Raw genomic sequence first — 72,089 nt, forward strand, 5'->3', positions numbered from 1 at the left:
GATGTCACAGCTGCAGACAGTGGCAGTGATGAAGATAGTCAAAGCTGCTGCAGAGGCCATGTCTGTAGTCCCAGCACTTGGGAAGTGGAAGCAAGAGGATCAAAAAATCCAAGGCCGGCCGGGCGGTGGTGGCGCACGCCTTTAATCTCAGCACTCGGGAGGCAGAGGCAGGCGGATCTCTGTGAGTTCGAGACCAGCCTGGTCTACAAGAGCTAGCTCCAGGACAGGCTCTAAAAGCTGCAGAGAAACCCTGTCTCGAAAAACCAAAAAAAAAAAAAAAAAAAAAAAAACCAAAAAAATCCAAGGCCGTTTTCAATTATAAGCAAGCTTGAGGCCAGCCTGGCTACATGAGACCTGAAGAGGGAGAAATTTGTTTCATGTGTGGTGCTGGTACCATGGTGCTCACAAGCACCCTGTGTCTGAGCCTTGGGCCTCACACACGCGGGCCAGCACCCTGTCTGAGCCTTGGGCCTCTTTATACATGCCGGGCAAGAACTCTGTCTCCAAGCAATCCCGAGGCCCCCTTTTTAACTCTTTGAGACAGGGTCTCACCAAGTTGCCCAGACTGGTCTTGAATTCACTCTGTAGCCCAGGCTGACCATGAATGAACTTGTGATCCTTCTGCCTCAGCCTCCCAAGGAGCTGAGATTATGGGCCTACCCTCACCAGGCCAGCTCAATACAGAAAACTTAATAGGTATATCTGCTTTTGTTGGGTCTCAGTTGGCTCCATCTGGCCCCGGGAGCTTCTGCAAAGCTGCAAACTTGTGCAAGCAGGGACAGTATCATTCATGACAAGGCACAGCTGACTCAAAACCATTCTTCCAATTAGACAGTGCTAACAGAAACAAATCCAGCTATATTCTCAGGCACAGACTGCAATCCTCCAGCACTGAAGGACACACAGTACTATAAGATGAGGTCTGACTTAAGTGTGACAAGTGAACTTTAAACAACACATAACAAACATGTCAAAACCATTTACCTATTTCTAGGCAGGACATATTAAATTCAGTCTTCTGCTAGGTTCATAGCATAGGAGAAATAATTTACTTGCTTAGTGTTTCCACAGTGACTTACTAACAGACGAAAACCAAAGCAAACCACCTCTCCCTGAAGTAACACTGGATGGTGTTGTTTTTCAAGATGATTAGAGCTGGGCATGGTGGGGTGTATCTTGAGTTCCAGCGGCAAAGCATGCTTGGGCAACATAGTGAGGATCTGTCTTAAAATAAGCAACATCAACAAAAACATAAAAGGCCTGGTAACTGATCTGTAGTATTATCTCCTAAAACTTAGTGGAAACTGTAATTCTTAAAAACATTTTTGAAAAATTGCTTTTTGAGACAAGTTTTCTCCATGTAGGACAGGGTAGCCTTGAACTCACAGAAATGCACCTGCCTCTACCGGGTCCCAAGTGCTGGGATTAATGGAGTGCACACCCACATCTGGATATAAAAAACAATGTTACTTTTGATTTATTTGTGTGTGTGTCTGCACCAGTTACAGGATCACAGGACAACTAACAGAAATCAGTTCTTTCCTGGCACCGTGTGATTGCCAGACTGGCACTAAGCACTTCTCACCTGCTGAGCTACCTATCTCACCAGCCCTCTGAAACATTTTAAATAGAATTAATGATCAACTTGTAATAAAATGAGAAGGCAGATATTAAATTTCATAGATCGATTTATTTAGAATTACAAATATTAAGAATAAAAGATTTATGCATTTCTTAATTAACATAACAGTTTAGCTAAATATAAACTCTGCACTAAAGATCTGCAGTGGCCCAATACCAACAAAGAACACGGAAGCGCTTTTAAACTATACAAAAATTTCAAATGGAAAATAATCTTATTTTAGTTTTATTGTACATTAATATACAAAAAGCCTCATTTTATGAGACACCAAAGAATCAGAATCACCTCTATAGTTATATTTTAAACTCCAAATCTGAAAACAATTATATTTTGGCTTTATAATATTCTATATTAAAACAAAAATTTTAAAATACATACTTTTTACAAGATTATTTTAGGCAGGGTTTTTTTCTTAAAAAAAGAAAAAACAAAACCAAACAAGAAAAAACTAAAAAACAAAACCTCTCTGTAATTCAAACCGGTCATATGCTTTCCTTATAAAATATTTTTACTTTATAAATTGTGTACTGTTGGATTTTAACCAGTAATCTGGTTTAAAGTTGTGCAAATAAACAAAAAATATGAAAATAGTGTATAATCAGTCTTTTTTAAAATAAATCTAACAATAGCACTTTTTGCCCTGAATCATGGAAAGGCATGCCAAGTCCGCTTGCCGAAATCCAGCATTCCAGAATACAGTTCTTCCCGCTCCTTCATTTTCTTCTACTGATAAACAACAAAGTTTTTATAAATTATGATAAATTAAAATATTATTATAAATTGATCTATAGAACCATGTCATACCATCAGTATATGTACCATATACTTAAGTCTGTGTTTCCCATCCATATTCCAGAGGCTTCCTTAAGACTAGGACGACTTCCCACACTCACGATGTATATTTTGAAGCCTGAGACATAATGGCCAACTAAATCCACTGGACCAGTCGGTGATTTCCAGACGGACTCCGTCCTGCACGGAAAGGACCGTGCTCTGTGCGCTCTCTGCCACAGGAGTCGCTAGCATGTGCTGAGCAGAATTCATGCATGTATAAAAATGGTGAGCACGCTCCTCCATGAAATAGTATATTCAGATAGTTTCAGGTTAAAAATATTTGCTGATAAACATGAAAGCAACACTACTGCATCTGGATAATAAAAGCACAATAAATAAATGTGGTCGGCACAATGCTGGTTTAAGAAGCAGTACAGTGTATTAAAAAGCCGTATCTGGATGGACAGTTCCCTGGTTTTCCAGCACATAGGTTATCTGGTATTGGAAGCTTAGATTAAGGAAAAAGACTCCTCAGACCGAGGTCTTGTGCAGCTGGGTACCAGATTCCTGTGCTTAGTCTCTGTTGGTGTTGTTGGCCGCAAAGGCATGTAAGTTTCCCATCTGGCTCAGGCCACTCTGGATATGTGCAACATGGATTTCCACATTATTCTGGAAACAACTAAAGAAAGAAGAAACAAGGTTAACTATCACAAAATTAAGAAAAACAAAAAAAATTAAATTCATTATTATTATGTGTGTTCCAGGCATAAATGTGGTAGGCAGGGATAAATCTGTGGAGTGTTTTTGTTTGTTTGTTTCTTTTTTGAGACAGGGTTTCTTTGTGTAATAAACTCTGGCTGTCCTGGAACTCACTTTGTAGACCAGGCTGGCCTTGAACTCAGAGATTTGCCTGCCTCTGCCTCCCGAGTGCAGGGATTAAAGGTATGTGCCACCACCACTTAGTGGAGTCTGTTTTCTATCTGCTTTCATTTGGGTTCTGGGGACTGAGCTCAGGTCTCCAGGCTTGGGTGACAAATGCTTTTACCCACTGAGCCACCTTGACCGCCCTAAGCATACTCATTTACTACTGTGTGTGAGTGCATACCCCGGCACACGTAGCGGTCAGAAGACAACTCTGTTAAGTCGGCTCTCTCCATCCATCTCTATGCGGGTTCTGGGGACTGAACTCGGGTGGCCAGGCTAGCGAGGCAAGTGCTTTACCGGCTGAGACAGCTAGTGAACTCAAGGAAAGCTTTTTTCTTTTCTCCTAAGGGAAGCTTAATTTTAGTTAGTAAATAGCTGTTTCTTAGAAAACAGCTAAGAAAATGCCTCCTGGGTAGGAACGGATCTGTTTCAGTGCTTGTGGGAAAGTCTACTTAGGAGCAAAGAAGTGTCAGGGCTACTGAAGCCGAGGAGACACTGCCAAGCTCTACAACAAGCCAAAACCAAACATTATGTCCTGATGCCTCATACAGAGAGCTGGTGTGAGATGTCTGTCTTGTCAACAGAATGGACATAAGTGAAAACTTTTCAATATATTTAAAGGATAAACAACTACACAAATAGCAAAATTCTTAAAACCTCTACCAAAAAATCACTACGATTTTAACACAAAAGAATTATTGTATACCTAATCAATTACCTGATATTAGAAGCATCTATTGTATTCTTGATGTCATTTAATGAATCTGTAAGTGATTTGAATTCAAAGGAATTCAGGTCTCCTCCCTCTGCTAGACACTACAGGGAAAAAATGTTTCAAAATTTAATTAAATTTTATCTTAAATATAGACACAAGTAGATACAAACTAATAGTTTGCTTAGTATTAAAAAACCCATAAACCTATTTTCTCTGAAATTTACCTTAATTTGTAGTAAAATAGCCGTAAGCCTGGCAATTAAGTCTGTCAGATTTTCATTTTCAACACAGGGCTGTCCTGAGGAGGAGTTGGCTTGCCGGACGATTTCCTGGGCTTCTTCCTCACACCTACGTCTCAAGTCTGTTGGCTGATCAGCAGGCTGGAGTCCCTGGTCTGGTGCAAGCTGAACATGGAGGAGTAAAACACGAGATGCGCTCTGACAAGACTGTGTGTGTGTGGGGGGGGCACGGATGTACCATGGCACACACGCGGAGGTCAAGGACAACTGGGGAATCCGCTACTTCCTTCTATCACCTGAGAGTAATGCCCTCCAGGTAGGTTTGCTGCGTGAGCTGTCATTAGACTGCACTTGCACGTTTCCGGCAGAAGTAGCAATGTGATGCATCATGGCTGGGAGACACCCGGTGTTCTTCTGTCTCACTACGTGAGATGTGTTTCTCTGCTGTTACATAGTGAGCTATTTGCCAGATTTCCCCTTTGTAATTAATATTCACAAAAAGACTCTGAGGCTACATAAAGCTCTTGTTTGACATCACACTTTTCTTTCCAGTTTGGGCATCCAATGATGAGCCTTGTTTATATCAATCATTACTATGGTTGTTATCAAATGTTGTTTATTTATTTTGGTTTTTTGAGACAGGGTTTCTCTGTGTAGCCCTGACTGTCCTGGAACTCACTCTGTAGACCAGGCTGACCTTGTATTCACAGAGATCTGTCTGCCTCTGTGTCCCAAGTGCTGGGATTAAAGGTGCACATCACCACCCCCTGATATTTATTTTTAATAATTTATTTATTTTTATGTGCATTAGTGTTTTGCCTGCATGTCTGTCTATGTGAGGGTGTTGGATTCTAGAGTTACAGTCAGTTGTGAGCTACCATGTAGGTGCTAGGAATTGAACCCAAATTCTCTGGAAGAACAACAAGTACTCTTAGCTGCTGAGCCATCTCTCCAGCCTCATATTTTTAAATTTATTGTTATCATTACTGTATGAGTGTGTTTATGTGTGTGTGTTATATGCACCACATGCATACATGTGCCCAAAGAGGCCAGAGGCATCGTATGCCCTGGAACCGGAGTAACAGGTAGCTGTGAGCTGCTGATTTGGGTGCTGAGAACTGAACTCAGGTCCTTTGCAAGAGAGTAAGTGCTTCTAACCACTGAACCACCTCTCCAGCTCCATGTGTCTTTTCTTTTTGGGGGGAAGACAGGATTTCTCTGTAGGTTTTTTTTTTTTTGTTTGTTTTTTGAGACAAAGTTTCACTATGTAGCTCTAGCTGTCCTGGAACTCACTCTGTAGACCAGGCTGGCCTCGAACTCACAGAGATCTGCCTGCCTCTGCCTCCCGAATGCTGGAAATGTGCACCACCACTGCCCAGTTCATGTGTTTTTCCTTGGCCATTCTCTGTCTTTATTTTTTGAGACAAGGTCTCTCATTAACCCCGAACCTCATCAACTTGGCCAGGCTGGCTGGTCAATGACCTGGCTCTGTGTCCACCACTTTCCCACCTTGTCAGTAATAGGATTGCAGGTTTATACCACTATTCCTGACTTTTAAGTGGGTACTGAGGATTTGAACTCAGGTCCTTATGCTTGAGTGGCAGGCACTTTACCGACGGAGCCATCTCCTCAACCGAAGTTGGCACCTTTAGAAGAACTTTTCCTTAAAAATGGATGAGTATGCCGGGCAGTGGAGGGACACGCCTTTAATCCCAGCACTCGGGAGGCAGAGGCAGGCGGATCTCTGAGTTCAAGGCCAGCCTGGTCTACAAGAGCTAGTCCCAGGACAGGCTCTAGAAACTACAGGGAAACCCGGTCTCGGGAAAAAAAAAAAGGATGAGTATCAGTATGCATCAATTCTGTTGATTCCATGGACTCTAAGTTCTTTATTCTGAGGCTCAGATCTGGCCTGCAGAACTCTGTGATGACTCCTTTTGAAGTGACCACATAGTCTGGGGTCCGTTTTCCTGGCATAGTAAATGGTCCCTATTTATCTTCTGCTCTTTCTGTCTTAGGTCCCAAGACTGCCTGTCTTCAAGCATCCCTTTTCCTTTACTGGAGATAATGTTGGCAACAAGTCTGGCTGTGAGGTGTGTTCTTTGCTGCTAGGATAGCACTGCTCCTAGGCTAAGGACACACACATTCCTTATGCCTCTAGTATGAACAAGCCACGAATACATACAGCTTCCGTTGCCAATCTAACACCTCAGGATCTAGTTTCTCTTCTCACAACTTGGTTCTCCCACAGTGAGATACCTGGCTCCCATTACCTTAATATACTCACTTGCTCAGCCCTAGAATACACACAAGTTTCAGGATTGCTACTTCATGCCACTATGAGAATACAGCCTTACTAGTGAGTTTAGAGTTTGGTTTAGACTAAAGGCATATGGTAAACACACTGAATCTCTGCATCTCAATCAATCTCTGTCCTCTTTAGAGTTGTTTGTGTTACTATTGAAATATAGTTGGTTTCTCTCTCACTGCAGTCACTTGTAGAGTTTACTCTTTGTGTAAGTGTTTCTGTGTGTGCATATGTGTGTAGAGGCCAGAAACCAACACCAGGCATCCACCTCAGTTGTCTCTACCTTATCTCCTGAGCCACTCTATCCCTGAACCTGAAGCTTGCTGACTCATCTGGACTGACTGGCTGCAGTGGCCCAGGAGCCCACCTGTTTCTGCTTCCCAAACACTGAAATGACAAGCATGGCTTTCCCCCATGGTGCTGAGTGTCAACACAGTCTGCACGCTTGTACAGTAAGTACTTTACCCAAAAGAGCGTCCTCACCCCTTGTTTTGCTGTCCTGGTTTTGTGGTGCTATGGATCAAACTCAGGGCCTTGAGCAAGCTATGCAAGCATTCTGCTACCGAGCTACACCACAATCACAGTGTACTTATAGTTGCTGGGGAAACGTTCAAGTACATGCTACTCTCTGATACTATCCTATACTCAAACTAGTCTGCAGAAATAGTAAGCAGTCAACATGAATTTTATTTTCACACATTTCCTACTCCAAAAGTCAAGTGCTCACTCCTGCCCCACAAAGTTCCCATCACACACACACACATATACAGAGAGAGAGAGAGAGAGAGAGAGAGAGAGAGAGAGAGAGAGAGAGAGAGAGAGAGATATTTTACTCTGCTTCTTTATTGAGACGTGTCCTCATCATGTTCACTGTGTTACCCAGGTGAGCTTCAAGCTCCTGGGCCCATCCTTGATCTTCTTGCCTCAGTCTCTAGAACAGCTAGGACTGCAGGGCTGTGTCGCCACACCTAGTTTGTGTGCTTTACTTTTTTTCTTTAAACTTAATAAATCCTAGAGAACCAATGAGATGGCTTGCCCCTTAAGCTGATGACCTGAGTTCAATGCCAAAACACATGGTAAAATGAGAAAACTGGAAAGTTGTCCTCTAACTTCATATGTGTGTCATAGCATGTGGGCCTGCATGTCCACATACATGCATACACACAATTCTGATGACAACAAAACTAAAAACATCCTGCAAATTACTTCATATCAGGAAGATGGCTTCTTTTCTCTCTTTCTTTTTAGTTTTTATTTTATGTGTATGAATGTTTTTGCCTACATGTGTATCTGTGTACCATGTGCATGGCTGGTGCCTGTGAAGGTCAGAGAGAACACTGGATCCATTACAGATGGTTGTGAAGCATCATGTTGTGCTGGGGATTGAAATTAGGTCTCTTACACGAGCAAAAAGTGCATTATTTGTTTTGTTTTATTTATTTATTTTTAAAAATATTTATTATGCAGTGTTCTGCCTGCATGTATTACAGATGGTTGTGAGCCACCAAGTAGTTGCCAGGAATTGAACTCAGGACCTCTGGAAGAGCAACCAGTACTCTTAACCTCTGAGCCATCTCCCCAGCCAGTTTTGCTTTATTTTGAGACAGGGTTTTTCTGTGTAGTTCTGGCTGTCCTAGAACTGGTACTATAGATCAGGCTGGCCTCAAACTCAGAGAGATCTGCCTGCTTCTGCCTCCCAAGTGCTGGGATTAGAGGTGTGCGCCACCATGCCCAGCTGCAGTAAGTGCTCTTATAACCACTGAGTCAGCACTCCAGCTCTTCTTTGGTCCTTCTTATGGAAGCATAGTACTATGTGAAGGATCCCATAAATTATTTGGTCAACTTCCTAAGAGTTGGAATTTAAGTGTTTTTTAAATGTGTGCAGTTATTAATATTGCTGCAGTGAATAATCTTACTCTCTTAACACCTTAAACACTTGTAGCTGAAGTATATATAAATACACAAAAGTATCTAATCATAAAACATGAAAGTTACTGAGTTTTTCCAAGTTAAATATGCCTGAGAAATGAGTGATTAGTGATCAGCAACTTCCAGTGTTGCCTGGCAGAGGGCATCCCCAGCCTGACTTCCAGCCTCATAGGCCAGCTTTTGCTGGTGTTTGCTCACTGCAAAATAGAAGCATACAATTTTTATTCTTTTGTGTCTGACACTGTTCAAAGAGTTGCACAGTAATTGAATTCTTTAATTCTCATTGCAGGTAGCATTCCACTGTGTAATAATAACACATTTATTGACCCATTCTAATATTTATGGGTACTTGCAGTTTCTGAATTTGGGGGGGCGGTGTTTTTTAATTTGGTTTGGGTTTGATTTTGGTTTTTCGAGACAGGGTTTCTCTATGTAGCCCTGGCTGGCTTGGGACTTGATCTGTAGATCAGGCTGGCCTTGAACTAGAGTTGCCTACCTCTGCCTCTCAAGTGCTGGGACTCAAGGTGTGCACCACCACCACCACCCAGCTTTTTCTTTTCCTGATTTTTTTTAAAAATTATTTTATGGCCAGGCAGTGATGGCACACACTTTTAATCTCAGCATTTGGGAGGCAGAGGCAGGTGGATCTCTGTGAATTTGAGGCTAGCCTGGTCTACAGAGTGAGTTCCTGGACAGGCTCCAGCGCTACAGAGTAACTCTGTGTCAAAAAAAAAAATAAAACAAAACAAACAAAAAGTATTTTATTATTGTGATTTATGTGCATGTTTCGGCTACAGGGGTGTATGTACAGCGTGTGTGCCTGATACAGATGAGGCTGTCTGACCGCTTGAAACTGGTGTTGTAGATGACTGTGAACCTCCGTGTGGGTTCTGGGAAACAAACTTGGGTCTTCTAGAACAGCAAACAGTGCTTTTAACTACTGAGCCATCACTGCAGCTCCAGTTTCTGATTTTTAAATTTTATCTATTTATTTTGGCACCCAGTTTCTGATTCTGGGTGGTAACAAGGAATGAACGAACATTCTAGTAGTTTCCTTTTGGTAAATATGTGTTCAACTGTCTGTGTATATTAAGGAGTAAAAGTGCCAAGTCATAGAGCTCTGGTTTATTATTTCTTTAAATAGATGCTCTACTTCAAGAGCTTTGTGGAAATCAATTCATTTCACTTGAGTGGGGCCCTGGGGAAGACACAAAGACCAATACGTGAGCCCTGTCTTTATGTGCCATTCTGTTATGGAAGTCTCTTGAACCCTGTGGGCTACACCTCTGCATTGTGGCTGGTCAGGGCAGGAAGTCTATTTACTAGAACAAGTCACTGATGGACAGGTAGCAGACAACTACCAAAAAATTAGAAATAAATAACAATGCAGCTAAGCACAGTGGCATGCACTGCAATCCTAGCACTGAGGAAGTGGAGGTGCAAAGACTGTGAGTTCAAGTCCAGCCTGGGTTATAAAGCAATACTGTATTATTAAAGCTAAGGCACTAGGAATATAGCTCAGTGACAAAGAACTTACCTAGAATGTGCAAAGCTCTGGTTATATCGCTACTGAAACATGAAGGGGGGCATTAGGTAGGGAGTATGGATGAGAATGGATGGCTAAAAGAACAAGCACAGGTGACCACAATTCATTCTCTTAGTTCAGTTCAAGTAGCTTGACATCATCATCTATGACAGATGTTTGGGACTTACCAATATGGTGATTAGAATTTCCTATCACAATTATAGAGGGCTTTACTAGACACAAAGTCTCAAAGAATGCAAAAGCAGGAGCATTCCAAATTTATCACAATAATTTAATACTTCGTAGTAAGAGCTTCAAATTTTAGTTGACGGTTGAACTATACTACTATTTATAATTACATGTGAATGAAAAATTCCCCAAACTCCTGTGAAATTTACAGTTCTAAGATACAGCTGAAAGGAAGAAACAAAGTATGACTGTTGAGAGAACACATGCTGTCTGAAAAAGAGAAGGGGTTAGCTGGGTGGTGGTGTTGCACGCCTTTAATCCCAGCCGTTGGGAGGCAGAGTAAGTTCAAGGATAGCCAAAGCTACATAGAGAAACCCGGTCTTGAAAAACCAAAGAGGGGGAAAAGTCATCTGGCGAGATGGCTCGGTGGTTTAGAGCATTGTTTTTGCAGAGGTTTCAGGTTTGGTTCCCAGCACACACACTGTGACTCACAACCACTTGCAACTCCAGTTCCAGGGAAGCCAAAGCCCTCTCTGACTTATGGAGGCACTCACTGGGCATGCACATGGTGCACATGTACAGGCAAAACACGCGCACACATAAATAAAATATAAGGGAGGAGGCTGGAGAGATAGCTCAGTGGTCAAGTGCATTTGTTGCTCTTGCAGAAGACCCAATTTCAGTTCCTGGCACCTCATGGTGGCTAATAACAGTTTATAATTCCAGTTCCAGAGTATTTGATACCTTCTCTGGCATCCAATGGCCCCAGGCACACATATAGTACAGAAGCATATGCACAGGCAAAACACACACACAGTTAAAAAAAATCATAGTAAACAAAAATAGGGTTTCTGGAATAGTGAAATTAAGAGTAATTGTTCTGGCAGACACGGTGATGCATGTCTGTCTATAATTCCAACACTTGGGCTAGAGGAGGTTGAGGTAGAAGAATTATGAGTTCAAGGCTAACCTAGACTATGTAGCAAGATACTGTCTCAAAAAACAAAAACAAAAACAAAAAACAAAAACCACACACACACACACACACACACACACACCCCCCAAAAAACCAAGGGACTGGGGAGATGGCACAGTCAATGAAGTGCTAGCAGTACAAACATGAACGCTTGAGTATGATCCTCAGAACCCATGTAAAAGTAGGCTTGACAGTATGTGCTTATAATCCTGGTGTTGGGAGGCAGAGAGAGATGACTAATTAGTGAGTCCTGCATCCCAGGGAGTGCCTGTTTGATAAAGCAAGGTAGATAGCACCTGAGAAATGACACCTGAAACTGACTGACTCTGGCACCCATTAGTCACTGCCTCCAACAAATGAACACACACACACACAGCACTATCAAAACACAAAAGATAATTATTTTTTCTGGATTCTGAATTCTAAGTCTATTTTTTTGGTAGAGTAATATCATTTGTAGTTTAGTAACTAAAATAGATAGTTTATTGTATATAAAATACTCTGAATGCTGAGATGAATAAATATATCAGTAAAATATAGTTCTGCTAAAAGACCGGTTAAAGATCCTGGCTTAATTTAGAGCCTGTAAAAGGTGAAGGTAAAAACATTAAACTTCAAATAATAAAACGTGGAGGGAAAATAATAAAAATCAGGCTGTTGATGGTACACATGTTTAATCCCAGCACTTGGGAGGCAGACACAGGTGGATCTCTGTGAATTCGAGACCAGCGTGGTCTACACAGTAAGTTCCAGGTCAGCCATAGTTATAAACTGAGACCCTATTTCAAAAAAAAAAAACCAAACCAAACCAAACCAAATCAAAACAAAAAAACCAAAACCAAAACCAAAACCAAAACCAAAACAATCAATCAAACAAACAGCCATACAAGCACTGACCTCATAGCAATACTGCTGAACTTTATGCAGAACTTTGTTCAGGTCCTTGTTCAGCTGCTCAAGCTCTAGAACAATGGTTGCATATCTCCGCTGAAATTCAATACCAATGGACATGGAATATGATTTCTAAGAAGAAAAAACAGACCTGAATAAGATTTTGTCTTGTTAATGCAATTTCAATAATCTAAAAGAGATCTAAAATGACCAGCAGGCCATTACATCAGCCTATAGACAGTGACACCATTCTTATGGGGTAACGGTGTGTTATTAGGAGATTGTCCTTGTTCTTAGGAATGCATGATGTCTGCCATTTACTCTTTTCTCTCTTTTATATTTATTTGGTTGCTTTAAATTATGTGAGTGTGTATATGCACATGTAAATGCCAGCACCCATAGAGTAGTATAGGATCTTCCTAGAGCTGGAGCTGCAGGTGGTTGTGAGCTGCTCAACGTGGATGCTAGGAATTGTACTCGGGTCCTCTGCAAGAATAGTATGCACTCAAAAAAGATAGTATGCACTCTTAATGACTCAATGATCTCTCTTGCCCATTTACTTTTATCTATTTATTATGTACATAAATGTGTTCTGCCTATATGCATGCCTGTAAGCTAAAAGAGGGCACCAGATCTCATTGTAGATAGTTGTGAGCCACCATGTGGTTGCTGGGAATTGAAGTCAGTACCTCTGGAAGAGCAGTCAGTGCTCTTAATCTCTGAGTCATCTCTCCAGCCCACCACTTACTTCATTTAATGGAGATTTTATATACAGAGAACTTATATAAAGCAAACACCTCATTGACATCAGAGATGGAGTAGGATTTGGTGGTGCCCTCTAGGCTCCAGTCTTGCTTTGATCCAGTATTTCCACATTATATCCCAGTTCTTCCCTTCAGGAATGTTAAGTTGTAAATGTGTACTTTGCTTTTTGATTTAACAAGGGGTTACAATTAAGAGATTGTATGGAGTTTCAGAAGAGACACTGGACTTTGAAATAGTGTTGAAGAAAGACTATGGGAACTTTTGAAGTTGGTCTAAAGTCATTTTGTAGTATGATAATGGCCACAAACTAACTGGGGCAGGGAGAATGGAATGTAGTAGTTTGAATGAGAAAGCTCCCACAGGCTCAGATATTTGAATGTTTGGTCCTTAGCTGGTGGCACTGATTACGGAAATTTAGGCGGTAAAGCTTTGATGGAAGAAATATGACACTGGGGGTGGGTGGGCTTTGAGAGTTTCAAACTCCATGCCACTTCCAGTTAGCTTTCTCTACTTCGAGTTTATGGTTGAGGATGTGATCGTTCAGCTTCATGCTCCAGTCACCAAGATGGACTCTTAATCCTCCAGAACCATGAGCCCAAATAAACACCTTCTTCTGTAAGTTACCTTGGTCATGATGCTTTATCAGTCACAGAGAAGCACTAATACAGATAATCCAGAAGTAGGACTGTGGCTATCAATGACCAGCTGCGTTCTAGGAAGATCAGTAGCTTATCTTCTCACTGAAGAATGTATGAACACTTCCTTGCACACTAACCAATACTCTACACATGAAGATGGAGAGTTATATGGTCAGTCTTCACACACTGTAAACTTTTAAGATGGTTATTTTTTTGTGTATGGGTTTTTTGACTGTGGTGTTAATGTCTCCGCACTATGTGTGGAAGTCCCCATAGAAGCCAGAAAAGGGAACCAGAGAAATAAGGGGCACCACTGTAATGTAACATGTCAACTGACAGGTTATGCTTTAGAGAGAGTGGGAACGAGTTCTGACAGACTCTGTATGAACTTCCTAAATGCTAGAATGAAGTCACACAGCTGTAGCTTCATGCTGGAAAGTTTAATGTCATAGGGCTGGGGAACAGCTCAACAACAGAGTGCTGGCTAGCATATGTGAGTGCCTGGGTTCAGTCCCGAGCATAGGGGGAAAGTTGTAACTTTGGATGGCCTAGAATATGCTACAAACACTAGGCTGGTTTTGAACTCAAGAAATTTGCCTGCCTCTGCCTCCTGAGGGCTGGAATTAAAGGCATGTGCTATTATGACCAACATTATCATCTTGTTTTTTAATGTTTTTGTTTTAACTGAAGTTTTAATACAAAATTGCACAAACATACAATTCAATGAATTACTGCATAGTAATCATACCTGTGTAAAAACATGTTCACTTCTCATAAACACGACAAGTGAAAGAAAAGCACCTATTACGCAAAGGCTTGTACACAAATGTTCACAGCAATTTTAGAGAAACTAAAAATTGGAAAAACTCCAAGTGCTCATTCGTAGATGAGTGGATAAATTGTGGGATACTCATAAAGGAAGGTGCAGTTCAGTGGTACAAGTGTACAGTCCTGGATTTGATTACTATAATGCATTGAAAGGAAAAAGCAACTGTGTATTTCGAATCCTGTCACTAAGTACGTGACTAAGTACAAATTGTTATGCTGAAACCAGGCATGAAAAGAGCTCAGGCATACTGTATGATTCTATTTATACAAAATTCTAGGAAATATAAGCTAGTCTTCACCCACGATGAAAGGCAGTAGTATGTTAATGGCTGCCTAGAAATAAGGGCGATATTACCAAAGGACATTTTAGAGTAGCAGTAAACAATTTCCTCTTTAGCAGAGCATATGGTAATGGTTCACATGATCAAATGTAAATTTCAAGCAAGTACATCTGACTGAGCATCAATTCTATCTCAATAAAATTAGGGAAACTAGCCAGGCGGTGGTGGCGCACACCTTAAAATTCCAGCACTTGGGAGGCAGAGGCAGGTGGATCTCTGTGAGTTCAGGACAGCCAAGGCTACACAAAGAAACACTATCTCAAAAACCAAAACAACAATAACAAACAAACAAAAATTAGGGACCTAATAATAGGAAAACCCACCTAGGTCAATTAAGAGAACATGGACCTCCTATAGTCCTACCATGCTGTTATTTTATCTTTTCTCTCCAAAGGAGCCATTATCACATTACCATAAATTCACAGTTTTGTATCAAGTTTACTTGATAAAGTATGGCAAAACAGAATCCATTATTTGCTTTTTTCATTTTTTGAGAAGGCATCTTGATATGTAGCCCTGGGTAGTGAGGAGCATTATAGGAAGCAGGTTGTTCCTGTGATCTGCAGTGATCTTCTCCCTCCTCCTCCCAAGCACTAGTTAGGGCTGAGCCACCATTGGTGAGATTTATCCCCCACTGCAAATGTGCATATCAGTTCAACTGTTGCTCTATAATACTCCTTAGAAACCAGCAATCTACAGCCATGCTGTGCTCTCCTTGCTGGTTATCTGGCTGCTTCTAATATAAGCCATTACACTGCTGTTGTGAACACTTAACAAATATGGTGAGTTTTAATGGATACAATCATCCTGAGTTGTGGTATAGGAAGTTTTAACTTGTTGAATTTTCACCCATATTTGGTCTTTAATAGATATACATGCTAACAAAGCACCCATACACATAAAGTAAAAACAAAGTTTTAAAATAAAATAAATGAAATCTTTAAGAGCATGATGGATGGTATCTGTGTACTCCCATTACTCTGATCAATAACATAGTTGAGCATCAGGTTTTTGGGAAAAGTCTCACTTATAAACCACAATCCTCTGGCCTCTATTTCTGTGCTATCATTATAGGAGTGTGCTACCACAGCTAACTGCAAAGCTGAGTATTTTTAAAGACATTTTGGAAGTACATTTTAATATTTTTCTGTGTAAAAATTCCTGTCTGTTCAACCCTCCTTCCTGTTGTCTACTGGGCTGAACTTCTCCCTCCATCCCTCCCTCTCTCTCTCTAGGTTCTTGAAGACAGGGTCTCTGTGTAGCCATGGCTGTCCTGGAACCTGTTTTGTAGACTAGGCTGACCTCGAACTCATGAGATCCTCCTGCCTTTGCCTCCTCAGTGTTGGGATTAAAGGTGTGTGCCACCACTGCCAGCACTACCGACATCTTTTTTTTTTTTTTTTTTTTTTTACTGGTGTATAGCTATAAATGTTTCCTTTGACACTGGTTTGCCTTTCAATTTCTGTTCTTATAGCTTCTGTTCAACAAAGATACTTAATTTCAATGTAGGTTAAACTATTAATCTTTTCTTTTATGGTTACTGTTTTCTATATTTACTTAGTCTAAAGAGTCCTGCTCTAAAGTCATAAATATAATCATTTACAGTCTCTTAAATTTCAGACTTCTGCTTTCCATTTCTAGATTTAAATTCCCACTTATTTTATCTATAGGATAAAGTCATGGCTGAATCCCCTACACTCTGTTCTGATAGCCAATTAATATCACTATTTCAAAGATTCCTTTCCCTGCACCTTGTCATGAATTCATGTGTCTGTATGGGTGTCTGTTTCAATCTGTCTGTCTACCGTACTGTCATCGTCAGCTACCCCCGCACCGCCCTTGCCAGTTACTCCAGCACTGTCCCCATCTATTGTCCATTACTTCGGCACTGCCGCCGCCTTCAGTTACAGTGCTGTGGTCTTCAGTTGCTCTACTGCTGTGGCATCTATGTTGTATCCCATGTATGCCTAGTGTTCAGGAAGGTCAGAAGAGACCGTCAGATCCCCTGGATCTAGAGCTACAGATGGTTTTGAAGCACCATGTAGGTGCTAGGAATCAAGTCTAGATCCTCGGAAAAGCAGCCAGTGCTCTAAACTTCTGAGCAATTTCTTTAGCACCCTATGTATTATTTTAATATGCTTAAGACATATTTGAATAATTTAAATAGAAAAGATATATTGAAGTCAATTAGCTCAAACTTTCACTAACTTACCAGTACTATATAACTTGATGCAAAAAATCTACTTCAAAGCTATACTCTGATAAACTTTATCAAATTTTTTTGGGGTTGGGCAGACAGGGCTCACTTGGTAAAAGGCTTGCTGCACAAGCAAAAAGACCTGAATGTAATCCCCAGCACACACTGCCTTGTAATACCAGAACTGGGTAGGCAAAGACTGGCGGGTCCTTGGAATTAATTAGCCAGCCTACCTGAATCCATCGGCTCCCGGTTCACTGAGAGACCAGACCCTGTCTTCAGACATACAATACTGTGGAGAGTGATTGAGGAAGACACTTCACACATACATGTAAACATGAACAGATATGCAACACACATACAAAGAATCGAAAACTACATTTTGGGGGGGGGGGCTGGGTGAAAAGGAAACTTTAAGAGATTAATTTTCTTTGTAAAAACATATACATTCTTTGGAAACAAATACTATTCCATAAAAAATTTAATACCTCTTGCCTTCCTTTATCCTAGATGTCTGAATGTAAGTTTATGTTTTGTTTATTTATACATGTCAGGGGCTGAACATCCACCTACTCACCCACCCTCCCATTCATTCACCCATCCACCCACCTATTTCTGTTTTGGTTTGATGCCAGGTCTCACTAAGCTATACCTGAGTCCCATTTTAATTTTATTTTCAATCCCTTGTTAAGAAAATAATCTTGCTGGCTGTGGTTGCTCATATCTTTAATCCCAGCACTTGGGAGGCAGAAGCAGATGAATATCTGTGAGTTTGAGGCCAGCCTGGTCTATGATGAAAACATTTAGAGAGTATTTTTATGTAAGCAGTTACCCGAGTTCAGTTCTGAGCACCTATGTTAGGCAGCCCCAGGAAATCTTACAACCTGTGCTAGACTCCAGGAATGTCTGTATGCACACAGCATAGACACACAGACACCGACAATCTCATAAAACCCAACACACCAGGCGGTGGTGGCACACACCTTTAATCCAGCACTTGGGAGGCAGACGCAGGCACATCTCTGTGAGTTTGAGGCCAGTCTAGTCTATAAGAGCTAGTTCCAGGACAGGTTCTAAAGCTACAAAGAAACCCTGTCTGGGTGTAGGGAGGGGGGCTGGGGAGAACAACACTTCTACTCATTCTTTCTTACAAATAAAATTGACTTGGTTTTTTAGACTTATCTGATTAATAAAATCTTTGTCAAGTTAACTTAAATATGACAACTTAGCTACTTTATTCTGAAGCACTTTAAAAAAGCTATCATTAAATCTTCCTTAGTAAGATGTATTAATCAGCCCTAGGAACTCTGCACTCATGTGAATCGTTCACGAAGCTAATCCATCAATCCTATGCAACTGTGCTGTCAATGGTCTAATGGGTAAGGCACTGTATCACACTGCTGATTTACCAACATGTATTGAATATAGTAAGAAAAAGTGAAATCAAATAATGATTTAAAGTAATATTTATTTGCAAGCCAGTGTAGCGGCACATGCCCGTAGTCCCAGCATCAGGAGGCAAATGCAGGAGGCTTGCCTTGCCATAAGCTGGAAGCCAGCCTGGTCTATACAGTACATTTCAGGCCAGCCAGGGAAACACAGCAAGACTTGGTCTCAAAAGAAAAACAAAGAAAGATGCCTCAAGAGTTTTTTTTTTTTTTATCACTCACTAGAAGATTATTAAAAAAAAAAATAAAAGCCGGGCGGTGGTGGCGCACGCCTTTAATCCCAGCACTCGGGAGGCAGAGGCAGGCGGATCTCTTTGAGTTCGAGGCCAGCCTGGTCTACAAGAGCTAGTTCCAGGACAGGCTCCAAAGCCACAGGGAAACTCTGTCTCGAAACCCCCCCAAAAACAAACAAACAAACAAACAAACAAATAAATAAAAAAGATTAGAAGGCCTCACCATTTTAAGATTAGACAAGTAAACAAAGTAAAACAAATTCTTAAATCCTTACCAGTTTTTCTGCTTCTGTGTTCATCTCCCTTAATTTCTTGATATGTTCTTTTTTAATCATGAGAATTTTTGATAATTTAGTCTGTAGACAAAAAAAAATGTTTTAGAATAAATAGAAACATTTAGGTATATCAATTTCCAGTTTTCACAAATATGTTCTAATGATATATTTTAGTCTCAATATAATTATGGCAAACCTTTTTACTTTACACATGCACACAGTAAGCAAAAGTAGTTTAAACTCAGCATAGAACATACATTCAAATTCAGCACTCGGGATACTGAAGCAGGAGGACCGTAAATTTAGGCCATCTGAGGCTACATAACAAGTTCCAGGACAGTCTAGTCTACATAATGATAACCTGACTTAGGAAAGAAAACATTTTAAAATATACTGTAATTAGAGGTGGTGAGCTGTGCTACCAAGCCTGACCACCTGAGTTTGACTCCCTGTACCCACATGGTGGAAGGAGAGAACTAATTCATTTTTTTGTTTTTTGTTTTCAAAACAGGGTTTCTTTGTGTATTCCTGGATGTCCCTGAAATCACTCTGTAGACCAGGCTAACATCAGACTCAGAAATCTGCCTGTTCCTGCTGTCTGGTGCTGGGATTAAAGGCAAAGCATGTGCCACCACCTGACAAAAACCCAGCTCTTCAAAGTGGCTTTCTGACTCCTAGAAGCAGACCATGCACACATGCCCACTCCCTGAGAAAGAGAAGTGACTTTGTGAAAGAAGGGTTTATTAAGGAAAGGGAGGGGAGGAGAGAGAGCACTAGTAGCAAACCAAAACAATAGTGATACAAAATGCGGATGGGCTCTGCCACAGGCACTCAATTCTGCACGTTATAGCCATGTGGATATTTTAAGGTTAGAATAATTGGGTCACTGAGATGACTCAGTGGGTAAAGATGCCTGCTATCAAACCTGGGGACCAGAGCTCAATCCCCAGAACCCATACGGTGGAATGAGAGAGCCGACTTCCCAGTTATTCACACTGTGACACACAGTGTACTCATCTACCCATCTCTTAGTACACACAAAATAAACAAAAAAGTAATGGTAAATAATTTAAAGTCTATTATAATTAGGATATGTTAAAAAGGATTAAGGAGTTAACCTGGGACACACTCACATACCATCCATCTGGTTCCTCAGACCAGCACCTGCCCACCTAGGACAGATGGTGGGTCAGGTTCTGGAAGTGTACCTATCTGGTTCCCTAGTGCCTCTGCTGCAATGAAGGCAGCTGAACAGCTCCAGCTGCTGTGCTCAACTGTGTGAGGGTTTCCCTGGCAAGATGAAGATTTGAAATAATCGGTCTGTAAGGTTCAGCATGACTCCAAGACAACAGTGAGTAATTACAAAGCCCTTCAGACCTAAAGTCTATTCCTCTCTGCAGTCAAGTCTTTCAGACGTTTCTCAAACCTCTTTGCCTGAACCAGTGTTCAAGGGAACTACATACAAAGCCTGTCTAAGCCTTCCTGGTAACAACCTTCCACTTCTGCTATTTCTCTGTATTTGTATGAGTTTCTACTTCACAAACATGACTATTTTATACACTGGCAGAAAACATAAAATAGTATAAAAACTTTGTAAAAAGTCAATCTGAGGGGCTGGAGAGATGGCTCAGCATTTAAGAGCACTGGCTGTTTTTCCAGAGGTCCTGAGTTCAATTCCCAGCACCCACATGGTGGCTCATGACCATCTACAACGGGATCTGATGCCCTCATCTGAGCACTCATTCATAAAATTAAATAAAATCTAAAAAAAATTTAAAAGAGTCAATCTTAACAAGCTTTCACAGCTCAATGAGCAATTTGTAGACATTAGGTACAAAAACTGCTAAGAAGGAAAAAACAAAAGTTCTTAAGGTTAAAAATCCTTAAATTCACAGTGATTTTTTTTTTTTTTAAAAAATTAAGCAGTTAAGCAGTCTTACTTATGGTCTTCAGTTGCTCTACTGCTGTGGCATCTATGTTGTGTACCATGTGTATGCCTAGTGCTCAGGAAGGTCAGAGAGACCAGCAGATCCCCTAGAACTAGATAATTTTAATCACCAAACTCATTTTGTTGAACCAGGAAGCAAAGAGAAAGCATCAAACATTTATCTTTGCAAATTACACCATAAAGTAACCAAAAAAAAAACCATATTAAGTATTCTGCCCCTCCCCTTTTCAAAGCATGGTCTTGCCATGTAACCTAGGTAGGCCTAGAACCTGTTAGGTAAACCAGACTGACTTCAAATTTTCTTTTAAAAAATTATTTATTCTGTATACAATATTCTGTGCTGTGTGTATGCCTGCAGGCCAGAAGAGGGCACCAGACCCCATTACACATGGTTGTGAGCCACCATATGGTTGCTGGGAATTGAAATCAGGACCTTTGGAAGGGCAGGCAATGCTCTTAACCTCTGAGCCATCTCTCCAGCCCCCCGACTTCAAATTTTCATTGATGCTCCTGCCTATGCCTTCTGAGTGCTGGTCCATGCCTGGTGATGCTTTTCTTTATCCAATTATTTCAGCTGACCAGCAAAGAGAAAAACAGAAAAGCTGAGCGGTGGTGGCACACGCCTTTAATCCCAGCACTCGGGAGGCAGAGGCAGGTGGATCTCTGTGAGTTCGAGGCCAGCCTAGTCTACAAGAGCTAGTTCCAGGACAGGCTCCAAAGCTCCAGAGAAACCCTGTCTCGAGAATGAAATGAGCATCTCAACAATCTTTTAAAATAAAGATCTGTAATTTATTTTTAATTTTAAAAACTTTTATTGTATGTACCAGTGTTTTGCCTATATGTATGTCTATGTTCCACATGCATGCAGTGCCTGCAGAGTCCAGAAGAGGATGTTGGAACCCCTGGAACAGGAGTTACATATGGCTATGCGTCTCCATGTAGGTCTGGGAATTGAACCCTGGTCCTCTGCAGAAGCAGTGAGTGCTCTTAACCATCTCTCTAGACCTCATTTTTGCAACTGTTAAGTTTCAAACCCTGGGATAAAAGGCTGATGTGACTATTTAACATATCAAAGGGGACACTGACTGCCAGGTTCTCCCTGCCTCCCACAGTTCCTACCTGTTACAGAATCCTTCTGGCTGGCATACCCCATAACAGGTAAAGACTAAGAGGTGATAGGAGAACCTGGTGGTCAGGTTCACTTTGATGTTAATGGGCATCTCAGCCATTTGTCCTGGGGTTTGAGACCTATCAGCAATATAATGAATCAATGACTAACTCATTACAGGAAAATGAAACACAATCCCAGCACTAAATAGATGGCACAATATACCAAACCCCTTAAAACTGGATTATAAAAAGGGACAGGGGTATCACTGTGCTCCTGAGCTGAGTCGGAGAGGTAAATTCCTGGCAGTTTCAAATACTCCAGGGAGATACTTGTAACCATCCCTTTGCCTACCAGACTACTGATCTAGAGACAATAAAACAATGGACCATCAGAATTTCCACAGGAACTGGCATGCTGGAGAAAGGGAAAGTCCAAGATGACCTGGTGCCAGCGGGCCAGGCAGGGGGTTAGCGCTGGTGGCTGATCTTACAGTAAAACCACCATGCACAATTTCCCTGGCTTTAGTTTCATCTTTTCTTTCTGTCTTTTTGTTTTTGTTTTTTCGAGATAGGGTTTCTCTGTGTATTTCTGGCTGTCCTTGAACTCACAGAGATCCGCCTGCCTCTGCCTCCTGAGTGCTGGGATTAAAGGCGTGAGCCTTCACTGTCCGGCTAGTTTCATCTTTTCTACAGAACTGTAACACTGCTTCAGGAAGAGCAGAAAGAAAGTAGGAATCTTTCCCAGGTTTGCCCAAAGTATAAATAAACACATATATTTTCCTTCATCAATTTGTTTCCTTTTATTTTGTTTGGGTGATGAGGCTCAATGACTATAATGAATGCACACTCTGGTGAAGGACATTACACATGTGAGAGGGGGTTATGGGAAATATCTTTATAGTCATCCTAACTTTGTTATGAACCTAAAACTGCTCACCCCAGAAAAAAGCCCCAAAACAAAATAAAAACACCTACAAAAAAAATCAAATACATAAGCACCAATAATGATATCAGTCTAGCAGACAGTGGGGCAATGTATACTGAGGCTCCCCTGGCTCACAGTTCTCCTTGAGTATTTCTTTCAAAGACTACTGCAAGGGACAAGTCTTCACTCACCACCTGGATAAGGAATTCTACTGGAAAGCCTCCTAACGTCTCCGTGTCAGAGCCAGAAATTTTACTTCTCCAAGGTGACTGTCCTAATAAAGGATCACTATCCTGTGGAATAGAAAGAATCATCTAATCACTGACAGTATCTTGAGATAAAGTAAAAATTCTGTTTAATTAAAATTATATTAAATCCAATAACAAAGAAAATAATTCCAGAATTGGAGCAACTATACTTATTTTAGTATCTGCCAATCAGTTAAAATAATATAGTTGTAGCTTCTCAAGTCCTCAAGTAGCTGTAATATGTGCTTCATGAGAACAGTTTATAATTGCAATAGTTACATTACTGAGGGCATTTCTTTTCTTTTCTTTTTTTTTTTTTTTTTTACTGAGGGCATTTCTATAATACTTACTGTAATTGGTGACTGGAGAGGAGGGGTATAATGTAACCGTGGAGGGGTCATAAAAAACCGAGAAGGCCGCTGTTTTTGTCCAAAGGCAGCAATTGGCATTGTATCATGAGGCTCATTACTCTTTGGAAAAGAGAATAATGCATAAAACTTGGAGACTTTGTAAACATTGTATATCAACTTGAGATATAGCATCTTACTAATCTGGTTGTAGTTACAGTCTTAAAATTAATTTATTTAGCAGTTTTTAGGGCCTTTCACATGCTAGGCAAGTACTACTACTAAGCTGTATCTTCGGCAATTATTATACTAAAAAAACATGTAAGACTGGGTATGTAGTTCAGTGATCACTAAGCCCTGGATTCAATCCAAAGTACATGCGAGAATGTGAACACGAACACACACACACACACAAAATTTCCACAACATTACAAAATCAAGACTGATAAGAAGTTCAGCAGGTTAATGCGTAGTAGAGCATCAAAGGACCTAGATTCTAGTCTCCATTTGACTGAGAAACAAAACCCAATTTCAGAGCCTTAAATAAGTTGATGAATATTGCATTTTTATCATGCGAAAAGTGAAGGCATTGGGCTGCTCTGTGGCTACAGGCACCTGCCACCAAGCATGATGACCTGGGTTAAATTCTTAGGGCCCAAATGGTGGAAGGACAGCAGACTCCCACAAGTTGTACTTTGACCTCCAAACAAGTGTTGTGGTATGTGTGAGCACAAGCACACACACATACACACACAAAAAAAATAAATAAAAATGTAAATGTAATTTTTTTTTTTTTTTTTTTTTTTTTTTTTTTTTTTTGAGACAGGGTTTCTCTGTAGCTTTGGAAGTTGTCCTGGAACTAGCTCTTGTAGACCAGGTTGGCCTCAAACTCACAGCTTGCCTCCCGAGTGTTGGCATTAAAAGTGTGCACCACCACTGCTTGTCTATAAAAATATAATTTTAAAAAGTGAAGATATTTATCCTACATAAATGTGAGAATACAACAGGAGAAAAATACTGAAAGTCCAAGAGGTTACTTCCTATTTTAAATTTAGGACTGACTATACCTTACCCTAATTGCTAGAATGAAAATGTGTAGATTCCAAGATTACTTGGTCAGCAACAATCATTCTGTCACAGTGAGACTCTGTGTGCATAAAGCACAAGGGAGGGTTTTTAGAAATGGGATGTAAGTACAGTTCTCCAGAGAGCTAGTACACAGGGCTGGGGAATCACAAGCATCTTTGAATTGAAACCTTGATTCTCTAATAAAAGACAATTTATAAGAAAATACTAAAATAATTAAAAGGCACAAAATACAAATATACTATAAAATATTGTAGTTAAGTTTAATAAAACATTACTCACAAGTACTTCATAGTCAGGAATGGTGTGAGTCCCAAGTCCTGTTCTATCGAAAGTTACTCTGTAAGTAGCATTTAGAGTGTCCACAGCATCTATCTGACCAGTGAACAGACCATCGTGAACACCACGCAATCGTGCTGAGAAAAGAAACAAATGCATTATCATATTTAGTATATGCAAAGAATTGTCAAATAAGCTGGGCGGTGGTGGCGCACGCCTTTAATCCCAGCACTAGGGAGGCAGAGGCAGGCGGATCTCTGTGAGTTCGAGACCAACCTGGTCTACAAGAGCTAGATCCAGGACAGGTTCTAAAGCTGCAGAGAAACCCTGTCTCGAAAAACCACACACACACACAAAAAGAATTGTCAAATAAACTGTTCTAAACATGTCGATTAAACCATAAAAAATACAGCATCACTATCAACTAGATTTAACACGAGCCAGGCAGTGGTGGCACACTCCTTTAATCCCAGCACTAACATGACTGTGTACTTTATTTTAGGATTGGAGAATTAACAAAGCTTTTTTGATTCTTAATTTGACACATAAGTGAAATCAGATAGCTACCAAAAAGATCACCATTTAGAAGATGAACCCGTAAAAAAATAACAAAGGAATTCTGGATAGCATACTTTTTGTCTGTTTGTTTTGAGACAGGGTTTCTCTATGTAGCTCTGGTTGTCTGGACTCCCTCTGTAGATCAGGGTGGCCTCGAACTCACAGAGATCTACCTGCCTCTGCCTTTTGAGTACTAGGATTAAAGGTGTGCACCACCACACCTGGCTGGATATTATACTTTTAAGTGACACATTAAGAGAAGTTTATTTTCAACCTGATTTTATTTTATAATTTATTTATTTTTATTTTATGTGCATTGGTGTTTGTCTGCAGGTATGTCTGTGCGAGGGTCTGGGAATTGGACTTGGGTCCTCTGGAAGAGCAGCTCTTCGGACCACTGTTCCTTTACTATAGTGAACTGCTGCAGAGTCAGATGCACGCCCTAAATTTCTAACAGATGCAGCCTTGGCTACCACTGGCAGGTGACTCAACCACCTGCTTTCACTTACCTGTAACTTTGGTTCCAATTACCAGGGGCAGAGGAATTTCATCGGGGAGATCTTTGAATTGTGAAACATCTGCAACTTTCCTTTGTTGTAAGAGCCGGATTTTCTGCCGTTTCTGTTTTAATGCTGATCGCTCTTCCTCAAAAAATGCAGAAGAACATCTAGAATAAATTACAGACATCATATAAACCAAGCCAGGCCAGGTGTTATAGTACACACCTACTGTATTTATAGTAGGTGTATAAATATAATAAATTATATTTGAAGTGTATAATCAGATAAATTTTGAGGGGCTGGGGAAATGGCTCAGTGGTTAAAGTACTTGCTATGCAAGAAAGATAAGAATTTGGACCCCCAGAACCTGTGTAAATGCTAGTTGGGCATGGCCTGACTTTAAGGACCTAGGAAGGCTGAGATGGGATCCCTATAACAAACTAACTGGAGTCTCAAGGAATAAGGTGAGGCTGAGTGTGGTGGCATATGCCTTTAATTCCAGCATGCTGAGGCAGAGGCAGGTGGACCTCTGTCAGTTCAACTATTTTAATACTTCTGCTGATACCTGATAAATGTTGTCCTTCATTTCTTTGTTTTTTAAAGGCTTTCTTCACTTGACTTCTCTTGACTTTGGGGTGGGAGACATGGTTTTCACTATGTCACCCTTGCTGGCCTGGAACTCACTATATAACCAACCCATGCTTGCCATGAACTCAGAGATCTGCTCTCACACCTTTTATGCAAATATAAAATTTAGGATGAACTCATTATAAAAACAAATGTGGCGAGGGGCTTGCCATGTATATTAATGCAGAATGCTTTGCATTTGTCTAATACGCTCTAAGACCTAAGTATGAGCTCAAGCATGGAGGCTGAAAGAGGGGACCGATAGTTTTACAGTGCTGTTTTAATTCACAGATTAATTTCAGATGTTGAATCTTCCTTCCCAAGACTACGTGTCTTCCGATTTGCTCATGAATAGCACATGTTTACTTTTGAGTTCCTTCCTGGTAGTTTCATTTTTCCCTTCCTTTTTATATTGTGACTAAATGCAATTTCACCATTGATTCTTTAAAAAGTTTTTACTTTTATTTATTTCAGAGTGTGTGCATGTGACAGATACAGCAAGGTGTGCAAGTGGAAACCAGAGCACAACTTACGGAGATCTGTTCTTGCCTTTCAGCATCTGGGCCCCCAGGACTGAAATCAGGTTATCAGGATTGGCAGCAAGTCCCTTTTACCTGCTGAAGCCATCTTCCTGGTTTGCATCAACTCATCTTTTTTCCCCTTAAGTGTGTATGTGTATGGTGTAGGAGGTTCTTCTGTTCGTGTGTTGCTTTCATTGGATAATGAATAAACTGCCTTGGCCTAGTTGATAGGGCGGAACTTAGGTAGGTGGAGAAAACAGAACTAAATGCTGGGAAGAAGGGCAGAGTGAGAGAAGCCATGGATCCTCTGCCGGAGATGGATGCCGGTTAGAATCTCCAGTAAGCCACAACCACGTGGCAATACACAGATTAATGGAGATGGGTTCAATTAATATGTAAGAGTTAGCCAATAAGAAGTTAGAGCTAATGACCAAGCAGTGTTTTAATTAATACAGTTTCTGTGTGGTTATTTCGGGTGTAAGCTAGCCGGGTGGCCAGGATAAACAAGTGGCCCTCAGCCCCTCACTGCAACATGTGTATATACACACATACAATCATACATATATGTGTTTATAGTGTGTGTCCAAGGAATCCAGAGGAGGAGGTAACACACCTTCTGAAACTGGAGTTACGGGTTGTTATAAGCTACCACATGGTGCTAAAAATGAAATCTGGTTGTCTGTAAGTGCGCTTCACAATGAACCATCTCTCCGACCCCTCAACTGAGGTGGGGTTTTTTTGTTTGATTTTAGTTTTTATTTTTATTTTATTTTTATTTTTTTGAGACAGGGTTTCTCTGGCTGTCCTAGAACTCACTTTGTAGACCTGGCTGGCCTCGAACTCACAGAAATTTGCCTGCCTGTGCCTCCTGAGTGCTGGGATTAAAGGTGTGAGCCACCACGCCCAGCTCTCAATTGAGTTCTGAAGTTAGGGTATTTCTGAAAGTTTATTACAGTAATAATCTGTAATTATAACTTGACTTTCTCTTTTTTTGTTGTTTTTTTGTTTGTTTGTTTTTGTTTTGTTTTTTTTCAAGACAGGGTTTCTCTGTAGCTTTGAAGCCTATCCTGGAACCAGCTCTTTTTTTTTTTTTTAAGATTTATTTATTTATTATGTATACAATGTTCTGGCTGCATGTGCCTACATGCCAGAAAAGGGCACCAGATCTTATTACAGATGGTTGTGAGCCACCATGTGGTTGCTGGGAATTGAACTCAGAACCTATGGAAGGTCAGTGCTCTTAACCACTGAGCCATCTCTCCAGCCCCGGGGAACCAGCTCTTGTAGACCAGAACTCCAGAGATCCACCTGCCTCTGCCTCCAGAATGCTGGGATTAAAGACATGTGCCACTACCACCCAGCTATACATTCCTTGACTTTCTTAAGGAAGAAAAAAAATCTTACAAACTTTTACAATGACTTCATTCTATTGTATACATGTATGAAATTCAAAGAATTAACAAAATATATTAAAGGGATGTGATGAGATGATTTATCAAGTAAAGGATTTTTGCCAAAAAGTCTGACCACCTGAGTCTGAACACCAGGGCCTGCATGATGGTAGAAGATAACTGAAACCAACCCCCACATATTATTCTGACCTTCACAAGTGTACCATAGCGTCTGTGTGTGTGTGTGTGTGTGTGTGTGTGTGTGCACAAATATGAAAACACACACACAGTCAAAAGATGTGAAAATTAAACATAAGACCTTATAGATTCCTTTAATATTTTCCAGGACAAGTAAACATATTTTGGAGTGGACTGGGAACATAGCTGTTAGTATAGTGCTTGACCAGCATGTACAAATTCTTGGATTTCATCTCCAGCCCCACATTAACAAAACTGGACATAACATTTCACACATCTAATCCTAACACTTAGAAGGTAGAGGCAGGAAGATCAATGTTACCTTTGGTTATACAAACTAGTTTGAGTCTGAGGCCAGGCAGAGACAACATGATACTCTGCAGATGGATGGATGGGTAAAATTGGTGGTGGTGGTTGGGGGGGATGGACGCAAAGGAAATAAGTAATTTAATACAGTAACATTGGAGCTAGAAAGAAAAAAATAAAAATATACATTAAAATAAGAGCTCTTTGGGGCTAGAGAGATAACTGAGAGGTTAAGAGCACTGGCTGCTCTTCCAGAGAGGTCCTGAGTTCAATTCCCAACAACTACATAGTGGTTCACAACTGGAAAAAAAAAAGAAAAGAAAAAGAAATCTTTACAACAGTAATATGTTAAAAAATCTGTGATCGGAAAAGATGAAATTTTATTCTAAGTATACATGCACTTACATCATAGTTTAGTAATACGATATTATTAACATATAATCAATTATTATTCTGAAAAGTTATGTTTTGGTACTAGTCATTTGAAGATTTAAAAAATTAAGGTACTACATGTGGTTGAACTGTTTTCAATCCCAGCACTTGGGAGGCAAAGGCAAAGAGGAACTTTGTATGTTCAAGGCCAGTCTAGTCAGTCTATATAGTGAATTCCAGGCAAGCCAGACTACACAGTGAGTACTGTCTGAAAAAAAAAAAAGAGCCATGGTAGTACTGATACTATTAACTATTTATTAACTTTAAACAAAAAAGTTATTTTTACCTCCGTGGTTTCCCCATTAGTCGCCTGATTTTTCCCCATTCCACTCTTGTTAATTTTCTTGTTTTCAAATTAGGAAAAGATTCCTTTAGGCATACACAGAAGTCATTATCTCCTTCAAAAAGTGGCCTGTAAAACAATTTTTTTATCAGTTAATACTTAATGTGTTATTTTCTTAAATAAAATCTAAAATATAGCTTTCAAAGTCAGGTACAGTGGTCCATTCCTCTAATTCCAGCCCTTGGGCAGAAGAGGCAGGAGAATCGGAAGCCAGAGGCCAGCCTCAGCTACATCACTGTTCACGGCTATTGAGCAACAAAGCAAGTCTGAGATCAACCTGGATTACATGAAACCCTGCCTCAAGAATCAAAACACACACTCTCGTTTTTTATATCATACTAATCACTTCTAAATCATAAGCAGGTGAAATTCAAAGGGTTGAGAAAGGTACTTGGCAGATGAAACATCTAAAATGTTAAGGCACTCAGGAAATCAGTCTAGATCTGAGGCTCCAGGAGACCATGTATTTTGCTCAGATCTCTGTCTGGGACTAGCCTCTGGCATTACAACTGATAAAGACAAACAGTATTAGCTAGAAAGTATCTTTGCCCCAAAGGAAAAGCCATCACCAAGCAGTTCTCTCCTCTGTGGGATTAGCCAAGTCTTAGAACACTAAACACTCTAGATGGTGGGGGTAGTTTTGGTGACTCCCAAAATAAGCACACCAAGACACCATGAAATTCTCTTAAAAACATCAAAAATTCTATTCATAAGTTTGAGAAATGAAAGGTTCAGTTTTAATAATGACACATAAACATAAATATCCATGAACTTCACAAGCTTCTGAGCAAGTAAGTAGTTTTGGAGAACAGAAGGGAAGTACAGATCAATAGCCAACCAAGCAACCGCCAATTATGGGCACAGGAGATAGATTAGAATCAGAGATATTCTTCAATAAGCCTATTGTATTTGTAATTGGATTTCAGCCAATCTCTATATGCTATTCAAAAATTCTCATATAAAGTGTCTAAATACTAGCTGTAAATGAAAAGGTGACTCTCCTACAAATGATCTGTCCATTTCTCTGGACTTAAAAAACAAATCTTATTTGCTTCAAGTAATGGTGCTTTGGTTTTGGGTATCTTCATTCTATAGTAATTGCTAGTTACAATATGGAAATTATGCTTTTCATTTAAAACTTCTTACAAAATGTATAACTTCTTACATGGGCAGGAAAGAGAGAGAGAAAAAACTGTAATAAAAATAGAAATTAATGAAACTGAATTAAGGAATAGAGAAATGGACTATATTGGGTATAGTGGCATACGTCTGTGGTCAGCTATTTGGGAGACTGAGAAAGAGGATCAGTTGAAGCCACATGGGAGGCAGGCAGATTTACTGCCAGTTCTACCAGGCCAGCCAGAGCTTTAAAAAACAAAACAAAAGAAAAGCAATGGAATCCAAGAGTTCAAGACAAGTCTGAACAACATAAGACCTTGTCCTTGTTCCTAAAAGAAGCAAAAGGTTTAGGGAAGAAAAAGGGGGGATGGGGTGGCTAGAGCACTGGGCCGGCAGTTAGAGCTCGCACTGCTCTCGTAGAGGGTCTGGGTTCAGTTCCCCCACACACGGCGGCTCATAACTGCCTACTACTACAGTTCTAGAAGATCCTACATCCTCTGAGTTCTGTGGGCACCTATACATATATGACGTACAGAAAGTCACGCAGGCATGCATACATACACATAGAAAATAAAAATAAGTTTTTAAAAAGAGAGCAAAACAGACTTACAGAAGAGGTGACAGCTTATAATTGGGAAAAGTTAATTATCAGTTCAAGCAACACTAATGATAAGTGCAATGATACATACTTGTCTATATTTGAATAGAACCACTCATATATGCACCATTTATGTGCTTTGGGAAGCTTGAGTAAGTTCCGTAATCGAAAACCAATCTTCTGTGATGCTTTCTTATCTGGTGTTGACATTGTTGCTGTAAATTTCTACATTAAAAAAAAGATAAATTATAGCTTCATTAAATAAAAATGAACATTTGGAATACTGAATGCATTTTTAAAAAGATAGAGCATATTTAAGTACTCAAAAGGATTCATTAACAAACAAACCTCCTGATACAAAAGTAAAATCTCAGTCTGGCAATATGGCTCAACAGGTAAAGACACTTGCTGCTAAGCCTGATGACCTGAGCTCATGGGTCAGCACGTGGTAGAAGGAAAGAACTGACTCTCACAGTTATGTATACATACATACACACTTTAAAACATTTATTCTACAGCACTACTAGGCATGGTAGTGTGTGCCTGCAATTCTAGCACCTAGGCAGAGTCAGGTTCAATGCCAACATGGTCTACACAACCAGTGAGGGGTGGTGGGCACAGTCAAGCATCAATAGAACATAAAAAAAAGTCAAACACAACACAAGATTAGTAATGCCAGAAAGGACCAGAATTAGGAAATTACTAATATAATATCATGATTATTAGTAAAGCAAAGCAAGAGAAGTCATATGATTGTCTCCACTGATGATAAAGATGTCAGAACAATAATCATTAAAAACAAAGCAAAGTCAGGTGTGAGGTACACAAGTCAAGGTCAGACTTTTCAACATAGTAAGTTCCAGGCCAGCCAGGGTTACATAGTGATACCTTGTCTAACAGATATAACAAAAACACACAAGCCCCTGTAACTTTTTTCCAACATTAATATTTTCATTATATTTGGGAATTTCACATCATGCACCCCGATTAAGCTCATTTCCCAGTCCTCCCATGCCCGTTCCCCCTTTCTTTTGATCCCTAAACCCCAAAGAAAAAGAAAAAATGGAGGAAAAAAGGAAAAAAAAAAACAAGTTAATTTTGTGTTGTCCATATACTCATTACAGCATGGTCAAACTTCCAGTGACCAGTCCCCCCAGGGAAAGCTGACTCCTCCTGCACCCCAATCAAAGCCATCAACTGAGCCAAGCTACACTTCAGCTTCTCTATTATAATTTTTTTGTTTGTTTAGTTTGAGACAGGGTTTTTTTGTACAGCCCTTGCTGACCTGGAACTTATTGGCCTTGAACTCAGAGAGTTCTGCCTGCCTCTGCCTCCCAAATGTGGCTAAGTATCTATTTCTATAAACGCATTTAAAGTTCTGTTTTGAATTGTTTCTGACACAGGGTCTTGCTATGTGGTCCCAGCTGGCCTAGAATCTGTGTATAGATCAGACTGATCCTGATCTTAAGTCAATCATTCTGCCTGTGCCTCCCAAGTCCTTAGGTAGCAGGCATGCAATATGTAAAGTTGTTAATTTTCTTAACTTTTAAAATTACACTTACTAACTTATCACGTATGGGAAGGGCACATATGTAGAGCTCAGAAGTCACCTTGAGGGAGTTTGTTCCACTACATCCGTCCTAAGGATTGAACTCAGGGAGTCAGGCTTGGCAGCAGGTGCCTTACCTGCTCAACTATCTCACTGGCTCCAACATGTAAAGTTTTAAAAGTATATTTTAAAAGGATAATCAAACTACTCATAGTGTCTCCCTAACTGGATGAGAAAAGTAGAATAGTGAATTAAGGTCAAATAGATTTTTCTTTATAAACTTGTGTGTGTGTGTGTGTAAGTGTGTGTGTGTGTGTATGTATACGGGGGGGGGTGTTTCAATATAACTAAGGCTAGCCTAAAACTTGCTATGTAGATGAGGCTAGTCTTGAACCCACAGAGATCTACTTGCCTCTCCTCCCTAGGTGCTAAGATTAAAGACATGAGCCACTACACTACTGTAAACTATTTTAGAAAAACTGTGAGCTGGGCAGTGGTTACACACGCCTTTAATCCCAGCACTCGGAAGGCAGAGGCAAGCAGATCTCTGTGAGTTCAAGGCCAGCCTGGTCTACAAGAGCTAGTTCCAGGACAGGCTCTAAAACTACAGCAAAATCCTGTCTCGAAAAACCAAAACCAAACCAAACCAAACAAACAAACAAACAAGAATTCTCTTGGGGCTGGAGAGATGACTCAGTGGTTAAGAGTGCTGCCTGCTCTTAACCTGAGCAAGGTCCTGAGTTCAATTCCCAGCAACCATACGGTGACTCACAACCATATGTAATAAGATCTGGTGCCCTCTTCTGGCCTGCAGGCATACACTCAGGCAGAACACTGTGTACATAATAAATAAATAAGTCCAAAAAAAAAAAAAAAAAAAGAAAAAAAGAAAGAAGAAAGAAAGAATTTGCAAATGTTCTTCATCCAGCTTTCTGTGATAAGCTCATCTTAGGTAACAAAGATGTATTTGTCAAAATCAATACATTGCTAGTACTCAGACTTTGGATTTCACTAGTTTCCTTTTCTGTTCTAGAATTTGAGATGAAACACTTTTTTTCTTTTTTAACTTTTTTTTTTTTTTTTAAAGAGAGAGGGAGAAAATAACCTACCTCTAAAGCCCTAGCTGGTCTTGAACCTTCCTACTTTGGCCTCCCTAGTATTGGGATTACAAACATATGAAACCACACTAACCTTAAAAAATTAATTTTTTAATGTAAAAACAAATTTTTTTTTTTTGGTTTTTCGAGACAGGGTTTCCCTGTAGTTTCTAGAGCAAAAACAAAATTTTAAAGGAAATGTATTTATTTGTATTGTGCACACGCATACAATGCATATGTCAATGTGGGCATGTGTGCGACAACATGTTCATGGAAGTCAGAGGACAATTATCAGCAAGTCAGTCTTCTCCTTCCGCTGTGGGGCCCGGGACTGAACACAGGTCACAGGCTTCTGTGACAGGCACATTTCCTGCTGAGCCATCCATCTCACTACTCTAAGAATACTCAAACCATAAAAACTGCTACGCTGGGCAGTGGTGGTGCATGCCTTTAATCCCAGCATTTGTAAGGCAGAGACTGGCAGATCACTGTGAGTTTGAGGACAACCTGATCTACAAAAGCTAGATCCAGGACAGGCTCGATAGCTAGAGAGAAATCCTGTCTCAAAAGCCCAAAATTAAAAAATAAAATAAAATCCCTGCTGTTAATAGGAAAAGATCTTTACTAACCCCACATCAGACAAAGGTCTGATCTCCAAAATATCAACAAAGAACTCAAGAAATTGGACACCAAAAGAACGCATAATCCAATAAAAAACTGAGTACAGACCTAAACAGAGAACTCTCAACAGAGGAATCTAAAATGGCTGAAAGACACTTAAGGAAATGTTCAACATCCTTAGTCATCAGAGAAATGCAAATCAAAACAACTCTGAGATTCCACATCACACCTGAAAGAATGGCCAAGATCAAAAACACTGATGACAACTTATGCTGGAGAGGTTGTGGGGAAATGGGAAAACTTCTGCATTGCTGGTGGGAATGCAAGCTGGTACAACCCCTTTGGATGTCAGTGTGGCGATTTCTCAGAAAATTAGGAAACAATCTTCCTCAAGACCCAGTAATACCACTTTTGGGTATATATCCAAAGGATGCTCAATCGTGCCACAAGGACATGGGCTCAACTATGTTCATAGCAGCTTTGTCTGTCATAGCCAGAATCTAGAAACAACCTAAATGCCCCTCGACCAAAGAATGGATAAGGAAAATGTGGTACATTTACACAATGGAGTACTACACAGCAGAAAAAAATAACGACATCTTGAATTTTACAGGAAAATGGATGGAGCTAGAAAACATTGAGTGAGGTAACCCAGACACAGGAAGACAATTATCACATGTATTGACTCATAGGTGGTTTTTAAACATAAAGCAAAGAAAATCAGCCTACAAACCACAATCCCAGAGAACTTAGACAACAATGCGGACACCAAGAGAGACTTACATAAATATAATCTACGTGGGAAGTAGAAAGTATAAAAAGACAAGATCTCCTGAATAAACTGGGAACATAGGGACCTTGGGGGAGGGTTGAAGGGTGGAGGGGAGAGGCAGGGAGGGGAGCAGAGAAAAATGTAGAGCTCAATAAATATCAATAAAAAAAACCCTGCTGTTGTGGGATATTTGATCACACTGTGTGAAAGGCACTTTCTGGTTAGTTTAATAAAGAGCTGAAAGGTCAATTGCTAGGCAGGAGAGAATAGATGGGACTTTTGGGGGAGGAAGGGGAACTGGCTGCATGAGAGGGAATGTAGCTGCACGAGATGCCAGCAAGACAGGAGAAACTCAGACATACTGAATGGGTGAATGGGAGGGGTTAAAAAGTCACATGGCAGAATGCAGATTAACAGAAACAGATTGTAAGAGCTTGATGGAAACAAGCCTAAGCTAAAGGCTAAGCTTTCATAATTAATAATAAGTCTCCATGTCATTATTGGGGAGCTGGCAGTCCCACAAAGCAAAGTCCATTACAAACTGTTGTTTCTTTCTTGGGAAAAAAAAATGGGCTGGAGGGGTGGCTCAGCAGTTAAGAGCACTGGCTGTTCTTCCAGAGTTCAATTCCCAGCAACCACATAGTGGCACACAACCATCTATAGTGGCATCTGGTGTCTTCTTCTACCATAAAGGAATATCTCTGCAGCTGTGAGAAAATATATCCAGACTGTTAGTGGAAATATAAATTACTACAAATCTTACATAAAGATTAGATAGCATGTTCCAATGTCTTCCCTCGCCCCTAGATGGGGTTTCTCTGTACAACAGCCTAGGCTGGCCTGGAACTCACTTTGTAGATCAGACTGATCTCTAACTCCCAGAGATTTGCCTGCCTCTGTCTCCCAAGTGCTAGGATTAAAAGCATACACCACCACCCAGCTTGCATTTTACTTTTAATGAATTCATGTTTTATTTGCTTATCAGGTACTTATGTCCATTTGTCCTTGATGTTTTCAATGTGCATTTCATTCATTCTATGGAACATGATTTCATCATTATAGTCATCATAAAGAAGTTGGTCATGGTGGTACTCTCTTGTAATCCCAGTACTGGGAGTCTGAAGCAAGGAAGATTGAGTCTGAGGCCAGCCTAGGCTAAATGCTGAGTTCTAAACACTGAATTGAAAAAACTTGTTTTATAACACTTTATAAAATAATGAAAGAATAACAGGATACATATCAGAAGTTATAAAGCTGGTCTGAGAAAAACCACATTAATTGCTAAAGGCTACATTTTTTCAGCTAAGTTTTATTCCTTTATTACATGTTCATCGTGACTTTAACTTTGTAAAATTATTTTGTTTACTTTCTGAGTGTGTGTGTGTGTGCACGTGTCACATCATGCATATGCTGGCCAGAGGACAACCTGCAGATATCAGTTCTCCTTTTCCACCATGTGAGCTCTGGTGACGGAACTCAGGTTATCTGGCTTCATGGCAAGAGTCTTTACCCTGAGCAACTCACCAGCTAAAACTTTTTAAAAGTGTCAAAAATAAAATAGGATAAATAAAATAAAGTAGGATAACTCAAGTGGAAGAGTACTTTCCTAGTGTATGAGATACCCTAGGTTTAATCCACAGTACCCCTCCCCAAAAATAATACATAAAAAATACGAAAAGGAAACCTTATTTCATTCTCCTCTTTTGGAAAGTCTTCATCATATTTCTCTTGATGGAATTAAACATTTTCCTCTCACTTATTTTGGTGCAAAACTCAAAACTAAATCCATATTATCAAGTCTATTTTACTTAATACCCACTACCTTCATGCTTATAGAATCACAACTGGCTTCCTATCTAGTTTAAGTAAATCAATAAGATACTGAATTTTCTAGGTTAGTAAAATCAATTGCTGAGCAGCAATACTGACTTAAAGGATGCTCTTCAAAGTGTAACAGAATAAATATGAACTTTATCACAGTGCACAATTACGCACATCCTTTAAGTGCAGCAAACTTCACTACAACATACCTGTGGGATCATTGCGACTCTCTGGTTTCTTTTAGGTGACTTTGTATTTATTTGTCTGTCATCTTCATCAGAAAAGAGTCGACTTCTTTTTGAATTTCTGAAAGGCTATGATAGAATTTTAGTTTAAAGAATGTTTCTTGTTTGTGTTCCAAATGCAAATTGAATCTAGAAAACACAGCTAACTCTACATTATTAGTAGTATAGGACTGAGTATGAGTAACAAATAAATGAGTAACACCAAGTACACAAAGCCAAAATAAACATCTTAAATTAGCAAAGTATTTAAATGTATATATTTCTACAATGATTTTAAACCTAAAACTAGAACCCGCATCTCTGTATCACACTGGCAACCTTGCATGGTGAAGACAGGAAAATATGTTCTGGAATTCCAACTCAAATTATGTTGGCTAATATTAAGTGGCTATTACATGATGTCTGTTGCAGAGGCTGAGTTAGACAAGGACACTAAATCACTTGAGAAAAGTATGCCTAAATGGCTTTAGTATTATACTAGATCTGATCTCAAAAGTTTATCAAATTTCTAACTAAAACTAGGTAAAAATCCATGATACATATGAGATAACTGATAACTATCTTTAGAACTAAAAACTAAGTATCAAAAGTATATAATACTATCCCAGTACTCAGGAGACAGGGGCAGAGGCAGGCAGATCTCTGTGAGTTAGAGGTCAATCTGGTCTACATAGTGAGTTCCAGGTCAGTCAGGGCCTCATAATGAGACTGTCTGCAAAAAAAATATAATAATAAAATAATAATAATAATATTTTTAAATGTGTATGTATATTACAAACGCTTAATGGTGGCTAGATAATCTGGTTACCTATCACTTACCTAAATAAAATCAAGTACTGCTTAATGACAGGTTAAAATAAAAATACTTATAGCTGTGCGGGGGGAACCTTGCAGAAATATTTTTGTGCTACATGGACTCATACACCGCAACCATACAGTTCAGCGCGAATTCCTCTAGCTTACAAGAAAGCTCTCCTTACCATTTCCACAGCAGGGCCCGCACTCCTGCCTTTCCAAACAGGAGTTTTCTGTAAAGAATTGTACTTTTCATTCCATGTGTTAGATAAACTTCCCTCTGTAATGAATAATTAATACTGATAAAATTTAAGGTTAGCTCAAAGGATTTTATATCACGAACATTACCCTTTAGTAATAGTGGTAAATATATGGGGGGCAGGTTAATAACACTGGTTGCTCTTCCAAAGGACCCAGGTTCAATTCCTAGCACCCACATGACAGCTCACAAAAGTCTATAACTCTGGTTCCAGGGGATTTGGCGCCCTCACACAGACCTACATGTAAGCAAAACATCAAGGCACATAAAACAAAAACATAAATAATTAAATATATGATATATTAATGAGAAAAATTACAGTGTGACTGTAATAATTTTAGTTTACTAGAAACAAAAGAAACATCTCAGGCCAGAGAGATGGCTTAGGGGAAAGGTATTTGCGGAGATATCTGGTGATCCAAGTGTGAGTTTGATCCCTAGAGTCCGCAGTGGAAGGAGACAACTGACTCCTGAAGCTGTCCCCTGACTGCCACTGAACACTTTGGAGCACACATGCACACTCACACAATGCATTTCTAAGAATCTTATATTTGATGTACATCGTGTTTTCCCTGCCTGTATTTCTGTGCACCACTTGAATTCCAGGCGCCTGAAGAGGCCAAAAAAGACAACCAGATCCTCAGATCTGGAATTACTGTGGGGTGCCAAGCTGTCTTGTAGGTGTTGGGAATTGAGTTGAGGTCGTTGGGAAGAACAGTCAGTGCTCCTGACCACTGAGCCATCTCTCCAGTCCCACACAATTACATTTAAAAAAAAAATTTATAAAACAATACCAAAAGCCTCACCTGTGTTTTCTGCCCATTCTTTTAATAATATGGTAAAACAATGCATCTTAAAAGTATTGTAATTCTAGATGAAATATATAGATTTTTGTTTTGGTTTTAATAATTCTTTTACTGTTAAGAATAATTTCATATTTTTTTGTAAATTATAACCAAAAGTGGGACAATGGAAAATAAAGAATTAAAAATTTCCTAATTCTGTTTGTTTTTGTTTTGAGACATGTTCTCACTATGCTTCCCAGGGTGGCCTGGAATTCACTGTGGAGCAAGGCTGTCCTTGAACCTGGCATGATCTTTTTGCTCTATGCTTCCCAAGTACTGAGACTACAGCTTAGGCTACACACCTAGAGGAATTTTCTAAGTGATTTTTGCTTCAATATGTGAAACACGACATAGAAAAATTAATATAGTATGGTATGGTGGTGTAGCATATTCCTATGCCCCAGACTAACTTAGTCACAGCAATCCTCCTGCTTTAGCCTCCAAAATAGCTGGGATTAAAGGCATGAGTTACCATGTTCAGCTGTTTTTCTTAATTCAACGAAATGTCTTTAGAATTGTGCAAAAAACAGAAAAAGTCCTAAAAATTAAATGATCAGATATATGAAATAAAGGAGAATGAGTTTGATTTTTGTAAAGAATCATGCTTAAATGCAGACATATCCATATATTTAAATACAATTAAATATTTATTTAAATTGTTATTAAAATTATTAAATTGTATTTAATTTAATATAATTTAAATAAATTAAATATATTTAGATACAATAAAACTGATATATATGGTTCTTATTTTTGCATAATTGCTTACCAGCACTCTCTAAGTTTTTTTCCCTAAGAAATATGTTAGTTGGAGCAGGTGTGATGGTGTTCTATAATCCTAGCACTAGGAAGCCTGAGGCAGAAAGATCAGTAGTTCAAGGCCAGCCTCAGCTATGTAAAGATCTTGAGGTCAACCTAGGCTATGAGATCCTGTTTCAAAAGACAAAATAACTAAGAGGCCCACTATTGGGGTGCATTCTTATAATCCTAGTACTTGAGAGGCAGGCGCAAGATTAGCCAAGTTTGAGGTTAGTCTGATCTATATTATATATTGAGCTCCAGGTCACTCAGGGCTATATATAGAGAGACTCTGTCTCAAAAACCAACCAACTAAAATAAATAAAAACAAAACCACAAAAATATAAGTTCGATGGAGGCTGAGGCAGGAAGTCCTTGAGGTCCAGACTGCTACCGCTATCTCCTCCCTTTGCAGAAAAATCTCACTTTTTTTAAAAAAGAAAACATGCACTAGGAAGGAAGGGAGGTTCACATAAGCCCAGCACAGGTTTCTTGAATGTGTAGAGTGTAGAATGTTTTTACAGTAGTGATACTGAATCGAGAGTTTAGGCAAGCACTCTACAGCTGAACTCCATCCCAGCTCTAATTAAGAGATTTTTGTTGTTGTTGTTGTTGTTTGTTGGTTTTTTGTTTGTTTGTTTTTTTGTTTTTGTTTTTGGAGACAGGGTTTCTCTGTAGCTTTGGAGCCTGTCCTGGAACTAGTTCTTGTAGACCAGGCTGGTCTTGAACTCACAGAGATCCGCCTGTCTCTGCCTCCTGAGTGCTGGGATTAATGGCATGCACCACCACCGCCCAGCAATTAAGAGATTCTTTAGGTGAAACACGGTGACTTTAAAAAGGAGGCAGAGATGGATGGATCTCTGTGAGTTCTAGCCCAGTCTGGTCAACATAGTGAGTGTCAAGCCATCTCAAAAAACAAAAACAAAAAAAAAAAGATATTCTTTAAGCAATAATTTTAGGAAATTTTTCTTAATTACTAGCAAATAAAGAGAAACTATCTAAAGGCAAGTGAACTTAAAATTATCAGGCAAGTCAATACTTGAGTCAATGCAAGGAGTCACACATAACAACAGAAGGAAAAGAAAAATATAGTCAAATTGCTATACATTTCTAGAAAAGCATAATTCTTACCTTTTAAACTGACAAGAGCTTTTGCTGAGGAGCCTGAAATTAAAAATAAAACAAATCAGCTGGGCTTGGTGGTGTATGCCTTTAAAAGTGGGTCTCTGCGTTTCAGGCCACCTTGGTCTATACAGTCGAGTTCCAGGCCAGCCAAGGCTACAAAGTGAGACCTTGTCTCAAAAATAAAACAAGCAAACTAAATCAAATCAATAATTTTCCCAATCAAAGTTAAAGGAAAAGAACTTGGTTTAGGCATAAGAGCGGTCCATTTGGTTTGAGCAACACTGAACTAACCACATGATGGTTAGACATGCAGAGTGCAGAATTGCACGGGGGCTCTGTCTGCAGTCCAGCACATGAAAGGACTGTCCTGGATTCAAGACAAGCCTGGGCTCCACGGTGCGCTCCAGGACAGCCCAGCCCTGTCTAGAAAACGAAAGGAATGAGTAGCCTGGCACTCAAGGTAAGAGACTCGGCTGGCCTGTGGAAATTCTGACAGCAGCTGGAAATCATTCTAAGAGAGGAAAATGTACAAAAAAAAATGAAAAAATGGTAAGGACAGAAGTAGTTTTGCAACCTCATTCAAAAGTGCTCTAGCACTGGAGGAAACGAACATTCACATTATTGGAACAGAGAAAAAAAGAAAACAAGCATGAACCAGAGAGTGTCATAGTCAAACATAAGTCCCTTGAAAGTCTAGAATGTGGATATGTGCAACACTTAAAGATCTATACAGGAAAATGGGATTCTGAACACCCAAAGAGGACTAGCATAAATATAGAGGGAGTCACTAGATACGATTATAATAGAATAACCAGGAAGCTCCTCCTACACACAGAATCTATTATTAATAAAGCTCTTTAGATCTGTGGCAGGTAACCCACTGTGAGAAACACAGAGCTACAGGATCTGTTAACAGGGAAGGCAGGATCTATGAGTGGTAGAGGTGGGAGATTCAATAGGGAAGAGAGTTTTTTGAAGTTGAATGTTCAAAGGCATTAATCATAGGTAAGGGAGTAGGGGGAGAAAGTCATAAAATTTTGCTAAAAGGACTAAGGGTTGAGTACTTGCCTATTATGTTCAATCCCTACTAACACAAAATAAATAAAAATTCTACTAGGAAGCTCAAACAAAATGCAACTAAGAAACAGTAAGGTGGACAGAACATAAAGTCACCAAGATACCAAGGGAAAAAAACAGTTCATACTAGGAAAACATAGGTATATACTACGTGCTGCTGAGTGGTAGCTCCTGCTCAGGCAGTAGAAGCACTACAACAAGGAAATAAGTCAAAGTCCCTGCCTGCCTGAGCTTCTGCTGCAGTTAGGGGGACAAACAGGTAAAAGCCAGGTGAAGATAAGCTACGGAAAAAGTGAGCAGATGACACAGAGAGAGAGAGAGAGGAGTGTGGGAGGACAGACTATCTTATGGATTAGCTTCTCTGAAAGGGTCGTTTGAACAGGGCTCTGAGAAAGAGGTCTAAGTCACAAAGGCACCCGTTGCTATCCCACAAAGGTGGGAATCAGACCTTGAGGATTCTCTTACTGCCTTTAACTCCCTTCACCTTGTTCTATGAGGCAGTGTAGCAACAACAGGGGAGATGGCTGTGCAGCTGAGAGTCTGCACTACTTTTGCAGAGGAAGCAAGTTCAGGTCCCACATCTGTGTTGGGCTGCTCTTAAACATCTGAGACTCCAGCCAGGCAGTGGTGGTGCATGCCTTTCTTTAATCTGAGCACTCGGGAGGCAGAGGCAGGCTGATCTCTGTGAGTTTGAGGCCAACCTGGTCTACAGAGCGAGTTCCAGGGCAGCCAGCCAGGGCTACACAGAGAAACTGTTTAAAACGAGAGCATAAGCTCTAGAACATTGAGGCTGGCTCCGGTTTAGATCTTGGCTCTGTCACTTCCTTGCTATGTTATTTTCTGCAAAGTGTCTCAACTCACTATGCTGTTGCTTCTTCATGTGTAAAACAGTAAACACGCAAATATAAGCAAAAGTGCTTAGGACCATGTATACAACATAGCTAATTCAGATGGGCTCACATTACATTAACTGACCAAATTACCTATCAGTTTAAAAGCATGAATTTTACAGGCAGGTGAAGTTGGTGATGTTAGAATCTTGCCTTAACCAGTTTCATTTATACAACAGTCCACCAGTACGTACTAATGCTTGCCATGAGCAGGTTGAGAGCTGAGGCACCCACCAAAAGCCTCCACTCTCAGAGTTTGTATTCTAGTGGAAAGAGGCAGACAACAAATAACTACATAAAACAGTAATTATATTTCATGACAGTTACTAAAAAGAACTTAAATGGGAGTTAAGACAAAGTTTCCAGAGAGATAACATCTGAAAAGAACTAGCCATAAAATCAGGAAGAACCACCCCTACCCCCACCCCAAAAACCAGGTCACAACAGGGAGGCCAAGCAGAAGAGAAAAAAAGCCCTGAGAAATTAGTTTAGTCTGAGTATCTGATGGAGAAAATGGCCATTGTGCTTGGGAGTGGGGAGAGTTGAACAGAAAGATGAAAGCAGGGGGCGGGACTGTAAGTGTCTTCCTAGTTATTTCTCAATTACTGTGACAGGAGAATCTGACTAAGTGACTTAAAACTGGGGAGATTTAGTTTGCTCAAGGTTCCAAAGGGTTTGTTGACTTCATGATATAGAGGGTATGGAAAAGCAGAGAGCTGATGTGACAGCCAGGAAGAGAGAAGGGAAGACAGGAAGATGTCAGGATAACACATAACTACCAAGGCAGGCCCCCAACCTACTTTCTCTAAATAGGTACCACCTCCTACCTTTCACCACCTACAACAATGCTATCATATGACTTCACCAAGGGATGAATCCATTTATTAGGTCAGTGGCTCATGATCTAATTGTTTTTGGAGGTATGCTCATGGATACATAGGTGTGCTTTACTGATCACCTAAGTATTTCTCAATCCACTCAAACTATCAAAATCAACCATCACAGCAGGAGTGAGGAAAAGCATTAAGTGGCTCAGCTCTGGTGGGTGCTGACCAATCAATCACACCAACGAATGCTTGTCCATCAGTGAGACGGCCCCTGGGAAGTTAGACGGTGGTATGAAAATACTTCTATAAGACATAATTGTCACAGAGGACAAAAAATAACCACAAAAATCTTGGGAGCACTTTCTGCTCTTCCAGAGGAATGGAGTTTGGTTCCTAGCAACCATGTTGGGTGGCCCACAAATGCTTTTAACTCCACTGCCAGAGGCATTGCCTCTGGCTTCTACATGTACCCCATACACATATCCACATGCAGATACACATACACACAATAAAAAATAACAAAAATACATTTTAAAATCTCAACATGGTACTTTAAAGAATAAGCAGAAGTTAACTGGGAGTGAAGGGAGGGAAGAGCAGTCTAGAAAACAGCACACGCAAAGACTCAGAGAAAAGGGAGCTTGGCAGCACAGCAAATGAAAAGAGCCCAATTAACTCAGAGACAGAATGAGGAGAGGTACAAAATAAATGGGGAAGTGGAAGCAGCCAGGAAACATGGGGTCTTAGAGCTAGCTACCACAAGGTTTTAAATAAGAGGACAGCTGGGAATGACTGGCACACACCTGCAAACCTAGCAACCAGGAAGCAGAAGGTCAAGATCAGTTTGATCTACAATTGAGTCAGGCTAGGCAGAGATAATAATATGGAGACCCTGCCTCAGGTATAAAACATAAGGTAATGGCAGGAAAACATTTCTGCTGTGAAAGGTCCCTCTGACCTGCATATGTGGGGAGGGAGGGAGTTACTGAGATGGTGACAACCTGGCTAGGTGATGGTAAAAAGTAAGACTTGAGACACACACAATACAGAAGGGAAATGCTCCAATATGGGAAGTGAGAAGAAAGTGCCAAAGGTAACTAGGTTTCTGCTCAGTCACAGGAATACACAATGTAACCATTCATTAAGACAGGAGCTACTGGAAGCACCTACATGCTAGGGTGGAAGTTCTGAGATAAATTTTGAATCTCCTAAGATATACAACATCTCTCTGCAACATCTAAGAGGAGATGTGAAATAGCAAGAGTTCAAGAATAGAGGCTTCGAGCAAAGAAAGAATCTGCCCACATATAAAAATCATGGTGTAGGCCGGGCGGTGGTGGCGCACGCCTTTAATCCCAGCACTTGGGAGGCAGAGGCAGGCGGATCTCTGAGTTTGAGGACAGCCTGGTCTACAAGAGCTAGTTCCAGGACAGGCTCTAGAAACTACAGGAAAACCCTGTCTCGAAAAAACAACAACAAAAAAAAATCATGGTGTAGCTAGCCAGGTGGTGGTGGTACAAGCCTTTAATAACAGCACTCGGGAGGCAGAGGCAGATGGAGCTCTGTGAGTTCGAGGCCAGCCTGGTGTACAGAGTGAACTCTGTAATAATAATAATAATAAATCATGTACTTATAACTGAAATAAAGATCAAATGAGCAGAAAGCAAAAGAAACAATACATATACGGGGGAGCTTTTTTTTACACCTGGTCACAGTAAGTATTCAGGAAATGATAGTTTTTATTACTGGTGTTACAGGGGCTATTAACTAATATAAACTACATAGCTTCCCTAATTTAACTGGGTTTAAGAAAAACAAAAATCTTTGTGTTTTTCATATCAAATTGAAATTACTTTCACTTTCCAAGATCATGCTATTTTAATTAATATTATTCTGCATTCAGTTCCATCTTAGCCAAGTCTTTAAGTCTGTTTGTGTCATTGTGTGACATATCAAATATGCAATTCCTGCTTTTTTATTACTTTATAAATAATATCAACCAAAATTTCCACTTCCCAACCTCCTCCCGCTTCCTTCCTACTCCCCTTCCCTCCCTCCCTCCCTCCCTCCCTCCCTCCCTCCCTCCCTCCTCCTCCAGTCCTGAGAGTGGGCAAGGTACCCTGCCCTGTGGGAAGCCCAAAGTCCTCCCCTCTACATCCAGGCTTAGGAAGGTATGCATCCAAATAGAATAGGATCCCAAAAAGCCAGTGCAATTTCTGCTTTTGACAAAGCTATAGTTTAGCTAAAGACACACACACACCCTTCCCCAATCAAAGTACCAGAGACATTACATGGTAATATAAACAATTAGGTTATACATATTTTAACAGTGTAGCTGATATCTGAACTTAAATATAAACCTCAAAGAACAACAGTAAGAAAAACCTTTTTCCTAAAGGTGTGCTCGCAGACATACCTAGAGGTGTGCTTTACTGATCTCCTAGGTATTTCTCAATCCAATCAAGCTATCAAAATCAACCCTCATGACAGGAGTAAGGAAAAGCATTAAGTGGCTCAGCTCTGGTGGGTGCTGACCAAACAATCACACCAACAAATGCGTGACTGCCAATGAGACAGCCCCTGGGAAGTTACAAGGTGGTATGGAAACATACTCATACAGGATAAAAAAAAATCTTACATTACAGCCTAGGCTGGCCTCAAACTTGGAGCTATCCGTTTGTCTCAGCAGAAGTGTGAGACTGACAACCATGTCACTGTGCTGGGACTTAGAAGGCTTTCTTCAGACAGCAGGTGACATTCTGCTCATTAGGCTTATCTTCGTTGCAAGCATCCTAAGTCACAATCAACCATATTCTCCAGACAGAAACAATCAAACTCATAGCTGGTCATAGCCCTGTCAATACAGCAATCGTAAACTATTTAAATATAAGTCAAGATTAAATAAAAAACTCAGCACCTCAGCCATTCCAGCCACATGTGAAGTGTTCCATAGCGACTTGAGACCAGTGGTTACTCTACTGAACACCAGAAAAGTGAACATTCCATCACTGAGAAAGTTCTTTTGAGACAGCACTGATCTAAACCAGAGTTAAAACACAAGCACTTTGAATACAAGTCTTCTATCAGCTTGGCAACCGCAACTTTTGACAAGAATATATCAAGGAATACATGACCTCAAAGCAAATAGAATTAGGAGTACCTTGAATCTCTCCTTTAAAGGTGTATCTGTCTTGTGCACAGATACACTGACCACCGATCAAACTTTTTCTTGGCTTTTTGAGTCGGGGTTTCTCTGTCCTGACTTCCTACTGGGGGACTCCAAATGGTTAAAAACAAAATACAGTCGTTCTAAATACTGACTGCTCATTTTGTTTCGTTTGTTTGTTTTTCCGAGAAGGATTTTTCCTATGTGGCCTGGCTGTCCTAAAACTAGTTCTGAAAATCAGGCTAGCATCGAACTGGGAGATCCGCCTGCCTCTGCCTCCCGAGTGCCGGTATCAAAGGTGTGCGCCACCACGCCCGCCAGTCTTTTGTTGTATACTCCGCTACCTACCACACGGTGCGTGTTGACTCCAGACCATTTTGTAATGACAATATCTGCCTTTCTAATAGTTTGTGCAATATGAAGATAACAAAACTGTTCCCTTGCTCTTAAGTCGTAGAACTGGTGCTTTTACTGGCTGTGGACAGGTGAGCATCCTGCTTTGGAGGTTGAGTAAGGAAGGTTAGGTGAGGCAATGCACGGGAGTGGGTGTCAGGCCGGATAACAAACATGTATGTCGCGGTGCTCACATCCTTGGGTGACACCCCATATCCTTAAGACACATCCCCTAAGAAGGAAGTCTGGGAATGGAGCTACCTCAACACTGTAGCCAAGCCGGATCGGCTCCGGAAAGGTCCACGGCCACCTGTAGTCCCAAGGGAAGGGGCCAACCCGGTGTGACACGGAAGGAAACACTTCCAGGATGGACACGGGGGTGGGGGGTGGGGGGGCAGCGATCCCCGGTGCCTGCAGAAGCAGGAGCTGTCACCGGAGCGGATCGGAGGCCCGGGAGTGAAGAGGGCTGTGTCCGAGGTGCCCAGCCCGAGCCCTCCCGGCCCCCGACCGGCGAGTTACATAACCGGGCGGGCAGGGAGGACGGCGCCCGCAACTGGGGGCCGCTCTTCGCCCACCTCAGCCGGGGCCCGCAGTCGCTCCGGGAGAGCGGCCGCCGACTCCGTCAGGACAGGCTGGACTCCCGGGCTTTCGGTTTCCGGCGCTGGCGCTCGCACCAACCCCAGAAACAGACACACAGACACCATAACAAAGGCGGCGACGCGGCGGCAGCGCCTGAGTAGGAAGAGCGGGAACCGCGGTGGGCTGGCGGCCATCCCACCTGCCCGGCCACCGGACTCGGCCGGTGCGACCTCGGGACAGGCAACCGGCGGGAAGGAGGGCTGCTCCGAGACGCTACTTACTCTCGTCAGGCAACTGGTCGAGCTCCGCCATCTTGAACGAGCCGCGCCGCTTTTTCAAAGGCTGCCCGCCCCGGTGCATTGTGGGGCGGAGACTGTCTGCGAGGGAGGTTCGAATGAGGAGCTCGCGGCCCGCGGCGCCTGCTCCCGCCAGGCCGGCCGGCTCCGCCCGAGCCTGCCCGGAGGGGGCCTCCGGGGCTGCACCTCCACTCGGGACCGGGCTGGAAGGAGGGCAGGGGAGGCCGCGCCGAGAGGCTCGGTAGGGGCCGAGCGCGGGGGGCGCGGCGCCAGCCCCGATGCGCCCGCCCGCGCCACCCCCCTCGCCTGCCTGCGCTCGCTCCCGGCGCGCGGCCCGCGCTGCGGCTGCGGGAACTGCAGGCTGTTTGTTTCCTGAGGGGAACGGGAGGGAGGCCCGGGCGGGTGGCGCGGCGGACGAGTCCTGGGTTCCTGGTCGCTTTGCACGGAGGGGGCTGTTCCCGAAGTAACGTGTGCTCGGCACCCCAGACCGCGTTTCTCCGGCGCCTCCGTCCGTCCCTGCCCCCCTTCCCCCCCAAGTGCTCAGGCCGCGGCGGCCGTGTCGCCTGCAGGTCACAGAAGCGGGGTCCCGAGCGGCCCTGGCCGGAACCTGAGCTGCGAGCGGCCGGGATGAGACCTTGAGAGGTCACCAAGTTGGTGTAGGCCGACGGCTAGCGAACTGTCCTGCGTTCTTTCTTTCCTGCCTCCCACCCGAGGCCGGCAGTGAGCTGGGAGCTTCGCAGTGACTAAGGATGCTTGGGGAAGATACAAGGGACACTCACCAAATGTAATGAAACTGGATGAGAATCCCTCCCATACCGAAAGAAGCCCGGGGGGAAGATGTCACGGTTCCCGGCTGTAACACTTTACAGTATTAAACCACGGTTGCTTTTCAACAGTTTCTTTTACAAGCGTGGTCGATCTCCCGGGGTGTTTTCTGCAAGACTTAATGAGGAGAGGGTGGTCGGAGAATCCAGCAGTTAAGCAGTGGAAAGAAAAAACGGGTGGATGGGTGTATTCCAAGAGCTAAAAAGTTAAAATATGGCGCGGTGAGGCGAGAACAGATCTAGACGGGCCTGCCAGGGCTAAGTTGGACATGGAAAGAGCAATAAAGTGGAGTTTTAAGTAGTAGGAATGACAGGTTTTCATTTCTGTTCTAGAACAAAAAATGTGAGACACAGATTGGAGAAAGACAGGATGGGAGAATGGGTAGAGAGAACGACCTCTGGGGTCAGGGAAAGGGCAGCAGGTGCCTGCTCCACTGGCTGTGGAAGTTGGGCCGCTCTTTGTATCAGCCCAGGCAAGTAAATTCTTGTGGTTTAAACTTTCAGCTGTAAAATGCAGGACAAAACAATGAGTCGAAGGACCTTAAAAGGGCTCCTTCACCCAGAGGTTAGGTTAGCTGCTCTTGCCGCCACCCCTTAAGATAGTACCAACCACCGATTGTAGGGTGGAGGGCGGGGCAGGATGGAATCCTGCCTCTCAAGAGGTAAGGAAAAAAGGCTTAGGAAAAGGAACCGCCATTGGTGATAGCAGCTTTGGGCCTAGGGTGACTGAGTGAGGAGGTAGGCAGAAAGTGAAAGGTCAGTTTTTCTCTCTCTCTCTCTCTCTCTCTCTCTCTCTCTCTCTCTCTCTCTCTCTCTCTCTCTTTTTGTTGTTTTTTCGAGGCAGGGTTTCTCTGTAGCTTTGGAGCCTTTCCTGGAACTAGCTCTTGTAAACCAGGCTGGCCTCAAACTCACAAAGATCCACCTGCCTCTGCCTCTGGAGTGCTGGGATTAAAGGCGTGCGCCACCACCGTTAAATTTATTTTTATTTTATGTGTATGATGTTTTGTCAGCATTTGTGTCTGTCAGAGGGTGTAGGAACCCCTGGAACTGGAGTCACAGACAGTTGTGAGCTGCCTTGTGGGTACTGGGATTTGAACCCAGGTCCTCTGGAAGAACAGCCAGTACTCTTAACCATTGAGCCAACTCTCCAGTCCCCAAAAGGCCAGTTTTAACAAAGTAACCTTGCCTTCTAGTTCATCTGACCACTCCTGAACCTTCTGAACACATTCTAACCAGTCAGTCTTTAACAGGTGGAATAAACTCATCCTTCTTGGGGCTTGGGTGTCCTCATTAATTTGAAAGTGAGGTCAAACTTAATCCATATATGCTGCTATGACAAAGTCCCTTGTGATTTAGTAATTTCTAAACAACAGAAATTCATTTCTCATGGTTCTGGATTCTAGAAATTTCAAGGTGGTTGTGCTAATATTGATGAGGGCTGCCTTCTCCTTCCACAATGCCCATCTTGCTGCTGCATCTTTAGGGGTGAAGGAAAAAGAACAAGAGTGCCCCTTCAATACTGAACTCTATAAGCGTGCTAATCTCACTCTTGAGCCAGAGCTTCTTAATAATATTGCACGAGGGATTAAATTTCAAAATGAGTTTTGAAGGGGATACCATCATTCTACCCATAGAACATGAACCATAGGATAAATTACCTTCAATTGTGTATTCAACTTAGTGACATGATTTTGTAAGTTATCTTGTTTGCTTTGAAACACACACACACACACACACACACACACACATTGGGCTTGATGGTATACTCCTTTAATCCCAGCACTCCATGTTGTGTAGCAGTTTCCTGAGATTAAAACCTTCATTTTAGAGGGAAATGTCTCGTGATGTTTTCAGGGAGGTGAAATAACAGGATATTCTATAGGGAGGTGAGGTGAAATACTGTGGAAAAGCTCCTTAAGAAAGTTGACAACTCAAATAGTTTCAGAGCTAGATGGTGGTGGCCAATGCCTTTAATCCCAGCACTAGGGAGGCAGAAGTTGGCGGATCTCTGTGAGTTTGAAGCCATCCTGGTCTACAGAGCTAGTTCCAGGACAGCCAGGGCTATAGAGAAAGTTTCAGGAAGTTTCTGAAACTGACCAGATTCACTTGACCACTCCCTCCCCCAAGAGTACAAGCAGGGATAAGTCCCCCTGAAATAGACCAGCCAAAGCAGCCTGAAAGAAGAGGCCTGCCAAACTGCATATAAGAAACAAAAGCAGCTGAGCTGCCTGGAAGAGGCTCAAACCAACTGAGCTACTTGGAAAGGACTCTGCAACCTATTGAGTTGCTGCAGACAGCAATGTGCTGTAGATGGATTTTTCTTTGGGCTGCCAGCTCACAAAATAATGAATGGCATGGAGACTTATCATTAATTATGAAAGCTTGGCCTTAGCTTAGGCTTACCCCATTAATTCTTATAACTTAAATCAACTCATATCTTTTATTCTATGTTCTTTAACGTGGCTGGGTTACCTTTACTCTGTACTGCCCATCCAGCTTCCTCAACATCTGGCTTGTGACTCCGCCCTTCTTCTCAGAGCTCTTTCTGTCCAGAAGTCACACCTATACATCCTGCCTAGCTATTGGCTGTTTAGCTTTTTATTAAACCAATCACAGTGATACATCTTTACACAGTGTAAAGGTGTGTTCCACAACAGTGTGCTCTAGGTTTCCAACTCTCACAAATGTCACGTGTGCAGGGGTCACCTTTAGTGATACAGCTGTCTTTGAGTCATCTAAGCTCCTCTAAGTAACTTCAATGAAAGGTATTGGTTTACCAAGTTGGACTTTGGTGGTATCATGCTTTGGTCTGTCATTTATTCCCTCTTTAGGGTGAATAGATATTTGTTCATGTCTTCCTGGGAAAAATCTGCCACCAGTAATCAGGGAGGCAGAAAAGGCAGATCTTTGTGAGTTTGAGACCAGCCTGGACTACATAGTGAGTTCCAGGCCAGCCATGGCTACACAGTGAGACTCTGTCTCAAACAACAACAAAACCACTAAAGTTTGGATATGAACACTAAATCATTAAAAAACAAAACCTAGATAAAAGCTGGGGTATTGTAGGTGTCCCCTGGCTTCTCTCCCTAGAATCACAAAAACAGGCTTGAACACACACACACACACACAAGAATATATCACATGATGGCTCTTCAGGTAAATGTGCTTGCTGCCAAGCCTAATGACTTGAATCAGCTCTCTGGAACCCACATAGTAGCAAAGAGAACTGACCCCCACAAATTGTCCTCTGTCCTTCACATAAAATAAAATTCTATTTCTCAACATATACGCATAGATTATATCCAGAATGAAAAGACACTCATGTTAACAGTGATTACCTCTATATAGTAGTAGCTACCTTTAGATAGTAGAATCAAGGATGATTTTTTAAAAATTTTTGTCATATCTGTATATGTAGCCTTTCTATAGAAAAAGATAGTTTTAAAATATAAGCAAGCATGACAAGCCAGTCTGTCTTGGCCAGGTGTGGGGGAATATACCTGTCATCCTAGCAGTTAAAAGGGGGAAGTGTCAGGAAACTGAGGTCCAATCTTCACAGCAAGTGCAAGGTTGGCTGGGTTGCTTGAGACCCTCTGAAGTAACAAGAGTGTCGTGAACTGAGGGCCAATCTTCACAGCAAGTGCAAGGTTGGCTGGGTTGCATGAGACCCTCTGAAGTAACAAGAGTGTCATGAACTGAGGGCCAATCTTCACAGCAAGTGCAAGGTTGGCTGGGTTGCATGAGACCCTCTGGAAGAACAACAAGAGGGGCTGAAGGAACAGTTCCGAGGTTAAGAGTACATAGCAGCGTTGCAGAAAACCCGAGTTCATTTCCCAGCTCTCTTATCAGCTCAACTGCCTCTCCCTCCAGTTATGGAGACTTTGACACTCTTCTGGCCTCAAGGGAAACTATACTCATGCACACACTTCCCTTCACACGTACACATAATTAAAAATAAAAACAGTATTAAAAAGGCAACAATGCTGGGCATGGTAGTACACACCTTCCCAGAACTGGGGGTGGGGGAAGGGGCAGAGGCAGGCAGATTTTTGAGTTTTAGGATAGCCTGGTCTACACAGCAAGCTCCAGGCAAATTGGGGCTAAATAATAAAACCCTGTCTCAAAAAGAAGCAAACAAAAATAGTCTATCTATGAAATAGAATAATGTTCAGCCATAAGAGAAATGTTCTGGTAAGGACCACAGTGTGGACGAACTTATACTAAAGCCTGTCTCAAAAGAACTAATTGTGTGCTTCTATCAGTGGGAAATGTCCAGAACAGGCACATCTATAAAAAGAGTAGATTAAAAGAGGCCAGCAGCTGCTTGGGCTGAGTGGGAAATGAGTAACCAGTACAAGGTATAGGATTTCTTGTGGGGCGATGAAAAGTTCTAAAATGGTAGTGATGGCTGCAGAACTGCGCATCTACTAAAAACCACTTAGTAGATGGTTTAAATAGGTGACGTATATGCTACGTATATGGATTCTATAGTAATAAAACCGTTAGTGGAAAAGTTGATGCCCTGAGGGCTTGCGGCCCACAGGTCGAGAACCAGTGCTGTATTGCAACTTTGAGGATCAAGCCTTTAACAAAATAGACCTTCCCTTGGGAGATACTCAAGATCCAGTGGCACAGACCTTAAGATACATCTCAATTTCAAATCTCTGGTAGTCAGTTGTACCAAATTTCTTCTTTTAAACCAAAAGTCAAAGAGTTGTTCTTCAGGGCCCTGTAGGATGACAGCTGCAAATGAGAGCCTGGCTGCTCTCCTTTCCACCCTGTCCCTCTGCCATGCATCTCCCCTAGCAGTCCGAACACCTGCTAGAGTGAGAAGCTGCTTCTCTTTTTCTTTTTGTTGTTGCATTTCCCTGACGTCAGTCAGTTTTTTTTATTGATATATATTGAGCTCTACATTTTTCTCTGCTCCCCTCCCTGCCTCTCCCCTCCCCCTTCAACCCTCCCCCAAGGTCCCCATGCTCCCAGTTTATTCAGGAGATCTTGTCTTTTTCTACTTTCTACTTCCCATGTAGATTAGATCTATGTAAGTCTCTCTTAGTGTCCGCATTGCTGTCTAAATTCTCTGGGATTGTGGTTTGTAGGCTGGCTTTCTTTGTTTTATGTTTAAAAACCACCTATGGGGGTTGGAGATATGACTCAGCGGTTAAGAGCACTGATTGCTCTTCCAGAGGACCTGGGTTCAATTCCCAGCACCCACGTGGCAGCTCACAACTGTCTGAAAATGCAGTTCCACAAGATCTGACACTTTCATGCCAATGCACATAAAATAAAGTTAAATAAATCATTAAAACATTATAAATAAATAAATAAATAAATAAATACTACCTATGAGTGAGTACATGTGATAATTGTCTTTCTGTATCTGGGTTACCTCACTCAAAATAGTGTTTTCTAGCTCCATCCATTTTCCTGCAAAATTCAAGATGTCGTTATTTTTTTCTGCTGTGTAGTACTCCATTGTGTGAATGTACCACATTTTCCTTATCCATTCTTCAGTCGAGGGGCATTTAGGTTATTTCCAGGTTCTGGCTATGACAAACAAAGCTGCTATGAACATAGTTGAGCCTATGTCCTTGTGGCACGATTGAGCATCCTTTGGATATATACCCAAAAGTGGTATTACTGGGTCTTGAGGAAGATTGTTTCCTAATTCTCTGAGAAATCGCCACACTGACATCCAAAGGGGTTGTACCAGCTTGCATTCCCCACCAGCAATGCAGAAGTGTTCCCATTTCCCCACAACCTCTCCAGCATAAGTTGTCATCAGTGTTTTTGATCTTGGCCATTCTTTCAGGTGTGATGTGGAATCTCAGAGTTGTTTTGATTTGCATTTCTCTGATGACTAAGGATGTTGAACATTTCCTTAAGTGTCTTTCAGCCATTTTAGATTCCTCTGTTGAGAGTTCTCTGTTTAGGTCTGTACTCAGTTTTTTATTGGATTATGCGTTCTTTTGGTGTCCAATTTCTTGAGTTCTTTGTTGATATTTTGGAAATCAGACCTCTGTCTGATGTGGGGTTAGTGAAGATCGTTTCCCATTCTGTAGGCTGTCATTTTGTCTTGTTGACTGTGTCCTTTGCTTTATAGAAGCTTTTCAGTTTCAGGAGGTCCCATTTATTAATTGTTTCTCTCAGTGTCTGTGCTACTGGGGTTATATTTAGGAAATGGTTCCCTGTGCCAATGCGTTCAAGTATACTTCCCACTTTCTCTTCTATAAGGTTTAGTGTGGCTGGCTTTATGTTGAGGTCTTTGATCCATTTGGCCTTGAGTTTTGTGCATGGTGATAGATATGGGTCTATTTTCATTATTCTACATGTTGATATCCAGTTATGCCAGCACCACTTGTTAAATATGTTTTCTTTTTTCCATTTGATATTTTTTGGAGAAGCTGCTTTTCTTGTTGGACCCAAGTGGCTACAAGAGAAGGCAAACTGGATTCGTAACATCTTTTTTTCCCCTAATGATTATGATTCCAGGAATGCTGGTAAGATGACTCATTAGGAAAAGGTATTTGCATCCAAACCTGGACCAAAGTTCAATCCCTAGGACCCAAATGGTGGGAGGAGAGAACCAACTCCCAAAAGCTGTCCTCTTATTTCCACGGAGTGCTGTGGTACATAATTAATTAATGTAATTTAAAAAATGACTCTAGGAGATTATCAGATACCTGCTTCTTAAAAGAGCAAGGGAGGGGGAAGAGAGATGGGGAAAAGGGAGAGAGAGAAAGAGAGAGAGAGAGAGAGAGAGAGAGAGAGAGAGAGAGAGAGAGAGAGAGAGTTAGTTAGCCTATCTCCTAGGGCCATAGTGAGAATTAAAAGAAATCTAAAATTCTCAGCTCACACCCCAGCTCATAAACCCCAGCTTCCTCCCACTCTTTCCTATGTCCTGATTTTATTATTATTGTTATTGTTATTATTATTATTTTGGTTTTGGTTTTTTTGAGACAGGGTATCTCTGTGTAGCCCTGGCTCTTCTGGAACTCACTTTGTAGACCAGGCCAGCCTCAAACTCACAGAAATCTGCCTGTCTCTGCCTCCTGCATTCTGGGATTAAAGGTGTGTACCACCAACACCCAGCTCTGTCTTGCTTTCTTAACTTGTGTCCAGAAGGGACTAAGTACCCTTTTTAAAGACACTGCTTCTAAAAACATTATTCCTAGCAAAATTTATTGGTGCATCTTGGTTAATTATGGATGTTTTTCTTGTTTTTCTCTACTCGCAATGGAGCCAAGACAGGGAATAATAACCACAACCTCTTTCTCCAGGACATCCAGTGTAATAGGCTGAAAAGTTAGATGTTCTATATGAAAGAACGGAGAGGGACAAACACACTGAGTCAGTTTCTAAACACATCAAAGAATGTCAGTGAAGACAGCATGCCAGGATAGACACAGAAGGCAGAGTCTTCATCCAAGCAAAGGACTGGACAGTTCCGCACGGTGGACTGGAACCCGCTGAGGTATTCCCTTCAGGGTATGTATGTGCTGTGGGGTGTAAAGCTCGTGTATTTGAACACATGCCCCCCTGACTGACTGCGCCATTTTAAGAGACTGCTGTACCTTCAGGAGGTAAAGCCAAGCTGGAGAAGTGGATTCCCAGAGAATGGGTCTTTGTTCTTATATTCCTACCCAACTTCTGGTCCAGTAGCTCCCTCTGTTTCCTTGTCCACCAAGATATCCAAAGTCACACACTGCTTCTGCCTTGACTGGCAAGAATTTTGTCACAGCTTCCCAGCTATGGTGGGCTGTACTTCAAATCCTTTCTGCCTTAAGTTGCTTCTTCTCAGATACTTGGTCACAGCAATGAGAAAAGTATCCTAAAAGGAAACATTTAGAGCAGCATAATCACTGGGCGTGGTGGCCCATCCCTTTACCAGCACTCTGGAGGCAGAGGTGGGAGGATTTCTGTGAGTTTGAGGCCAATCTGGTCTACAGAGTGAGTCCCAGGATAGCCATGGCTACATTAGCAACTTAAGGCAAGAAGGATTTGAGGGTACAGTCTAATATGGCTGGGAAGACATGGCAACATTCTTGCCAATCATGACAGCAGCAGTGTGTGGCTTCGGGCTTCTTACATCTTGGTGGACCAGGAAACAGAGGGAGAGACTGGGCCAGAAGCTGGGTAAGAACATAAAAAAGCATTCAGAAAAACCTGAATCTCAAAAAAGCAAACAGAAAAAGAAAGTTGGATAGTCATGGGTCCAGCAAGAAGGTTCAGCCTGTAAAAGTGCTTGCTGCCAATCCTGATGACCTGAGTTCAGTCTCTGGCCTGGAACCTGTACGGAAGAGGAGAACTGACCCCCACAGCTGTCTTCTGACCTCCACGTGTGTGCTGTGGCATCCACACATGCACACATTTATAGAAATAATAAGTGTTGGATAGCCATGAATTTTAGTCTCTCTCTCTCTCTCTCTCTCTCTCTCTCTCTCTCTCTCTCTCTCTCTCTCTCTCTGTCTCTCTCTCTTATATAGGGTTTCTCTGTAACTTTGGAGCCTGTCCTGAAACTAGCTCTGTAGACCAGGCTGAGTCTCAAACTCATGGAGATCCACCTGCCTCTGTGTCCTGAGTGCTGGGATTAAAGGTGTGTGCCATCACTGCCTGGCTGAATTTTAGTCTCTTTTTTAACCCCAGTGTTCAAGGCAATTATCCAGTAGCTGGTTGGCAAGTGTTCATTAAAAATCTACTATGCAGCAGGCAGTAGGACTGTAAAGTCTCATGTGAAATAGCACCTGCCCATTGTAGCCCAATTGAGACAGACACACTCTATGGGCAATTGCAGTACCACCCCTGGCTGAGGACAAGATGCCATAGTAGCATAGAATAGGGGATGTAAGGGGAAAAATTATTTTTCTGGGTCTATAAGCATAGCTCAGTAGTAGGGGTGTGCTTGGCATGTACAAAGTGGTAGTTCAAATCCTATCACCAGGGAATGGAAATAATAACTTGTTCTCACACTTTTTCAGGGTTTCTGGCTGAACCTGTAACACAAGAGTTCCTTCTATGAGAAAGATCATTAAGACAAAAGAGAAGCTTTATGTAATAAGTCTTCATAAGGAAATGAAGACCCAAGGAAATGGGCAGCCCATGTAGATTTTAAGTAAGGTTTGATGGAGAAAGAGGACCAATATGAAGAAATTGGATTGGATTAAACAGTTATGACCCAATGGTACTCTAGGCAGGAGACTCTTAAAGCCATTGTGTTCAGACTCCTGTTTGGGTCCACTGTCTTCAGCGATGAGGACACGCCTTCTCTGTGGGGCCAGGGAAACCTTTCTTGTTGTCAGCTTCAGATGAGGGAGTCCCTACGATGTTCTCAAATGCCAAAGATGTCACATGACCTGACCCCCATTAGTGGTGGGGGAAGGGTAAGTAAGACTTTCCAGAGGCATGGTCGCTGAGCCACAAACGACAAGCAGACAAAGAAGCGTGACCGGCAGAGGGTCACATGTAAAGGCTCAGAAGAGAGAAGGGCATGCCTTTCATTCCAGGCAATTTAAGGACAGGGTATGGCTAGAGAGTTGAAAGGAGGTAAGAGGTAAGACTAGAAGGAGCAACAAGATCCACACAAGTCCATAGTGTATTTTGGGTGTGTGTACACATGTGTGTGTTCTTGCATGCATGTGTGTGCGGAGGCTAGGGAGCCACTTCAGGTGTCCTTTGTTGGCACCATCCACTTTGGTGGATTTGTTTTCTGTTTTGAGACAGGGTCTCTCATTGGACTGCACCTCAATGATTAGGTGAGCCTGGCTGGCCCCAGGGCCCCAGGAATAAGTGTGTGGCACTATGCCCAGCTTGCTCCTTCCTCCCTCCCTCCCTCCCTCCTTCCCTTCTTTCTTTTTTTCTCTCTCTCTGTGTCTCTCTGTCTCTCTCTGTGTGTTTCTGTCTCTGTCTCTCTCTGTGTGTCTCTGTCTCTCTCTCCCTCTCTCTTTCTCTGCATGTATGCCTACATGTCAGAAGAGGGCATCAGATCCCACTAGAAATAGTGAGCCACCATGTGGTTGCTGAGAATTGAACTCAGGACCTCTGGAAGAGCAGTCAGTGCTCTTAACCGCTGAGCTGTCTCTCCAGCCCAGCTATTGTTTTCTTTTTACAGTGGGTTCTGGGAATCAGATTTAGGTTCTTATGCTTATGCAGCAGACACTTCACTCACAGAGCCATCCCCCAGCCTGTGTGCTGATTTGTTTTTGAAACAGGGTCTCATGTAGCTCAGGATTGACCTTAAATGTCTGACCCTCCTCTTCTACTCCCAAGAGCTGGGATTAACAGGTATGAACCACCGCCATGTTCAGCATGGGAGGCAGGTCTTTTTAAAAAGCCTTTGATGAATTAGGCTTCCATAGCCATGGAGGTTGTCAGCTGTGAGGGATGCAATTAGCTGCCCAGCGCCCTACCCTGGCCAAATCTGCCATAGTGTCCACTCCCTGCCATGTTCTTCCTGGCTGCCTGGAGGCAGTAACTGACCAGGGCAGGGCTAATGGAGCTAGACCTGCTTCTTGTGACAGTTGTGACAGGCACTCTGTGCTATGGGATTTCTATAGGTTGTGACCTGGACTGGCTGCACACTAATCTATGACTCTCTTGGCCGTCACTATGGAATACATTAAATAATGCTCGGTGGCCATCACTCTGTGGATCATTTGGAGCCAGGATGAATCAGAATTGTTTAACACTTGCTTCTTTTTTTAAAAAAAATTTATTTAACTTTGTTTTATGTGCATTGGTGTGAAGGTGTCAGATCTCCTGGAACTGGAGTCACAGATAGGTGTGAGCAGCCAGTGGGTGCTGGGAACTAAACCCAGGTCCTCTGGAAGAGCGGTCAGTTGCTTTTAACTCCTGAGCCTTCTCTTCAGTCCCCTAACATTTGTTTCTTTAGTGAAGCCCAGAGACAATGAACAACTAAGGCTTTTTCTCAGGAGATGGGATATGCCCACATATTCCGTAGCTCAACCTAAGGGGTACAAACAAGGTGTCAAATGTTTGCCCATGATGGTTCAACACCTGCAGCTACTGTGCACCGTGTGGAACCCAGTCACGGGGGACCAAGGAGCCTGTGCCTGAGACCTCAGTCTTTTTACTGCTACTGAAGCTCTGCTGTCAGTACTGTATCCTCTGCCTGTAGAAGGCACACTGGGAATTTAAAGCAGTGAGCTCTTTCTGCAAACACAAAAGTGAGTAAGGTGTGGTTGGTCGCCTCAGCAGCCTGGCCAGGACTTCCCTGGGAAGCACCTAAAAGCCAGTGTCGCCTTGGCAGGTGTCAAGCTGCTTTCTAGTCTGACTTCCCTCTGCTCTGTCCTTCAGAAGTGTTGCCTACACTTGTCTACACGTCATTTCCTTCACAGTTTGTACCTCAGAGAAACTGACCCAAGCACATGGGATCAGGCGTGTTGGAAATATGGTTGATTACGGACTGATAACTCTTTCTCTGGCCAGCAAGGATGTGGAGTATCGAGGATACGTGGCACTGAGGATGCATAATACAGATTGCCTGATACTCCAAAGTGGTTTCCTGGGAGGAGAAGGTATTGCAAGTTAGAGAAACAGTGCTTCAAAGGGCAATGGAGAGGGCTGGAGAGTTTATACAGTGGTTAAGAGCACTTGCTGCTTTTGCAGAGGAACTGGGGTTTATTCCCAGCACCCACATGGAAGCTCACAATTGTCTGTAACCCTAGTCCCAGAGGATCTAACACCATTTTTTTTTTACCTCCATAGGCACCAGCCATGCACATGGTGGATAGACAGACATGCAAGGCAGAACACTTATACACAAAAATTAATAAAATTAATAAATTAAGAAAAATATCAGAGCCTGGTGACACACACCTTTAATCCTAGCACTGAGGGCTGGGAGGAGGGGCAGGCAGATCCCTGAATTCAGGGCCAGCCTGGTGAGTTCCAGGACTGCACAGAGAAATCCTTTCCTAAAAATAATGATGATGAAGATGATGAAGATGATCATGATGAAAGGGCAGAGAAGTGGACGGGTCATTCTGAGCAGCATGCACATCCTGTGTGGAAACAAGGAATGCACCTGAAGAGCCAAGGTCCCTTAGTTAGCTTATGAAGAGGCCCTTCCTGCCTCTGTGAAGAGGTCCCCACTGAGCAGCAAACTCAGTACTGAGATCTAGAACCAGAGCAAGTGCTCAGTCATGTTAAGTCTGCTATCTGGAGTCCTGCTTTGAAGTCCTAAGAACTTGACTCATGGGAAGGAAGTGTCTGGGGTGGGACATTCCCCCAATAGATTCAGCTCTGCAGAACTGGGGGTTGGAGTGATGCCCAACATTTTCCCATGCAAGAGGGCCTACAGTAGTGGCTCTCTGAAAAACGGCAGGGGTCCCCTTCAGGAGCACCGCCTTCTTCTTCTCTTGGCTACTAGACCAATGGCCAAGGTTATATACCAGTACAACCTGCCTGGAAGATATATGGGGCCTGATAAACAAGATGTATTGCACCACTGGGCAGTGGTGGCACATGCCTTTAATTCCAGTACTCAGGAGGCATATACAGGTGGCTCTCTGTGAGTCTGAGGTCAGCCTGGTCTACAGAGTGAGTTCCAGAACAGTTAGAGCTGTTAAACAGAGAAACCCTGTCTCTAAAACCAAAAATAAAATAAAATAAAATAAAATAATAAAAGATGTATTACACCTTTGTACAGCTTCAAGAATTACCTTATAGTCTAGGGGTGTGATGCATACATGTAATCTCAGTTGAACTGGAGGCTACACAAAGAGTTCCAGGAAAACATAAGCTACAAAGTGAGACACCACCTCAAAACAAAAAGAACTGGACTTTGTGTTACATGAAGTAGTTGGGCACAAACAGATAAATGCCACACATTCTCACTTATATGTAAGAACAATAAATTGGTCTCATAGAATAAAAGAGAATAGTTGCTATCAAAGACAAGGAAGGCTGTAAGGAAGAAGCAGGGGAGGGGCTGGCTAATGGGCTCAGGGCTGCAGAGCCATAGGTAGTATCTGTGGTTGATAACAGTTGACTAGTAGAGGGGAATCTCAAACAGTCCTGTGGTGGTTTAAATGAAAATGTCCCCAATAGGGCCATATGTTTAAATACTTGGGCCCCATCAGTAGAACTGCTTGGGAAGGATTAGAAGGTATGGCCTTGCTCAGAAAAGTGAGCCCCCCTTCGTCCTCTCGGCCTCCTGCATGTGAATCAAGCTGTGAGCTCTCAGCTGCTACTCCAGAGCCATGCCTGCCTGCTGCCATGCTCCCTATCAAGGTGGAGACGGACTCCTATGCCCCTAGAACTGTAAGCCCCCAATAAGTCTCTCCTTCTATAAGCTGTATGGTGTTTTATCACAGCAGTAGGAAAGTTCACAAGACAACTCCTAACATAAAGAAATGACACTGTCTGAGGTGACAGATATGCCAATGACCCTGAGCCAATCATTGCACGTTGTATCCATGCATTGCAATGTCACAATGTAGACCATAAATATGCACAATTACTATAATTGATTCAAAATAAAATAGATATATAAAAAGATTTCCCTAGGAGGGCTAAGGAGATTGCTCAGCTGATAAAAATAATTCCCATGCAAGCATTAACCTGAATTCAATCCCCAGCACCCATGTATTCTGAGCACATTGGAGGCAGAAACAAGTGAATTCCTGGGCTCACTGGCCAGCCCATCTACCCCAGCTGGTGAACTCCAGGCCAGGGAGAAATTCAGTCTCCAAAAACAAGGTAGAAAGCACCTGACGACCTGAGGAACAATGCTCTAGGTTGACCTCTGCCCCTATATGTGTACACATGCACACACACACACAAATACACACACACACACACATACACACACACCTAGAAAGTACTGGCAGGAACAGAAGTACACACTTGGAATTAGATCTTCAGGGCTGTTGATCAAGAAGACAGAGTATAAACCGAATGAACTCCCTGGCCTGTGCTCTTTCCTTAAAGAATGGGATTCTGTGCCCCAACAAGGATCTCAGGGGAATCCACAAAGCTTAGAGGAAGCCACAGCCAATGAATAAAGCTGGAAAAATAAATAAAACAAAGTTTTAGTTTGTTGCCCACGATAGCCTTGGATTTGAGGCAGTCCTGATGGAGGACTCTCATTGGTTAATAAAGAAACTGCCTTGGCTTTTTGATAGGGCAGGATTTAAATAGGTGGAGTAGACAGAACAGAATGCTAGGAAGAAGGGAAGTTAGGCAGACGCCATGCCTCTCCTCTCTGAGACAGTCGCCATGAAGCCAGCCACCAGGTCAGACATGCTGAATCTTTCCCGGTAAGCCACCACTTCGTGGTGCTACACAGATTATTAGAAATGGGTTAAACAAGAGTGAGAATTAGCCAATAAGAGGCTGAAACTAATGGGCCAGGCAGTGTTTAAATGAATACAATTTGTGTGTTGTTATTTCGGGTGTAAAGCTAGCTGTGTGGAATCCGAGCAGGATGAAAAGCAGGCCTGCTCGCCTTCTCACTACATAGTCCCCCTGCTGGCTTCTGACTCCCAGATGCTGTATTCACAGGCGCGGGCCACAGCACTGGACTAAGTGGAAATACTTGAATTTCCCATACAGGTTGTTGTTCGATGGTTTACTCTTTACTCTTTAGGCTTATTCGGCGGGCCCTCCACCCAGCTCCCAAATCATGACACAGGGGCTTATTCTTAATTATAAAAGCCCGGCCTTAGCTTGTCTTGTTTCTTGCCAGTTTTTCTTTTTTTTTTCTTTTATTTATTTATTTATTTATTTATTTATTTATTTATTTATTATGTATACAGTGTTCTTCCTGCATGTATACCTGCAGGCCAGAAGAGGGCACCAGACCCCCATTACAGATGGTTGTGAGCCACCATGTGGTTGCTGGGAATTGAACTCAGGACCTTTGGAAGAGCAGGCAATGCTCTTAACCTCTGAGCCATCTCTCCAGCCCCCGCCAGTTTTTCTTAAACTATCCTTACTACCTTTTTTCTCTGGTCTTTTCCCTTTTCTTCCTTCTATATATCTTACTTTTATCTTACTCCATGGCTGGCTGGTGGCTGGCCCTTAACATCTTCCTTCCCTTGTTCTCTCATTGCTCCTTGTTTATCTTTTCTCCTCTCTATACTCTGCTTGCCAGCCCCGCCTATCCTTGCTCTTGCCCTGCTATTGGTTGTTCAGCTCTTGATTAAAACCATCGGGTGTTTTAGAAGAATCACAGCTTCACAGATTTAAACAAATGCAGCATAAACAAAAGTCACACACCTTAAAAGAATGATCCCCAACACAGGTGGTAGAAGAAAAGAATAAAAAGACTCTAGGAGATGGACAGGCTGCTATGGACATAGTCTATGATGCAGAAGACTTCCTAAGGGAGAAAGTGCTATAACTTGTTACCTGGGGACGATCACAAGACATGCTGTTTGGACCCCACAAAAGTTCTGCTCTGATCTACTTGTATGCCATGGCATGAGTATGCCAAGAATATCAATAATAATAACAATAATAATAATAATAGTACCAATAATAAATGGTGATGATGATAATAATACTCCATTTTATGTGTCTGAGTTTTTGCCTGCATGTATGTCTGTGCAACAAGTGCTTTCAGTGTCCCCAGAGGACAGAAGGGGACATCAGATCCTCTGGAATCGGAGTTCAGACAGATGTGAGCAGTCAAATGTGCTGGGAACCAAACCCAAGTCTTCTGGAAAAGGCGGTTGTGATCTTGACTACCGAGAAAACCGTCAGACAGGGTTTCTGTGTGTAGCCCTGATTGTCCTGGAATTCACCCTGTAGACTAGCCTGGCCTAAAACTCACAGAAATCCGCCTGCCTCTGCTCCTGAGTGCTGGGACTAAAGGTGTGCACCACCATGACCAGCCATAATAGTAATTTTTTTAAAAGACACATAGCATTCACTAAGGCCAGTAAGAAGGTGATTTGAGAAGGCAGTGTCAAGGGACATTGCAGCAGTGCCTCTCTGAGGTTAAAGAGCAATGGTGGGAGAGGACTAGCAGGCTGGACTCTTTCAGGGAGAGGGGGATGGCAGGGGTCCCTGAATGGACTAGAGGCCAAGTAGCATGACGAGACGGGGACATCTTTTTGTTATCTTTGTTTGTTTGTTTTCGAGACACAATTTCCCAGTAGCTATGGAGTCAGCCCTGGAATTCACTCTGTAGACCAGGCTGGCCTCGAACTCACAGAGATTCACCTGCCTCTGCCTCCCAAGTGCTGGAATTAAAGGTGTGCGCCACTAAGGCCAGCTATCGCTTTTGTTTTTTAGTTTTTTTTTTTTTTAATAAAAATCATCAGGCTTTAAGGAAAGCCAGTGGAAACTGATCCCCAGAAGCATTTGAAGACAGAAGTGGTTAATAGAATAAGGAAGTCTCTGGGGAGCAAAACAGGAGCAGCCACAAGGCTGTTGTCACATCTGTCATCAAGGGGAGGCAAAAGTGGAGGAGCAGCAGGCCAAGGGCAGTCACCCCAATAAAAAGTCATGATCCCTGTCCAGTTCTGGGACCTGCGCCAACTTTCGGATCTGGAACTTACTGAAGAGCTAGTCAGGACCCAAGAAGGAAAGACTGTGACGTTGGGACAAGTGTACACTGGAATGATCCTGTGTTACTCCCCAGAGGGATCCACTTGGAGCAAAGGGAAATGTAAGACGTGTGAAGAGCTGTTGGACACGGGGCCTGATTCGACACTAAGAGTCACAAACCTGGAGCCACCACAGGCTCCCATTAGTGTTGGGGCAAGTGGGGTGGAGGAGGAAGACAATGAATGGGATCTTGACCAAAGTCTGGTTCACTGTGGGTCTGTTGACATACTTGAGAGTCACTTCCTGATTCCTTAAGGTGGATCTCGGCATTTGGAGTAATTTCCTCCAAGGACCTGTGGGTTAGAGCTACTGCAAGAAGGTTAAAGAGCAAATGGAAGTCACTGGAACTTGTCCTTTGTCCCCAGAGACATAAATAACGATCAAAAGCTGAGCACGGTGATGGGTAATGCAGGCCTGCAATCCTAGTCAGGAGGCTGAGGCAGGAGACCAATGAGTTGGAATTTAGCCTGGGATAGATACCAAGACCTTGAACAAGAAAAAAAAATCATACTCTGAACGGAAGATGAGAGCTGTCGTTAAAGACTTACAAGATGGGGTTAGAGAGATGGTTCAGAGCACGGGCTGTTCTTCCAAAGGCCCCCAAGTTCAGTTCCCAGCAACTGGCTCACAACCGTCTAGAATGAGATCTAGTGCCCTCTTCTGACTTGAAGGCATACATGCAGACAGAACACTATACATAACAGGTAATTCTAAAAGATGTCCTCTCAGATTTGATTTTTTTTTTTTTTGAGACAGGGTTTCTCTGTGTAACCCTGGCTGTCATAGAACTCACTCTGTAGACCAGACTGACCTGCAACTCACAGAAAGAAAGCTGCCTGCCTCTGCCTCCCGAGTGCTGAGATTAAAGGCATGCACCACCACTGTCTGGTTTACACAAGTTTCTTACCATTTGTAAAATTGTACAGTTAGTCACACTTACATATTTGCATTGGTTAGTTTTTAAAAAAATGTTTAAAATAGTTTTAATTTGTATTTTATATATTGGCGTTCTGCCATAAATGCAGTATGTTTGTGTGAGGGTGTTAGATCCCCTGGAACAGGAATTATAGACAGTTATGAGCTCCCATGTAGGTTCTGGGACTTGAACCTGGGCCCTCTAGAAGAGCAACCAGTGTTCTTAACCACTGAGCCATCTCTCTAGCCCCATGCTGGTTAGGTTTTTTAAAATATTTATTTATTTATTAAGTATACAGTATTTCTGTCTGCTTGCATGCCTGCAGGCACCAGACCTCATTACAGATGGTTGTGAGCCACCATGTGGTTGCTGGGAATTGAACTCAGGACCTTTGGAAGAGCAGGCAGTGCTCTTAACCTCTGAGCCATTTCTCCAGCCCCTGCTGGTTAGTTTTAATCATCAACTTAATACAGCCTAGAATCTCCTTGAAGAGGTCTCTATAACAGTGTTTTCTAGATCACGTTGGCCTGTGGGCACGTCAGGATATTTTATCACCGCAGCAGAGATAAAATTAGAACATTATTCTTTGGCTTGTGCCTTTAATCCCAGCAGGCAGTTGGAGCTCTGAGTTTGAGGCCAGCCTGGGCTACAGAGCAAGTTGCAGGACAGCCAAGACTACACAGAGAAACGTTGTCTTCAAAAAATAAAAAAAAATATGTGGGGCTCCATAGGGTCCAGATGGGAATGAGAGTGGGAAACAGGAAAAGTGCACACTGCAGCCAGGCCCAGGGCATGACTGAGGGGCAGATCAGATTTTAGCCCTTGGCTGGACATTATTTTTATAATGCACAAATGCATTAACTGGACACAGAAGCTGGAAGAATTCAAAAATAGACAAAATTGTGCCTGTCAGGATGTCATACTCTGAACAAAGGACAAAAGAATGACAAAGAAATGCACAGCTATTTTGGGCTGTTTAAAACCCGTTGTAAGGGTGACAACCACCGGGCAAGTTATATCACTAGATTGCTGTCCTGGTTGACACAACCTAGGCATATCTGGGAAGAGGGAATATTAACAGAGAAAATGCCTCTCTCAGACTGGCCTGAAGGCAAGTCTGTAGGGCATTTTCTTGCTTAACGACTGATGTTAAGGGCCCAGGCAACCATAGGCAGTGCCACCCGTGGGCAGGTGGATCTTGAATGGTATACAATAAAACAGGCTGGGGACGCCGTGGGGGCAAGCCAGCAAGCAGAGCTCATCCATAGCCTCTGCCTCAGTTGCTGCCCTGCTTCCTTCAGTGGACTCTTGATTTGGGGCATGGAAGGCAAATGAACCCGTTCTTCCCCAAGTTGCTTTTGGTTGTGGAGTTTTATCACAGATATGAAACCTAATTATGAAAATTACATTTTTACCACTTTTCAGAAAACAAAAAGCAAATAGTTTTATTTGGGTAGTTATTTTCTAAGCAAATGAGCAAATAATACGCACATGTATATTGGCATCCAGCATAGCGATGCTCTATGAGATTGTTTCTAAACATATATTTTAAGAAGTCATACAGGTTTTTGTTTGTTTGTTTGTTTGTTTTCGGCCAGTGGGATGATGACTCAGTGGGTAAAGGTTCCTGTTGCCTGTCAAGCCTGATGACCTGATTGAGCCCAGAGACCTACTTAATAGAGAGCAATTTCTACATGTTATGGCACATGAGTGTAACACGTAAGCACACACACAAATACAATTCAAGAAAAACTTAAATATACAGTATATATAGTTCCTTTCTTCTTTCTTTCTTCCTTCCTTCCTTTCTTGTTTTGTTTCTCGAGGCAGGGTTTTTTAGCAGCTATAGAGCCAGTCATGGAACTCTCTCTCTGCAGACTAGACTGTTCTCAAGATCCTTCTTCTCTGCCTCCCGAGTGCTGGGATTAAAGGTGTGCGCCACCTCCGCCCCGGCATGAATACGCAGTTCTTCCTAGGTATCTAAACATCTTTCTTTCCCCTCGTCTCACCACAGTGCTAGCACACACTCACAAGTGAGAGCAGAAGGCTCCCTAGTCAACGCGCACACACGGTGTCTCCTGTGAGACAGACCTAACATTCATTCCGTGTTTCATTCACGCTCCTCGGTGAAGTTCTACCAAACTTCGTGGCCCTCCTTTTGCACTTATTTTATGTCTGGCAAGTGGTTAAGACACACAAAGGCTAACTTTAGAGGAATACAGCTGGGCATGTTTCCAGAGACAAGGAAAAGATGCTGAGTTTCAGCAGGGATGGGAGAGCTTTTCAAGGAAATGGCCCACTGGGATGGGTGAAATTCCTCTAACTCCACGAAGGATAGCCCAAACATTTCCTCAGCCTCAGAATGTTAGCTTTCTGTCACTATAACAAAATACCTGACAAAAGCTATGTAGGAAGTAAAGAGGAGATTATTTGACTCATAGTTTGGAGGTTCAAATCCAAGATCAGAAGGTCCTATTAGTTTGCATTTCCACTGCCACGACAGGGAAGTATCAGAACACACTGTTCACAACTCACACCAGAGCAGGAAGGCCAGAGTCCCTGCATTCTCTTGAGCCATGCCTCCCAGTGCACTAAGAACCTTCCCTGAGGTCCCACCGCTAACTAGTCATCATCCTTTGTAAAAATGTAGTTTATTTTTATTTTATGCACACTGGTGTTTTGCCTACTTGCATGTCTGTGTGACGGTGTTGGATCCCCTGACAGTTGTGAGCTGCCTTGTGAGTGCTGGGAATTGAACCCAGGTCTTCTGGAAGAGCAGTCAGTATGCTTAACCGCTGAACCATCTCTTCAGCCCCAGAAGTCCCAACCTTTTTTTTTTTTTTATGATGTGTTTGAAACCAGCCATGGTTTAATCTCAGTACTAGGGAGACAGAAGCAGACAGATCTCCGAGTCTGAGGCCACCCTCGTCTACAGACTGAGTTACATGACAGCCAAAGCAGCTACATAGAGAAACCCTGTCTGTTTGAGTTTCTTGCCTGCGGTGTGTCTGTGCAGGAGAAGGACCCCCCAGTGGGTCCAGCACCTCCCAATAGCACCATGAGGCAGAACTGTTCTCAAGCATGCTGTGGCCTCTGAGAACCTGGGGAGAGAGGCTGAGGGGGAACCATGGTGAACAAGCTGGGGCCTGACAGTGCTGATTGTCAAAGGTTTTGAAAGTGTGAGCCAGCAAGCAACAGTTGGCATTCTGTTTAGTGCTTAGAAGTAGAGCCGGGCAGTGGTGGCGCACGCCTTTAATCCCAGCACTCGGGAGGCAGAGGCAGGTGGATCTCTGTGAGTTCGAGGCCAGCCTGGTCTACAAGAGCTAGTTCCAGGACAGGCTCTAAAAAAAAAAAAAGCTGCAGAGAAACCCTGTCTCGAAAAACCAAAAAAAAAAAAAAAAAAAAGAAGTAGAAACACGGGGGTGGGGGCAAAGAAAAGCTCATTTGGGGGGGGCTGGAGACATGGCTCAGTGGTTAAGAGCATTGCCTGCTCTTCCAAAGGTCTCCCTACATAGCCCTGGCTATCTGGGAACTCATGATGCTGACCAGGCTGGCCTCAAACTCTCAGAGAGTCACCTGCTTCTGTCTACCAAGTGCTGGGATGTGCCACCACCTCTCAGCTTGATGGCCTCTTCTGACCTTCACTTGACACAGGGTACATACATGGTGCACATGCACATACACACTACATACACGCAGGCAAAACATATATTCATACACATAAATAAATATAAATAAATCTAAATAAAGCAAAAGCAAGTGTCCAGGCAGGGTATGACAAGAATACATGCCTTTAATCCCAGCAGGGGCAGGTGGAGCTCTGTGTAAGGCTAGCCTGGTCTATGTAACGAGTTCCAGGACAGCCACAACTATAAAGTGAGATCCTGTCTCAAAACAAAACAAAAACAAAAATAAGGCAGGAGAGATGGTTCAATGGTTAAGAGCACTGGCTACTCTTCCAGAGGACCTGGGTTCAATTCCCATCACCGGCATGGCAACTCACAACTGTATGTAACTCTAGTTCCAGGAGACCAGACACCCATGGCAAAACACCAGTGCACATTAAAACTAACTAAATAAAATAAATAAAAAATAAAAACAAAAACTAGGGACTAGAGACATGGCTCAACACTTAAGAGTACTTACTGCTCTTGCAGAGGTTCTGGGTTTGGTTCCCAGCACCTACATGGAGGCTCACAGCCACCTGTCACTCCAGTTCTACGGGCTATGATGCCCTCTTCTGGTCTCCTTGTGCTCCTGCATGCATGTGATGCACATGCATATGCAGGTTCATACTAAACAAAATAGGCAGGTGGATCTCTACAAGTTCAAGGCCAGCCTGGTCTGCACCGTGAGTTCCCGGACAGCCAGGGCTGCTACACAGAGAAAATCCATCTCAAAAAAACAAACAAAACAAAACAAAACAAAACTTAAAATAAAATAAAGTAAAGTAAAATAAAAGAGGGGTAAGGGATTTAGTTCAGTGGTAGAAAGCTTGCTTAGTGAGAGCAGGCGCTGGGTTTGGCTCGCAGCTCCAGGAAACACAGTGAGAGGTCAGGTGTGGTGGTGAATGACTTTAACAGAGCATTCAGGAGGCAGGATCACAAGAGCTGTGTGCGACTGGCAGCCAGCCCGAGCTACACAGAGACAAGGAAATGCATGGAAGGCTTCTGCAGGTGAAATGGTTCCCACCCCAGGGCTCTGCTGGCTCAAAGGAAAGAGGAAAAGAATGTCTTTGCTGGAGCTGCTCAGAGATTAAGAGCACTGGCTGCTCTTCCAGAGGTCCTGAGTTCAATTCTACCAACCACATGGTGGCTCACAACCATCTGTAATGCAATCTGGTGCCCTCTTCTGGCCTGCAGGAACACATGGAGGCAGAAGGTTGCATATTTAATAAATAAATTAATATTTAATAAACGTCTTTGCTTATCTGACTTCCGAGGGTTCCAAGGACTTGAGGTGAAATACCATGGGACAAAGGTCTTCTAACCTGGCTCTTCCTATCCTAGAAAGGCTGCCTTCTTGGGCTCTTTGATCCCCTTAGGAAACAGCTGGGTGGGGGTGGCAAGGAGCTTCTAGGCTGGGCCAATGCTGTTCTCCAAGGCATGAGTTTATTGGGTGGTCTGCCAGTTGGTCAGTCCTAAGGGTCTCCCTCCTGACACCATCTCAGAACAGGTGATGACAGAGCTTGTGGCAGGAAGTCCCCACCTCCACCCCAATCCTGAAATGCAGTGTAGCTATTTTAAGTA

At 42.3% G+C, this 72,089-nt stretch overlaps 1 protein-coding gene across 3 annotated transcripts; it reads right to left on the reverse strand.

Annotated features, from left to right (window-relative positions):
- Positions 1-2,058: 2,058 nt before the first annotated feature.
- Positions 2,059-48,589, reverse strand: Lin9 (lin-9 DREAM MuvB core complex component). 3 transcript variants are annotated; one of them, XM_038349335.1, is made up of 15 exons: positions 48,511-48,589; positions 41,304-41,336; positions 38,456-38,550; positions 37,440-37,544; positions 31,462-31,595; positions 29,597-29,722; positions 25,845-26,002; positions 24,781-24,914; positions 23,416-23,535; positions 23,009-23,110; positions 18,835-18,915; positions 12,116-12,241; positions 4,280-4,459; positions 4,059-4,156; positions 2,059-3,095 (listed from the first exon to the last, which is right to left on the reverse strand). In XM_038349335.1, exons 1-15 carry the CDS (start codon positions 48,587-48,589, stop codon positions 2,990-2,992), a joined length of 1,677 nt encoding a protein of 558 aa, XP_038205263.1. In that variant the 3' UTR covers positions 2,059-2,989. The 3 variants fall into 3 exon arrangements, with proteins under 3 accessions (XP_038205263.1, XP_038205264.1, XP_038205265.1); XM_038349336.1 differs by having other exon boundaries at positions 38,456-38,569; positions 48,511-48,550; XM_038349337.1 differs by lacking the exon at positions 38,456-38,550 and having other exon boundaries at positions 48,511-48,553.
- Positions 48,590-72,089: the final 23,500 nt, after the last annotated feature.

This window comes from Arvicola amphibius, chromosome 12 (assembly GCF_903992535.2).
Source record: "Arvicola amphibius chromosome 12, mArvAmp1.2, whole genome shotgun sequence".
NCBI lineage: Eukaryota > Metazoa > Chordata > Mammalia > Rodentia > Cricetidae > Arvicola > Arvicola amphibius.

Bases quoted from the DNA above. Each gene is read 5' to 3' on its own strand.
- Lin9 (XM_038349335.1), bottom strand. From the start codon at position 48,589: ATGCACCGGGGCGGGCAGCCTTTGAAAAAGCGGCGCGGCTCGTTCAAG. The intron at 41,337-48,510 runs GTAAGTAGCGTC...TTTTAATTTCAG, and splicing joins CGACCAGTTGCCTGACGAGA to GCTCCTCAGCAAAAGCTCTT. The intron at 38,551-41,303 runs GTAAGAATTATG...TATTCATTACAG, and splicing joins AGCTCTTGTCAGTTTAAAAG to AGGGAAGTTTATCTAACACA.